A 72089-nucleotide genomic window follows, 5' to 3' on the forward strand; every position below is an offset into this window, starting at 1 on the left:
TACTCTCTACAATGTTTAGTCTCTACATGTTACTGTTTTTTTTTTTTTTACAGTTTTCTTATGTTTTATTTCTAGTTCCATTTCATTGTGGTTGGAAAAGATGTATGGTATGATTTCAGTCTTCTTAGGTTTATTGAGGCTTGTTTTAATGGTCTAATATATCATCTATTCTAGAAAATGTCCATGTACATTTTAAAATGCTGGGTATTCTGGTTTTGGATGAAATGTTCTATATATATCTGTTATGTCTATCTGGACCAATGTGTCATTCAAAGATATCATTTCCTTATTGATTTTCTGTCTGGAGGATCTATCCATTGATATATGTAAAGTTAAAGTCCCCTAATATTATTCTATTACTATCAATTTCTCTTTTTATATATGTTAACTGTTTCCTTTATGTATTATGATTATGCTCCAATGTTGGGTATGTAGATATTTACAATTGTTATATCCTCTTGTAGGATTGATCCCTTTATCAGTATGTAATATCTTTTGTCTCTTGTTAAAGTCTTTAACATCTATAATTCTGATAAAAATATTGCTACCCTAGCTTTTTTTGCACTTTCTTTTGCATAGTGAACGTTTTTCTATCCCTTCACTCGCAGTTTGGATGTGTCTTTACATTAGACATGTGTCTCTTGTAGGCTGTGTGTAGTGTGTCTTTTTTTTTTTTTAAATCCATTCTGCTACTCTATGTCTTGATTGGAACATTTAGGGCCTTTATGCACATACATACATACATAAATACATTTATTTATTTATTTATTTATTTATTTAATATTTTATTTATTCATGAGAGACAGAGAGAGATAGATTTATTCATGAGAGACACGGGCAGAGGGAGAAGCAGGCCCATGCAGGGAGCCCGACGTAGGACTTGATCCCGGGTCTCCAGGATCATTGCTGCATAGAGTATTCTTAGTCATGGGTTGTTTTTTTTTTTTTTCCTTTCAGCACTTGAATGAATCTATCATGCCACTTTATTCTGGCCTGCAAAGTTTCTACTGAAAAATCAGCTCATTGCCTTATAGGTTGTCCCCTGTAGGTAACTTTTTGTTTTTTTTGTGCTCCTTTTAAGGTTACTTAATCTTTGACATTTTAGTTATTATGACCCATGGTGTAAACCTCTTTGGGTCATCTTGTTTGGAACTCTCTGCTTCTTGGACTTGGATATCTATATCCTTCCCTAGATTTGGAAAGTTTCAGTTATTTCTTCAAAAAAGTTTTATATACCTTCCTCTCTTCTAGAACTCCTATAATGCAAATGTCTGCTTGCTTGATGTCCATGAGATCTTTTAATCTAGCCTCAGTTTAAAAAAAGTCTTTTCTTTTTGCACTTCAGCTTATGTGCTTTCCATTACCCTGTCTTCTAGATCATGGATCCATTCTTCTGCAACTATTAATCTACTCTTGATTTCCTTTAGTGTGTGTGTGTGTTTTTTTTTTAATTTCACTTACTGTATTCTTTAACTCTGATTGGTTCTTTTTAATATATTTTGTCTCTTCATTGAAAGTCTCACTGAGTTATTCCACTCCTCTCTCCAGCCCCATGAGCATCTTTGTGATAATTACTTTAAATTCTTTATCAGGTGAGATGCCTGGGTGGCTCAGCAGTTGAGTGTCTGCCTTCGGCTCAGGGCATGATCCTGGAATCCCAGGATCGAGTCCTATATCAGGCTCCCCGAGAGGGGCCTGCTTTTCCCTCTGCCTATGTCTCTGCCTTTCTCTGTGTCCTTCATGAATAAATAAAATCTTAAGGAATTTTTTATTATTATTTTTAATCAGGTACTTAGTTCTTTTTCTGATTTTTTTTTCTCCTTCTCTTTTTTGGAGCATATGCCTCTCTCCCCATTTTCCTTGACTTCCTGTATTCGTTTCTATGGATTAGGCAAAATGGCTACTTCGACTAAACTTGAAGTAGTGGTTTTGTGTATGGTGTCCTCTATGTAGAGAGTATGCTGGCTGGCTGGGGCTTTGGCTAGTCATTCTTTTAAACAGTGGTGTGTCTACATCTCTCTTGCTGTTCTCTTGACATTCTCCCTATATTTGGTTGTTGAGTAGCTGTTCAGTCAACCCTCAGTTCTTCTTCAGGAGGAATTAACCTATTAATAGATATAATTTGGGTTTTCTGTGGAGGAAGTGAGATCAGTCATTGTATGTCACATATTGAATAGGAATTACACCTATATCATAATTTCTTTATTCAGTCATCCATGCATGGACACTTAGGTTTTTTCTTTATCTTGGCTATTACATATAATTCTGCAATGATCATGGGGGTGCATACACCTTTTTGTTAGTGTTTTTATTTTCTTCAGATAAATACCCAGAAGTAATTGTAGGATAATAGGGTAGTCATATTTTTAATATTTTGAGGAACCTCCATATTTTCCGTATTGGCTGTACCAATTTGCCCTCCCACCAATAGTGCCCAAGGCTTGCCTTTCCATCACATCCTCATCAACACTTCTTTTTTCTCTTTTTGAGAATAGCATTTCTAACAGTTGTGAGGTGATATCTCATTGTAGTTTTGATTTGCTTTTCTCTAATAATTAATGATGTCAAACACATTTTCATGTACTTGTTGACCATCTGTATGTCTTCTTTGGAAAAAACGTCTCCAGATCCTCTGCTCATTGTTTAATATTTTTTGTTTGTTTGCTATTGAGTTGTAGGAAGTTTTTTTTTTTTTTTTAAAAATATGTTATTTTATTTATTTGAGACAGAGAGAGAAAGAACACAAGAGCACAGATAGGGGTAAGGGAGGGCAGAGGGAGAAGCAGACTCCCTGCTGAACAGTGAGCCTGACACAGGGCTTGATATCAGGATGCTGAGCTGAAGGTAGATTCTTAACTGACTGAGCCACCCAGGTGCCTCAAGTTGTATGAGTTCTTATTATATTTTACATATTAACATTTTATCAGATACACGATTTGCAAATGTGTTCTCATCAAGTAGGTTGCCTTTTTATTTTGTTGATGGTCTCCATTGCTGTGCAGAGGTTTGTAATTTTTTTCTTTTGTTATCTTTGCTTCCAAGAAATAAGTGCCATGACCAATGTCAAGGAGATTACCATCTATGTTTTGTTTTTAATGGTTTTAAGCCTTACATTCATATCTTTAATCCACCTAAGTTTTGTGTATATTTTAAGACAGTAGTCTAGTATTATTCTTTTGCATTTGGCTAATTTTCCAAGTACCACTTCCTTTCCCCATTGTACATTCTTGGCTCATTTGTCATAAATTAACTCCCAAACATGAATTTATTCTAGACTCTATCTTCTATTATATATGTGGTTTTATGCAAATGCCATACAATTTTGATTACTATAGCAATGTAATATGATTTGAAATCAGAGAATGTGATTCCTCCAGCTTTGTTCTTTCTTAGGATTGCTTTTGCTATTTGGGATGAGATCTGTCTAGCTTGTAAATTCAGTGCTCTCAGAGTTATATTCTATTTCTATTAACATGTCTAGCTGACAAATTAATTTAGAAAAACTTATCAACTGTTAAGAATAGGAACAAAGCATTCATCACACTATCAAAATAAGCTGTGTATTCTTTCTATCCTAGCCCTTGCTCTGTAAAAGAAAAATAATCTCAACAAAGCTCTATATTTTCTAAATATATCTATTTTGTGGCCACACATTTCAATGACAGGATATCCAAACAGAGATGTTCATTTGTATACGTAAAGTACAGCCAGTATCTAAGAGTATCTTTGATTTCAAGTGACTTCAAGAAGTCAAGGTGATCATTTTTGGACACTTGCACAAACTTAAAGTGGTAGGGGATCTTTTTGAATCCTAGAGAATAATTTATTAATGATGCTTAACTGATGTGTAGTGCCCATTTTGGAGAATTGGTCTGAACCATAGTTATTAACCATTATAATTCTATTTACTGTAAATTTATTGAAAACTTACTATATGCTAAGCATTGTTCTAAGAACTTCCTTTTTTGGTAAGATTTTATTTATGCATTAGAGACACACAGAGAGAGGCAGACATAGGCAGAGGGAGAAGGCTCCTCGCAGGGAGCCTGATGTGGGACTTGATCCCTGGCCTCAGGATCACACCCTGAGCTGAAGGCAGATGCTCAACCACTGAGCCACCCAGGCATCCCAAGTACTTTCTGTTGAATATCTCCTTTAATCCTCCCAGTAACACCTGAGGTATAGATACTATTCTCCTCACTTTACAGATTAAAAAAAAAAAAAAAACAGGTACAGAGAAATTACGTAGTTTGCCCATGATTACATGCTTGGTAATTTCTGTGAGTCAGAGGGTTTAGATTGATTTCAACCTGGAAGCAAACTTGAAGATCAGAATGGGTATAGAACCCCTGATATAATAGGTCCGTAATTGTAGATGATTCCTCTCTAGCTATTTATATCCTAAGCTGAAGGACCAGTTCCAAAAATCAAGAAGTGCTAAAAGAAAGCAATCATAGCTGTTCATTTTAGGGATATAGAGTTAATATAAATTATAGATATTATAGATCTATATATAGAATTAATATAAATTATATGTATATATGTACACTATGACATCCATTCCCACATTAACACTATATTTTGAGGAACACCTAGAATGGAAATATGATAGAGTGGTAGGAAGATGATGATTGCATTGAATTGATGAGTTTTGTCTGTGTCTATCATTCATCAATCATACTTATTAATAAATACCTATATTATATGATGTAGGGGTTTTCTGATATTTAATAGAAAATGTGATACTATCCCAACTTTTATACATTTAAAAGTACAAATAAAAAGTCAAGAGTATGAGAGGGAATAGATATAAATTACTTTCATTTTAATTTATGAACCACACTATTAAAATGATTGACATGTGCATAGCTGTATATTATTTAATGTATACATCTCAATGAGTCTGGAATTATCACCACCATGGAGTTATTAGCACCATCAAGTCCATAACATATCCACCACCTCCCATAGTTTCCTCCAAACCCTATTATTATTACTATTTTTTTTTTGTGGTATAGACACTTAAGAATTTACCATCTTAGCAGCTTTTAAATGCACAGTAGAGAATTGTTAACTCTAGGCCACTATGTTATACAGTAGATCTTTAGAAATTATTTATCTTACATAATTTAAACTTTATATACTTGTGGCCATCACTTCCCCATTTCCTCCCCCCCACCCCCCGCCAAGCAGTCACAAGTCTACTTTCTGCTTCTGTGAGTTGGACTATTTTAGATTCACATATAACTGAAATCATATAGTATTTGTCTTTCTGTCTTACCTTATTTCACTTAGCATAATGCCCTACAGATCCATCCACATTGTTTAAATGGCAGGATTTTCTCCCTTTTCAATGCTGAATAATATTCCATTGTATATATATATATATATATATATATATATATATATATATCATAATTTCTTTTCAGTTATCCATCAATGGACACTTAGGTTGTTTCCATATCTTAGCTATTGTGAATAATTCTGAAAGAAACATGGGAGTGCAAGCATCTCTTTGACATTCTGACTTCAATTGTTTGGATACATTTTCTAGAAGTGGGACTTCTGGATCATAAGATATAATTTTTATTTTTTTTGTGTTTTTTTTTTTTAATTTATGATAGTCATACGGAGAGAGAGAGAGGCAGAGACATAGGCAGAGGGAGAAGCAGGCTCCATGCACTGGGAGCCTGACGTGGGATTCGATCCCGGGTCTCCAGGATCGCGCCCTGGGCCAAAGGCAGGCGCCAAACCACTGCGCCACCCAGGGATCCCCGGATCATAAGATATAATTTTTAATGGAATCTTTATACTGCTTTCAATAATGGCTGTACCAATTTAAATTAACACCAAGAATATACCAGAATTTTATTTTCTCCACATCTTCACCAACATTTACATCTTGTCTTTTCAATAATAGCTGTCCTAACAAGTGTTATCTCATTGTGGTTTTGATTTGTATTTGCCTAATGGCCAGTGATAAATTCCTCTATACATCTTAGTGAAATTTTTCTTTATGTGTAATGTACATCTTTATATTATTTGTAGTTCACATACTATGCATTTACTTGTATAAATATGTATATATTAAAAACATATTTTAGTACTTAGTTTTATGGTCACTTTTATGATCATTACTTAAAATTATGTATATTTTTATACTGTTGTAATAGCAATGATTTTATCTTTTATCCCTTCTAAATAACGTCCCTTTATTTATTTAAAAGAAGAAGTAGTTTCCCATCAGTTTATAGTGGGTGAATGCTTTGCATTACATTTTAAATGTTGCTCTGGAAACAGGCAATTAGTTATAAACTGGGCCTGCCATTGTCATTTATTGATGAAGAAACACTGATACTGAGTTCCTTCTTTTGTAAATTCAAGATAAGCTGTCCTCCCAAAGACATCAAGATAAGAGGAATCAATGTACATTGTCATTTTGACAGGCCATACTCTCCTGTTAGTTTACACATCTGCTCAAGGGGAGAAAACTACCAGATACTTTTGCTGATAATAATGAACAAGAGAGTGAGTCTTGGGATGGTATCTGAGGACAGCCTGTCAAGGCTGAATAGAAACACAATCAGTCGTTCTAATGAATGTCATTGCCCTACAGGGGGAGCCATGATGACAGCTGATTCCTCCCTGAAGTTTGAAGTCCTTGCTAATGACCTAACTCTAATTCTCAGACCCATCAGCAAGGATCCTACATGCTTTCTCAGGCCAGCAAGGTACTGTGAGCTATTTTCATTATACATGTTTTCAAGACATTACTCCTGTTTTGATAGCACTCTGTTCTGTTGGGGTAGGAATACCAAGGACAATTTAGTTGCTCCCAGATGTTATGGAGAAAGGACTGGGTCATCTTAGAAGTTGAGAAAAACTGATAATTTTTACTACAGTTACTGAAAAACTTAAAAGGTTTGCGGGGGACAATGTTAAATTAATACCATTTAATTAATTATAAACGTATATATCCACCATGAATTTCAGCTTTCACAAGTAGCCATGAAGCCCAACTCATGGATCTAGTCTCATGAAATAACTGTTGTTCATGACTTTCTTTTTAGGAAGTCAAATGAATAGCAAAGATGACTCTATTTTCTTAACTCTTTTCACCTTCTTGTGTCAGAAAAATATCTAATTTTTTTTATTACTACATTAAACAAATGCAGATGTATTTTTACAGACTCACTGATCAGAACCAATGTGTTAAAACCAAAGGGTCTGATTATTTTATTCTTAAGTCTGAATTTTTTTGTTCTTAAGGAAAAGATAATTTTAATAATTAACAGTTAAAACCAATAAAAGAAGTACAAATATTACCCCAAACAGTATTCTAAGGGAATTTTAGGTGAATCATAGGCTATTTTTACTTACGTGAAATAAAGAGCTAGATGGACATCTAGCTCTTTATCTATTAGGATAATTAAAGAATAAAAAAAATGGTGTAAGTATTTTAAACTTTTCCCAGGAAAACAGAATTATTGGTATGTTTAACTTGCAAAGTAACCTAGATTTTCCACTTTTAAGCCTACATGAAAGAATATGATAGGATGAAGTAATAAGTGAAAGTGCTTTGCCCAGGTCCTGAAACTTAGCACTAAATAAATGTTGATATATGAATGGTGGTCGCTGACTTCTATTTTGCTAAAGATAAAAATTTATGATACGTGTACTGCTGGATTTTTCTTTTATTACTGTTCTTGTGGTGTTATAGGATAAAAATGACAAGCATATTGAAAACCCAAAATTATTTTCATTGCTGTTGTGGTTTTATAAGGTAATAGGGATCACTGTATTATCAATAGAACTAATGGCATCCATTCCAATTGTGAATACTGACTCCGTAGATATTGTCACAGTCAATTTTGTATCGATGGCCTATTGGGCTGAGTTAGTGAGACATGGCCCATGGAGTGTAAAGGCTTTCAGAATCTTGATATAAGGCTAAAGAAACACATGCCAAAAAGATCTATAATATAAATATGCTGAAGTTACTTTCATTCTTCTACATTATTCCCTTTATCACTTGTATTAATTCTGTTCAAGGGCAAAATAAGATATAGATAAATAGCCAAGAATTAGTTTTCATAGTCTTTTGGGAAAATGCTACTTAAAAGTGATTATTAGTTCAACCAACAAATCCCACTGAATGGGTTCCAATAAAGATATGCTTTGTACAGAGATACAACTTACTAAAAAAAAAAAAAAATTATCCTGACAAGGAATGACTCTGGTCTTGCTTTTTCCTTTGGATTATTAATATAAATTGACTTATGGTTTCCTGAACCTGAATTTTACTTGGCTTTAATTTATTTCTGATAGCATAAAGAAAGAAAACAGCTCTTGCTAAATTATTCTTCATGTTGTTTAATAAGAGTGAGCACTGCACCACGTTATGGCTCCTGAAAATCCATTAGTCTATTGTGAAATATATAATTATAGACTATTATGAAAATAAGAAATTTTTATTACACATATGCATTTGACAGCCTGCAATTAGTTCAGACTCTCTAATTAACATATGTTTTACTTAATGGTGAGTGATTAGGGATTATCATTTAATTATGGATAATTTCAAATACTCTTCTATTTTTTTGTGAATCTTAGAAATAAAAAATAAACATTTGTCAAGAGCAAGAAAAGTGTGCTTTTCTGTTTTATTTTTGTCTGGTACCAAGAGTTATTATGAAATAAGTAGTAATAAAATAGCTTTCCTCTGAGTAAATTGCTGAATATTTTTTGCCATATATATCCTATCATATTTATGAATGCTGCTGTTCTTTTATATGAGTTATTCATGAGCAACTTTGCACATAAAGAAGAATCAATAGTACAGAGAACTATAGAAGTGGTTGTGATTTGCATTAATTGACTACCATTTTTTTCCCAAGTAGTTGTTCTAAATACTTGGATTCATCAATCTACCCTAATTAGAAGAATGTATTTGTATAATCAGGTTACTGACAAATTATACTTTTTAATATAATAGTACCTGAACATCTTTGAATAGTTCATTTGTTTTGTGTAATGTTTGATGAACTCACAAAAGTTTTTCTACTTGATGGTTTTGCTATATCTCAAAGATAAATTTCTATGTTTAGAAAAATGTATAAACAGGAAAAACATGAAGCATAAGAATCAATTTTTTCTATATACCAAATGAAACTGCCATCAAAGTAGAAGGCTTTTGAAATGTTCTTAATTGTTTTCTCTTGCTGCAAATCCAGAGTTAATGGGAGTAATTAATATTTCTAAAATCAGAATATCCTTACTGAGGTTTCTAGGTGAGGGAAAGATGTTCAGTAATTTCTTGTAATATCTGTCTTGGTATTTATGGTTTAATTTGCATTATTGACATACATTGCTTTAAAATATCCACATATTAAAAATATAAAAGTAGAGAGACTATAAGTTTGGGCTGTGTAGACATTTGCTAAAAGTAACTAATGCCATAAAGCAGACTTTTAAAAATTGGAGGTGGGGAGTGAGAATTATCTACTGTGTTTGTATTTAAAATATAAGTGGTCTACTTAACTGTATTGCTTCTCTGTTTTGAAATAAACCTCAACAAGAATGCTAGCTGAAATGGCATGTACTGAGTAACTTGCGGGGGCGGGGGGTGGTCAGGGGAGCAGAATAATGGTCCCAGAGATGTTCATACCCTAATCCCTGGGACCTCTGAATATGCTACTTTCTAGGCAAAAGGGATTTTGCCAGTGTGATTAAATTAAGGTTCCTTGAGATGAGGAGATTATCCTGGATTTCCATGGTGGGTCCGGTGAAATCACAAGGGTCTTTATAAATGGAGGAGGGAGACAGAAGAGTCAGAGGGAGATGTGACTAAGGAAAAACAGTCAAGAGATACATATGGTTGCCTTTGAAGATATGTAGGAACAAGGGAATGTTTTTTAGGTGGTGAAAAGTACAAGGAAACAGATTTAGCCAAGAACCCCCAACAAGGAATGCAACTCTGTCAATACCTTGATTTCAGCCCTGAAAAAACCATGTTAGACTTTGACCGAATTGCATATGTTTTTCTACAAGGTAAAACAGAGCCATAAGATAATACATTGGTGGTGTTTTAAGCTACCAAGTTTGTGGGAATTTATTATAGTGGCAGTATATGGCGATTATATAGCAGTATAGAAAACTAACAAATATTAATTACGACTCCAATATCATGACACTACTAGCAATAAAACAACTAATATTTATTGACCTCTTAATACAGCACAAGAATTTTGCAAAAATCTAATTTAAATCTCACAACAAATTTATTAGCTCCATTTAAGAGATGTAAAAATTGAGATTCTGCATAAGCATCCAGGAAGTCTGACTTCAGCAAATTCTTTCTAGATGACTTTCTGTGCATTTCCTGTTGGGTTAATGGTGGGTTAAACAGAATCTTCTTCTGGTTCAGTTCTGGTTATTGGAAATCTTTCTAAAAGGCTTTCTAATTTTAATATTTATCTAAACTTAGTGTAGGGTGCCTGGCTGGCTCACTTGATTAAGCATCTGCCTTCAGCTCAGGCTCAGGTCATGATCCCAGAGTCCTTGGATCCAGCCACATCAGGCTCCCTGCTCAGTGGGGAATCTGTTTCTCCCTCTCCCTCTGCTCTTCCCCCTGTTTGTGCTCTCCCGCACTCTCTCTCTCTCTGAAATAAGTAAATAATAAAAAAAAAAAACTTTAGTATTTATCTAAACTTAGTAAAATATAAATTCTTCTTTTGGAAGTACCTTAAAGTACCACAAGATAGTAATTCAAACCACTAATTCTTAATGAGCAGAAATGTAGGGGGACCAATGTTGAGCCTGGGTCAATTTTAAACAGATTCTAGGACATAGAATTGAGTCTGGAGCCTCAAATCACCCTTTTCTTGTCCCAGCTTAATAAAATGTGTCCCTTAATTGAGTTTTATATTATTTAGATTTCTATCATCCAAGACTCTAAGTATTTTGCTCGAGATAAAAATAGTCTTGTTATTGCCTATCTGACTCCACCCACCTGCTTTATCCCCTTATTATTTTTTAAAAATCTGTAACATATTTTATATATCTGAGAATAAAGCCATATTATATTTACAATATAGCAGGTATAATGTATTTCTAGTAAACTTGTCTGCACAGGAATTTTTCCTTAACTCCCCCTATGTTTTTCTTAAAATCTATTTTTAAGCCTACCAAAGTTTGCTATTTTTTTTTTTTTACCTGCTTTTGACCTTCTGAGTCTGATGAATCAAATCCACATACTTTTCCTAAACAGGTCTTTCTTTCTTGGTTTATATTGTGTATAATTGTGGACTGAAATTATTTTCTTAGACTCATTTCTCATTTTCTTGACACCTTTTACTATGTTAATACCCTTCAACTCCAGTTTTTCATTTAGATAATATCTGATTATGACAGCCATCGCAGTATAAGTTGTATACTAGATAGTAGGGAGTGTATTTTGATGACTGCTCCTCTACACAAGGCAGGCTATTAAGTCTTGTCCATCTTGGCTGATATCTTTGTCCACCTAGCTTAAGGGGATTACTGATTCCAGCTTCCTGACTCTCATGTTTCCCAATTGCAAATGGCATTTTTAGAAGCTACATAACAATGTTCATGAAAATAATCATGATTATCATGGAGGGAGTCACATGACCCACAGTTTATCATCAGGCATATCTCCAAGGCTGAATCATACAGAGAGGTATTTAGAACTTTTATATAATTACTCAGTTGGCATCCTATAACCATTATAGGTTTGTAAGGGAAAGAATCACAAAGAAGAAGGCCAGGCCAAAAACCCAAAACAAAGAGAATAAGACACTTAGAAATATTGGGGATTTGAACCTAAATTTCTCTGTGGACTTCTGGCCTCAATGAGTTGATTATTTACTAGTTCACAAAACATGGTCCCCAGACTAGCAACATCACTATCACCTGAGAACTTGAAGCGTTCTACTTCAAACTTAGTCAAACTCATGGAAAGGTCCAGGAATCCGTGTTTTCACACTCCCTCTGAGTGACTGTGAGGCATGCCAACATCTGAGACCAATGGAGTAGATGATCCTGGGAAAGCTAGGATTAGAGTCTAGTTAAAGCATTTTTTTATGATGCCTCCTTTTCTGTAGACTGTACCCCGGCTATTGGTTATCCTTCAGAGAGCAGAGTGACCTCCCAGGACAGAGAAGCAGCCACGGAACAGGCAAAACAAAACCAAAAGTATAAATTATAAAAAAGAGAGAGAGACTTTAATAAGAAATACCACATAGGCAGAAGCACTTTTAACTTTTTTTCATGATGAGAACTCTATTGCCGAAAACAATGAGCCAAGATGGTCCTCAAAGCTGGCCAGCTGGACATAGGATGTTTTCAAGTTGCTATTTTATAACATGTACTAAAATATCAGAGAAGTAAGTTAGAAAAGCTGTCAATTAATTCAGGTTTCCACAGATGATTTGTCTTATTCCTAAGAAAGTTGCCACCTTTGAGTGAACAAACAATCCCCCTGATTGTTGCCAATTTATCTTTAAGAATTTCTTTTGTGGCTCTCTACGCAGGTTGTGCTATGCAAAACAGCACACCTACCAAACCCAGCACGTGATGGCTGCAGATAGTTAACACTTTGAAACTGAATAATGCATGATGTGTGACATTTACTAGGAATGAGTACATTTTATTAATCAAATATTTTTATTATGCCCCTTACATTTTTCTGTTTTGGAACATTGCAGTTTGATGACAATATATTTAAAATTCTATGTTATAATCACTGCATCTAATTCCTTATATCAGATTTAAATAGAAGTGTACAACTTTTATTAATAAAAAACTTGTTTCTGGCTATTGATACTAAATATATATATAAATACTGGTGAAAAGAGAGTCATATTTTCAGCTTTTCATGCCACATGTCTCCATTTGTCCTCCTCTAGACTTCCTATGAACATTCTTCTTCGTGATGGGATGAAAATGGAGATTTCCATAGCATCTGGGGTGTAACCCTTGCCTATAGCATCTTTGTGTGGTATCCAAATAGTTCAGTGGGAACCTTTTTCCAAAATTTTAAGGGTAATACTAGTTGAGGGAGTCTCCCTTTTTGTGTAAAGTATTGTAATATCACTTGATATCACAGTTGATATCACTTGTCCTAGTTTTTCCCTTCTAATCTACCTTACTCCAAGCTAAATCTTTTTTTTTTTAATTTTCTGTAACTTTCATTAAAACCTTCATTAGGTGTTCATTATCTGTGGGCTAATTCATTTCTATTTCATCTCTTATTGTGCTTTTACATCTAGATTTTAGAAAACTGATGAGTATGGGTATGTGTGTTCATGACAGATCTTGTCCTCTACCAGGAAGTATATAAAACAACACTATCAACATGGCACATCTTCCTGGAGTGTCATTTTTACTCTTTAATAGTAGTTTAAATACGTTTTATAGTTACATTCAGTTTTAAAATAAATCAAGAGTCTTCTGTGCTCATATAGGATTGCTTTGAGGTCAGTTTAAATTCTTCTGTAAAAACATCTGAGAAGACCAGCACCATATAAACTTCACATTCCAGCCAGCCATGCTGGCTTTAGCATTATCTCACCTTAAAGCTGTCTAGACTATGGTTCTCTAGGTAGGGCCCCCCATGCACCAGGGACAACCCCCTTTTTCTCCTCCTTTTCAGGAGGATTCACCATACAGCACCGCCGAAGGGTAGGTGAATTGTTGTACAAAGCTTGCAAATTCCAAAAACTCCTCTAGATAGCCGGATTTATATAACTTGCATGGATCAATTTGATCTGACCATCTCAGACAAGCTACTGAACCAACAGCTACTACTATAGGGATGTCAGATATGCCTCTAAATTATTGAAATTCTTCTTGATCATCACTGGAACAGGTTCCCAGATAAAACAGAAGTTTTTAAAAACCAATATCCTAAAACATGTAAGAAGGTGTTGAGTATGACTTTTTTGCGGGGGAGGAGGAGTAGTGCTTATAACTTTGGGTTTAGTCTCAACCAATTACAAAGAGGTAAGTCCATCCATATTTTACAGAAAGCACAAAACTGCTGTCAGATATTCCTTCCATCATTGATGAAGGAACCAACCTTTCTGAGAACCTCACCTACCATGCCATCTAGCCTACAACCAGAAGACAAAACTAGAGAAATGTTGGTTAGAGAACAATATATCAGAGTATTAAGTTCTTTCCCAGGAGGAAAGTGCTGTGTTGGGCCAATAGATTCCCAACCCTAAAGTTAGAAAGTAGCTTGAAATAATTCAACTTTATTGGGGTAGTTTTTGATGTATACAATAAAATGCACCATTTAAAATGTGTAGTCTAGGGATCCCTGGGTGGCGCAGCGGTTTAGCGCCTGCCTTTGGCCCAGGGCGTGATCTTGGAGACCCAGGATCAAATCCCACATCAGGCTCCCCGTGCATGGAGCCTGCTTCTCCCTCTGCCTATGTCTCTGCCTCTCTCTCTCTTTCTCTGTGACTATCATAAATAAATAAAAATTAAAAAAAATTAAAAAAAAAATAAAATAAAATAAAATGTGTAGTCTAATGAGTTTTGATAAATCTATACAAAGATAGAATCACTACAATCAAGAGTAGAACATTTTCGCCACCCCAAAAGTTCCATCTTGTACCTTTGCAGTAAATTTCAACCCACTATAGGTCTTTTGCAACAGCTTATTTGCTTTCTGTTAATATTAATTAGCTTTCTCTATACAGCAACTTCACTGATTATCAGGGAAATGCAATTCAAAACTCCAGTAAGATATCACCTCATACCTGTCAGAATGGCTATGAGCCAGTGGTTGTACTGTGGGGTATTTACCCAAAGGATACAAAAATACTAATTCAAAGGGATACATGCACCCCAATGTGCATGCATTGAAGTTTGCTTTGCAACTTCAATAGTAAAGTTATGGAACCAGCCCAAGTATCCATCAACTGATGAATGGATAAAGAAGTGGTATGTATAATATGTATGATGGAATATTACTCAACCATAAAAAACCAAAATCTTGCTGTTTGAAAAGACATGGATGGAGATAGAGTTGTGCTAAACTGAAATAAGAGAAAGACAAATACCATGTGATTTCACTCATATGTGGAATTTAAGAAGCACGACAAATAAGCAAAGGGGAAAAAGAGAGGCAAATGAAGAAACAGACTGTTAACTACAGATGACAAGGTGATAGTTTCCAGAGAGGAGGTCAGTGGGGAATGAGTTAAAGGGGATGAGGGTTAAGGAGTGCACTTGGTGTGATGAGCACCTGATGTTATAGGGAAGTATTGAATCACTATATGGTACACTTAAAACAAATGTTACGCTATTAACTGGAATTCATATAAAAACTTAAACAAGTTTTATATATAAGGAATCAAGTATCATGTGCTTCTAGCATCTATTGTCTTTTGCACAGCGTAATGTTTTTGAACATATTAAAGTTGTTGCCTAAATCAGTATTTACTCCTTTTTATTGCTAAGCTGTATTCCAGTAGAGAAATACTACATTTTGTTTAATTTTTACCTATTGATGAATAATTACATTTCCAGTTCAAGGCTATTATAAATAAAGTTGCTATAGACCTTCATATGCGAATCTTAGAGTGAACATAGTCTTTCATTTATTGGTGAAAATGGGCTGGAATGGCAATATTGTCCGTTAAGTGTATGGCTAACTCCATAAGACAGTGTCAAAATTTTTGCTAAAATGATGTGTCACTTCACATTCCCACCAGCAATGTATGAAAGTAGCTTTTCTACATTTTGGCAACATTTGATATTGTTAATCTCTTAAATGTCATCATTTCCGTGATTTTAGTTTGCATTTCCCTAATGACTAATGATGTTGGGCTCTTATTGCCCATTCAAATATTTTAATGTGAACATCTGTTAAAATATTTTGTTTTCAAGGTCAATTGTTTCTCTGCTTATTTTTGAATTTTAGGTTTTCTTTAAATATTCTAAATATAAGTCCTTGATCTTAAATAAGAATACATACGTGGTATCAATATTATGTATGTGTGTGTGTATATATATATATATATATATACACACACACACATATATATCTAAAATATCAATATATAAATTATATCCTTTGAGAAGCAGAGGTTTTTAATCTTTATGAATTCCTTTTTATATTTTATCTCTTATCATTTTTTAAGTCCTAAAAATTGTTTTTCTTTTTAAAGATTTTATTTATTTGTTCATGAGAGATGCAGAGGGAGAAGCAGGCTCCATCCCTGTACACCAGGATCACGCCCTGAGCTGGAAGGCAGATGTCTGCCCAACTGCTGAGTCACCCAGGCTTCCCCTAAAAATGTTTACCCGCATCACCCCATAGGTTCTCCCAGAAGTTTTATATATTTACTTTGCAAATGAAGGTCTATGATTTACTTTGACTTTGAACTAATACTTGAAATGTCTTCTTTCAAAATCATTTATTGACAATCCATACTTTTCTCCTTGAGTTACCTTGGAACTTTTGTTGTATGAGTGTATTTCTGGACTCTGTTTTATTGCAGTGACCAATATAAAAATCCATATGGCAATAGACATTTTATTGATAAGTCTTGAAAACAGGTGGTATAAATCTTCCAACTTTGTTATTTTTTAAAGTATTTTGATTATTCTCAGTCCCTTTAATTTTGATGTAAATTATGTAGTCAGCTTGTTAATTCTTATAAAACTATTGGCATTTTATTTGGAAAAACTGACATGCTAACACTATTGAGTTTTAACAATACTGATCCATTAAAATGGTATGTCTTTCCATTTGTTTAGATCTTTTAAAATATCTCTCAGCAATGTGTATAGCTTTTAGTGTATAGGCTGTGGGCATTTAAAAAATGATCTGTCAGTATTTCTTGGGTTTGGATGGTTGGTATTGGAAATTCTCTCTTTAAAAAATTTTATTTTCTGTTGCATTGATTCTTGCATTTTAACCATATATCCTGAGACCTCAACAAATTCACTTACTTCAGGTACTTGTTTTGAAATATGTGTAGTTTTCTTTCTGTACACACAATCCTGTTTCCCAAGAATAGTGACATGTAACTTCTTTCAGTTCCATATGCTTTATTTTTTTTCTCTTCTTGCATAATTCTATTTGCTAGAAACTCCAGTGGATTTTTATTAGAGGTTTTAAGAGCAGACTTACTTTTTTTTCTCCCAGATTATTCCTCCCAGTATATCATTTACATATATAATTTACCTATAACATTATGTAAGTTTAAGGTATACAACCTGTTAATTTGATATATATTGCAAAATGATTACCACTCTAGTGTTTGCTCCATTATGTCACTAATTATCATTTCTTTTTGTGATGAGAGCATTTAAGGTCTACTCTTGGCAACTTTCAAGTAAAAAATATTATTAACGAATCATCTTATAACTGGATGTTTATACTCTTTGGCCAGGTTTTCCTATTTCTTATTCTCAAAGTTAATAGAGGAAGACTGAATGTTTTCCCTAAGTATGACATTAACTGAGGTTTTTCACAGATTCTCACTATTAGATTGAGTTTCCTTTTATTCTTGCTTTGCTAAGAAATTTATTTAAATGGTGTTCAATCTGAATAAGAACATCTATTGAAATAATTGTTTCCCCCTTTATTCTGTTAAGATGGGGAACTCTTGTTTTCAGCTGTTAAAGCATCCTTGAATTCCTAGAATACATGCTACTTGGTCATGGTATCTTTTTAAAATATGTATTGTGGACTCAGTCTGATACTTTGCTAAGAATTTTTGTGTTTCTGTTTATGAGACATACACTGGCCTTTAGGTTTCTTTTCTTTCTTTCTTTTTGTAATGCTCTTTTATTTTATAGTTTTTCTTTTTGTAATGCTCTTTTCTTTTTTGCTGAAGGTTTGTACTTGTCTGGTTCTAACATCATAAGATGACTTAAGATGTGTTCCTCTATTATTTTCTTGAAATAATTTGTGTAGGATTGCTATTGTATTTTCTTTAAATGTTGTAGGTTAAAGCAAAAAAGCTGTCTGGGCCTGAAATTTCCCTATGGAAAGATGTTAATTGTACTTTCTATTTTTTAATGGACACATGGCAATTTCTATTTTCTACATGTTCTTGTTTCACTTTTGGTAATTTGTATCTTTCAAAGAATTTATTCATTTTGCCTAAATGACAAAATTTTTCAAAATGTTCCCTTATAATCCTTTCAATATCTGTAGAATTTGTAGTGATATGTCATTCTGCTATAGGTCATTTGTACTTTTTTCTTGGTTAATTGAGCTAGATGTTTACAAATGTAAATGATTTTGCTAAAGAACCACTTTATTTCATTAAGCTTATTTTATTTTATTCCTTTTATTGATTTAGTAGCTTTATATTTTCTTAATTTTCTCTTTTGAAAGCTTTTTAATATTGAAGCTTTGATAATTTTTGACTTTCCTTTTTTTAATTTTTATTTATTTATGATAGTCACAAAGAGAGAGAGAGAGAGAGAGAGGCAGAAACACAGGCAGAGGGAGAAGCAGGCTCCATGCACCGGGAGCCCGACGTGGGATTCGATCCCGGGTCTCCAGGATTGCGCCCCAGGCCAAAGGCAGGCACTAAACCGCTGCGCCACCCAGGGATCCCTTTCCTTACTTTTTAATATAAATGTTTAAAGCTATAGATTTCCTTCTGAGTACTGCTTTATTTGTATCTCACAATTGTTTATATGTTTTCTTTCATCATTATTTGCTCAAAATATTTTGTAATATGCTATGTGACTTCTCTAATCTTTGGTTATTTAAGATAGTATTCCTAATTTTCAAAACATTTGGCAGTATTCCATGACAATCTAAAAAACACAATCAGATTGTTAATTTAATGATGTTGTAGTTAACATATTCAATTTGAGTTCAGTAGTTTTGTATTTATTGAGACTGTATTCATGGCTCAACAGATGATTTATCTATTTTTGGTAAATGTCCCATTGGCACTTGAAATATCAGATTCAGTGTTCAATGAATGTTGATTATATCAAGTTAGTTGATAGAGTGATTCAATAATTATTTTACTTAAATTAAAAAAATTATTTCTAATGATTACTGAGCACAAAGTGCTGAAGTCATCATTCAAGAATGGTACCAACACATTTATATTATTATGTCTTCTTAATGAATTTTTCCTTTTATTATTGACAAATTTCTGTCCCTGTCCTTGATAATTTCTTGTCCTACAATCTGTTCTGATATTAATATACCCACTTCCACCTTCCTTATGATTAACGTGTTTATAGCGTATCTTTGTTCATCCTTTTACTTAAGTTATGTATGTCTTTATATTTAAAGAGCATTTCTGGGCAGCCCGGGCAGCTCAGCGGTTTAGCGCTGCCTTCAGCCCAGGTCATGATCCTGGAGACCCAGGATCGAGTCCCCTGGCCGGCTCCCTGCATGGAGCCTGCTTCTCTCTCTCTCTCTCTCTCTCTCTCATGAATAAATAAATAAAAATCTTTAAAAAAAATAAAGAGCATTTCTGTTAAAATGAAAATCAAAAACATATCTTGTCGATAGATCTACATTTTTGTCATGTTTTTGGTCCAGTCTAATAACTTCGATCTTTTAATCAATTTGTTTGATCTGTTTATATTGTAAAATCTGATATAACTGAGTTTAAACGCAAAACGTTTGTTTTCTTTTCATACCATTTGGGTTTTGTTACTTTTGTTGTTCCCTTGTCCCCCTTTTTCCTGCCTTCCCTTGGATTGTTTTTTTTTGTCTTTCATTTTAAATTATTATTGAAGTATAAATTACGACTTTATTTCATTTGTATCTTATTAGGTTATTATGGGGTTTATAGTAACTAACCTTATCAGATTCTACTTAAAAATATGGTAACACTCCATACGCTATAAGAACTTTAAAAGTTTACTTCTAATTCCCTCCCATCCTCCCATCCTTTATACTGTTGTAATACATTTTATTTCTACATGGGGAATAATTCTGTAATACATTGTTACTCCTTCATCATTTATCCTTTTCTTTAAATTAGTTAATTAATTAATGAGAGAGAGAGAGAGAGAGAGAGAAGCAGGCTCCCCACGGAGCAGGGAGTCCAGTGCGAGACTCATCCCAGGATCCCGGGATCATGACCTGAGCTGAAAGCAGAGGATTTGCCACTTAGCCACCCAGATGCCCTTCATCATTTATCTTTTAAAGAAATTTTAAAGAAATTTTAAAATGTGAACAATAGCCTCACCTGGGTAGCCCAGTCAGTTAAGTAGCCATTTCTTGATTTTGGCTCAGGTCATGATCTCAGGGTCTTGGAATTCAGCCGTGTTACTCCCTTACTTATTGGGGAGACTGCTTCAGAACTCTCTCTCTGCCCCCAGAACCTCCTAAAATAAATAAACAAATCTTTAAAGAAGGTGAACAAGATATCATTTTTATTTGCACATGTAATTATCATCTAAGAAATTCTTCATGGTTTATTCAGATCAGTTTCCATTTAGTACTATTTTTATTGTCCCTGGAGAAATTTTTTTTAACCATTCCTTATAATGCATATCTAGTGGTGATACATATTTTTTAGCTTTCATTTGTCTAAATATGACTTCTGTTCTTGTTCTTCTCTGAGTATAAAAATCTGAAATAACTTTTTTTAGTGCCCTAAAGTTCTGTTTTCTCATGGCTATCATTGTTTTTCAGGAAGTCTCAAATCATTTTTATCTTTTTCATATGTACAAAATGTTTTTTTCTATGATTGCTTTAAGGATTTTCTCTATTTCATTATGGCATGCCTTGGTGTGGCTTACTTCATAGTTCATTTTATTCTTGCTTTTGAGTCATTGAATTTCTTACCTCATGATTTCTTCACTTTTTTTTTTTTTTTTGCTGATTTCCCTTTTGTCATTGAAATTAAACATGTCAGACCACTTTAAATTGTCCCACAGGTCACTATGGTTTTGTTCATTTTCTTTTAGCCATTTTCTCTCTGCTTCAATTTGCATATTTTCTATTGCTGTGTCATGAAATGTGTATATACATATTTATAAATATTTAATATAAATATATGTATATATGTGTCTGTGTGTGTGTATATATATATAGAGAGAGAGAAAATGAGAGAGAGAGAGAGTAGATAGATATATATAGTCTGATAGATCTATATCTTGGTAATGTTCTTTGCACTTAGCTTAGCCTTACTTCTAAGGTACTGAAGTCTCTTGTTGTCTCCTAGGATAATTCAACAAGGTTTCTCCATTCTGGCTGATGGGTATGTGAATGCCTTCCAGCGTAGTTTGATCTCTGGGAATTGTTCTTACTAGCTCTCCATTAGCTATCTGCTTGGAATTTGGAATTTTATCCTATGCTTGATAGCTTAGCATTCAAAAACAGACTTAAGAAAAACACCACAGTTCTTCCTCTGTATATTTAATCCTCTCCACACTCTTCCAAGAAAACTGCAGCTGCCTGAGAAAACCTTAATTCTTATCCTGGTGTAAGTTCAATGAAACCGCCATGCTGTGCTTGGGTTTCCCCTCCATGTGTGGCAGTCCACAGTGTTTCTCCAGGTCAAAAGTCAGGAAGAGGGATCCCTGGGTGGCACAGCAGTTTGGCGCCTGCCTTTGGCCCAGGGCCCGATCCTGGAGACCTGGGATCGAATCCCACATCGGGCTCCCGGTGCATGGAGCCTGCTTCTCCCTCTGCCTGTGTCTCTGCCTCTCTCTCTCTCTCTCTCTCTGTGTGTGACTATCATAAATAAATAAAAAATAAAATAAATAAAAAAAAAGTCAGGAAGATTGAAGAGCACTCATTTGTTATCTTTCTCTCAGAGATCACAATGTTCAATTCCTAAAAGCAGTTAGTTCATATATGTTTTCAGGGGTCTGGCTGTTTGGGTTTGGGCAAGACCAAATTGCTTACTTCAGTGTGGTATATAAGCCTTAGGAAATGGCATATGGTGACAAGTCAAGAGGCTTCTTTTAATGTCTGAAAGTGATGTCAGTGTTATATGAAGAGGAAGCTTTCAAAGTATGTTTGGTGACAAACAGAAAAGAAAAATTAAAACCATTTCATATTTGCAACTATCCAAGTTGAGACTGTTTAGTAGACTAGGAATTAGGATAATACTGCTTTTTAGAAATTCTTTTCTTGGTTTGCATCTGTATAGGGAAATAATTTGAGCAGAAATAAAAGTGGAATGGTTGCTCTGGTGTTGATATCAAGTTCAGAGGGGACTGATGTCCAGATTCCTGGTTTGTACTAGAGAAACCAACTTCTTTATGCTCTGATTTAAATCCCTGTTAAGTTCAATATGGTTTCCTTCAGTATTTACATCACTTCTGCCAAGTTTCATAATGTCTGCTTGGATATCTGATCACATTTTGATGTTCTTTTAACCTCTCTCTATACTTTGAATCCCACAGAGTTATTATTTCTGGGGATTGGTGGTGGGATCAATAAAACCACTGAGAAATTTAGAATATTGCTTTTCTGTGGACCATGCCTCTAGGGAAAAGAGAATCAATCAAAATCAAAAATTCCTCACCACATTTATCTATAAACACAATGTGCTGAAGTGGAATAAATCTTGGGGTAATTTAGCTTAGACATTCTGTGATTTTGACCTCTGAACTTCTGTCTATGAGACCTGTCTTTCTCATCCTCTTTGCTTATTTTAATTACTATCTGGGGCCCAGCTAAAGTTCCATTTCATCTACCAAGTCTTTCTTGACCACATCAGTGCATATTGATCTCTTTGCCCTCTAAAATCTTTTTTTTAAAGATGCCCTCTAAATTTTTAAACCATTTTGTGACTTGCATATAATTGACCATATATTGTTAGATATTTCACATAATTTATTTATGCAGTGTTCTTGTTTCTATCTCCACATGTATGAAGTAATTACTATTTGCTTGTTTGCTCATTTATTCAATATTCATTAGATATCTGCTCCTTTGGGCATTGTGCTAGGAGATATCTATATTGATGAAGTAAACAGACATAGTCCCCACCCTCATGCAGTTTGCAGTGACAGAAGACATATGGATCAAGCAAAATATATACAAATGTATAATAATAAATTGTGATAAGTTCCTTGATAGAAAGGAACTGGGTTCTATAAAAACTATTAAATGAGAATTAACTTTGGGTGTTTAGGAAAAGTCTATCCATGAAAAGGATAATTGTGCTATGAAGAATGAAAAGTAGTTAGCTAGGCAAAGAGTGTAGGAGAAGAATCTTCTCAACATTAGACATGGTATTATACAAAACCATGGGCTGGGAGGAATTCAACAAAATAAAGTGGAAGACAAATCGTCACTAGAGCACAACTGACATTAGTAAGGGATGAGTTTGAAAAGGAAGACAGATTTGTGGGTCCCTATAGCTCCATTGTAGAGAAAATTGTATTCTCACATCTATAGAAGTTACTTAATTGGGACTTCTGGGTGGTTCAGTCAGTTAAGCATCTTGATTTTGGCTCAGGTCATGACCACATGGTTGTGAGATCAAGCCCTTCCTTGGGCTCTGTGCTGAGCATGGGGTCTGCTTAAGATTCTCTCTCTCCAAAAAAAAAAAAAAAAAAAAAAAAAAAGATTCTCTCTCTCCTTCTCCCTCTGCCTCTACAGGCTCGCACTCCCCAACCCCCAAACTGAGCAATCAAAAAGAATTTGGTTAATCATTATATTATGAATAAAAATGAGCCTAGGAGGCAGAACATTACTTAAAAGATGAATAACCTAATCCCTAAGAGTATAAGACAAAGATGTGCTAGAGTGATAGTTTTCAAACTTTAGTGTTAATCAAAAAAAATCTGTGTGCTTATTAAAAATGGAGATTGCTGAGATTTCTGCAGAATCTCAACCTGAGAGGTTTGCATCCTTATTTTCTGTGTTTTCATAAATACCCAAGTTATTCTTTCAGATGTAGGTAGTTATGATTCCATTTTATGAATAGGTCTAAGCAATTAATCTTTTCCTTTTAAAAAACAAATATTAGGCTAGAAATTAAGCTGAGCAACTACAAGGGGAATAAATAGAAACATAGACAACTTATTGGAATAAAAGGTACAAGGCAGGTCTGTATAAGAATTTGTTGTGCAATGGAATATAGATTAAGTATTGAAATATTAAAAGTTCCACTCTTAAACTCAAAATTACAAAAGTCCCAACTTGATTTCTTAACATCAAAGAATAGGTAGCTATGCCTGATAGAGCTTTTCATCCTGCACAGTATTTGTCATAGAGTTGGGGTTTAATGCATAAATGTTGAATGCATGAATGACTGCATTAATGAATATTTTCCTGATACCTCTTATCTTGCTTTAATTTTCCCAACATACTTATCACACTCCTCATAGCTTAGGGGAGAGGCAAGGTCCTGATAGTTTCCGTAACCAATGTATTGCATCTTGGAATAATTTGAATAAAATACTGTCTGGGAAAGAACAAGGATTAACCCAAAGAAAATGATATTCAGCCTATATACTCATAACACTTCATAAATGTTTTATATACGTATGCAAAATAATTGTTATTTCAAATTGGACTGAGGTTCTTAAGGGTAGGAACTATGTCTTTATTATGTATAAAGTCACCCATTGTGTCTCCTTTGGTTGATACTAAAATAATTTATGTTGAATTGAATTAAATTATGATTATATTGTAAATTTTGGCACCTGGATTGAGAGAATTTTGGGGATAAAAAATCTTTTTAATATTTCTCAATTCTTACGGTTGTACTTTTCATCGTTCTCCCAAATCACAACGGGAGCCAAAGACACAGACATTGACTATGCAAGCACCATTGAGGGAGAAGATCAGCGCTCCCCAGCTCTAGGGTTAGAATTTAAGTTACAGAAAAGGTTCTATAACAGATGCTGAAATGCCACATTTTGTTGACCTTGAGACTGGTGCCAGCAACAATAGAACAAACTGTCATTAGATAGAGATAACCTTAGTTTGCGGGTTGAAGGGCTGAGAAAATACATAGGTTGATAAAGAATGATCTAAGAACTCTGAGCTGGGTGGTCGAAGGTCCATAATTTGGGAGTTGGGTCATCTGAATCCAGAGCTATAATCTAATGATGATGGCAGTGGAAATAGAATGAGAGTTATATGGTGGTGTTCAATTTGTAACACAAGCAGATGCCATTTGGCCAATAGAGGTTATTCCATGTGTGAATTTTGGAGATGGAATCACATGGGAAGGCATGGGTAGCAGAATATAGATCAGGTGAAAATGTTTTTTTAAAAAGGCCATAAGCTGCAGCTTATGTCAGGATCTCAGCTTTAGAAGGGGGCTGGAGAACTAGAAAACTAGGTAAATTGATGTGGAAATCATGCCAAATCAATGTCCAGCAAAAGACTTCTAGTTAATCTGTTATATTGATATGACAGTCACTTTACATATGTGGAGGGCTGCAGAATGTGCATAAACAATTCACTTAAACTGCACTTGATCTGATCATTTTATAAGGCTGACCTCACTCATTTTGAAGCAAGCAGTAGACAGAAGCAGTATTAACTTGCTTGGTTAAGAAAAACATTGCCTTAATAGCCTTAGTATTATTTTACAGAAGAGCTCCCCGCCCCCATCCACTAAACCTTATTTATGAAGAGCATTTTCAGTTTTTCTCTAAGAACATTTTCAACGGACGATTTTGTGTCAGCTGGTGCCTGGCTCTTCATCAGCTTCTTTCTAAATTTAATTTTCCTGTTTCCTTTCCTTGCTCCACTGAGCCCTTCCTTAATTATCAGATTACAGTGTTCAGCATGATTCCTGGAATTGTTCGTTTTGTCAACCAGAAAGAAAACAGACCTTTGATATATGTAAGACTGTGCCTTCTCATTTAATGATTCTCCAATTAGTGTCCCAGTCAATCTCAGGAACTGCATCTAAAATAACCAGTGAGCAAACTTTCCTTCTTTGCTGCTCCCCAATCTCTCTTCCACTGTTGGCTTTCTCCATAAATTATAAGATAGGATTTTGGTGAAATAGTCATATAATGTTATGTGGATATCACATCATTGGGCTCAACTCTCTTACTCAGTGAGTCTGTCCTAATCTCTTTTCATGTAGAACTCAGGATGTGCATGTCTTGCTCTGCCCCTGTACCTAACAAATTTTACTTTCATTAATTATGTAAGTAGCTATTATAAGCTTTTGGGTGCACTGAAAAGTACTTTGGCCAAAAAGCCAAAGTAGTACATCAGGGCTGGTTTCATGGATGTGCAACATACAGAGCTACAGGGACCTGTATTCAGAAAGGCCCCACCTTTGATTTAATGCTGTGGTGCTGGTGTTTGAAATTCTTAACAATCTTATCTTTGAACTTGTATTTTGTAAGTGGCATTTGATGGTGATGGAGCATGTCTATGAGTAGAGAAGATTAGAACAAAATGTGTGCTCACGTTTCTGGCTACTTCATTTGCATGTCATGCTTATGATGTTCCATGAGCATAGAATTCTGGTGGATGGAAAACATATGGATGTCCAGCAGAACAAAAAGGGAGTATAAGATAAGCATATTATACCTACAACTAAGCTAGCAATTGTGAACCAATCTGAGGTGCTGTGCTTTCTATCTGAACCCGAACTTGCTTCAAATGGAGAAAGAGGGCAGTGACACTCTAAAAATATATGGATGACTGTGAAATAATAGAAAATAGGTACGTTGGTTTCTGCCTCAGTTCCTAGAGCTTCTAAAACCTTTGTAATTTCCAAAGTGATAAGAGCACTATGAGCATCTTTCATGCTAATATTTGGTTTTTGATCCTAGTTCCTGACATAACATCTAAAGCCCTTGCAATTCCCTGGGTGATAGACAGGAGTGCCCTTGGTCTAAAGAGTGTCTCTTGGTAGGCACCTGGATAACTTCAGGATAGGGGCTGGTTACCAGAAAGATGAATCCATGATTAGAATCTTGAAATGTTCAGCTCTACCCTTCATCCTCTAGAACGAGGAGAGGGGCTGGAGACTGGGTTCATGATAAATCACACCTTTGCACTGAAGCCTCTGTAATAATCCCAGGTGTAGGGTTTAGAGGACTTCTGGGTCGGTAAACACATCCATGTGCCAAGGGGACGATCAACTCCTATTCCATGGAACAGAAGAAGCTCCTTTGCTTGGGATCCTTTCAGACCTTGCTGTACACGTCTTCCATCTGGATATTTATCTGTATTCTTTATCATATCCTTTTATAATAAATTGGTAAATATAGGGTGTTTCCCTGAGTTCTGTGAGCCATTCCAGCCAGTTACTGAACCCAAGAATATGTCATGGGAACCCCACTTAATTGTCATCAGTCAGAACCACAGAAGACAATCTGGAACTTGAGATTGGCATCTGAAGTAAGGATGAGAGACAATCTTGTAGGACTGAACCTGTAATCTTTGGTATCTCCAGATAGTATCAGAGCTGAGTTACAATATATCCAGCTGGTTGGAAAATTACTGGTTTGGGAAACCTCCTCCCTGACGCACACACACATACACACACACGCGCGCACACACGCACATACACATACACACACAGCTAGTGATCAGAGGTGTCAGAAGTGAAGCCTTCTGTGTGAGTAGTAGTAAAGGGGAAACACTAACAGTATTTTTTTCTCTACACAATGTCCAAGGAATCATGTTGTATACTTTCTTACTCATGTTACTTCCCTGTATTAGCCAACCACTTAGGCTGAAAATGATGACGTAGAAGGAAAGGGAGATAGGGAAACCATAGTTGCTTTCCTTCTTTGCTCATCAGTAAGCTTCAAGTAGAGAATATTTGTATAATGTGTGCACATCAAGAAGTTAAACAAAAACAATTGAGGTATTTTATGCAGTATTTCCATTGTTCTAAGGACAACATGATGAATATGCATGTACAAGCTACAAAATATGAATTGTATAATTTTGGTGATTCTGAAGTTGAGTTAAATGTTTCTGTGTTTGGATTTAAAATAGGTATTGCATGATGTAAAGAGGAATGGTAAAATTCATGTTAAAAATAAAAATTTTAATATTTTCTCTCCTTAGAATGACATCCAATGCAAACAAAAAACACACCATGACAAGTCAGGAGAAAGACCAGGAAGAAAGGGAAAAGTTTTGTTTTAGCACCTTTAATGGCACTTTGTTCCCACTTTTCAGAGAAGAAGCCATACATTTTCATTTTACTTGGGACCCTGCAATTTTATAGCCTGCTCTGTAGAATGTTCAGGATCACTTCTATTTCTCCTTTCTTTATTCGTGGCTCTGGGAAGAGGCTGAGCGAAAGACCTGTCTGTGTAAACCTCCACAGTGTCATGCTACATCACACAGGCTGGTGACTTTGGTACATCTAGAGGGCAGTCTTTATTAAAAAAAAAAAAAAAAAAAAGTCCTTATTTTTCAGAGATGGAGACTCCATCATAGAAGAGGTCTTGCTGTGTGAGTCCTTGCATTGCCTTTTTTCCCCTTTTCTTTATTCACAGTTGATGGTGGCCCCACAGCACTTTGGTTACCCGAGGCTTTAGAGTCAAAAATGGAGAGGACTCTGCTTCAAATGATGCATCAGTTCTAGGTTACTGGCAGCTAAGAACACACAGTTGGAGTTCTATAGTTAGTGACTCTGGTCCAGCATAGCTCTTAGATGTCAAGGCCCTGAACCTGTAGTAGCATCATCATCATGTGAGTGAGTTAGTGTGTGTGTGTGTGTGTGTGAGAGAGAGAGAGAGAGAGAGAGAGAGAGAGAGAAAGGGCATGTGTTAGTAGTGACAGAAGACCTTGTGTGGGGATCATTTTTCTTCTTCCCCACTTCTCTACAATGAGCCTACCCAAACAATGAGAATTTTCTGAAGATTATTTTCTTCATGTGAAGACCATACAGCATGTGTTCTAACTTTTAAAATACTGGCTTCTTCTGATTATAGAAGTAGCACATAGGCTACTTTGGAAAATATATGACAGAGTATAAAGATGAAAGAAAAAAAAACTATAATTTCATCGAGTAGCCAGTACTAATATTTTAGTATTTATTTGTCTCTTTCTCTTCCTTTCCTTTTCCTCCTTCTCTCCTCCTAATGAAGCCCTTCTTCATTTCCCTCTTTATGTATAAAATGCAGCATTATGGGTTTATACTCTTTTTGTAGTTTTGTCACTTGCCTTTTTCTTTAACATTTTGTGAACCTTTCCCATGTCGTTAACTTGTCTCTGAAAACGTTGTTTTAAAAGTCACGTCAGAACAGTGCTTACATAGATGTGCTGTAATTTGCAAATCAGTCTCTTAACACTTGTACATGTGGGTAGTTTACAAATTAATCTTCTAAGGCTGTGTATGTATGATGTCCACACTTCTTAAACATTTAGAAAATATCATAGAGACTAGTTATGTCCACAATATCCATTGAATTAAGCAATGGCCAATCTGGTACTTTCTGTAGTTTTAAGATTTAGATTACAGTACAGTCAATTCAATCAATTGCATGGTGACAAAGAATTTTAAATGACCAAAAATAGAATAGATTCAATTTGATATCCGTGAATAGGAATAGCTTTAGTCATCACAAGATTAATCAGTAAGGTGTTAACATAAACCAATAAAGCAGAGAGACTTCACATTAAGAACTTTATATCATTTAAAGTCTCACCCCATTATCCTTTCCATGCAAGTGCCCTCAGGCTTTCGAATTAATTGCGTGCGGTTTAAGAAGATTTAAGATGAGGGCGATACACTCAGCAGAGAGCAAACGACCATTGCTATCTTACTTTAATTAATCTCTTTATTCTCTATCTTTTCAGTTCACCCAACACCTGAATCAAAAAAAGTAAAATCATGTCCTTTTGAGGTGAGGAAACAATTGAGTTACAAAGTAATCTGATATAGAGAGGATCAAGGGCTGTAAAACTTAGAATTCCTAACAAGTGGACCAGAATTGAAAATCCTTTTACTGTGGGTTTTTCATGCATCAGTGGCAGACTTTTCTTCCAGGTTCCCTGGATCATGCCCTTAACCCCTTGGGGTTTGTGAGCATAAAGCTTTCTCCCTTTGACTTACAGCCTAGGCTAGCATTCTAAAAATGATCAGGTTCAAAAAGCTACAACTTTTTTTTTTTTTAACTCTGTAAGAATTTAAGTCTCCTTTAGAAACCAAAATCCTCTTGAGACAACTGAAAAGTGCTTTCTTTTTCCATAGCAACCCTTTTATTGTACATTTGGGAACTTGGTAAGATTGTACTTTTGTTCATGCATTCATTCATTTACCCTCGAATATTTATTGACTACATATTGTGCCCGACACCATGCTATATGAATAAAAACCATAGCCTCTTTCCTCTTGGCGCTTACTTTTTGGGGAGAAATAGGCATCAATCATATGATCAAAGTGAAATAACAAATGTGAAAGATGCTGGGAGAAGAGGTAATTGGTGTTATAAATGCCTATAATAGAGAGATAATAGTCACAGAGAATAGGAGGCTTCTGTGAGATTAAAAGATATGTGCCATGGGAATGGGCAGGGGAAGAAAGAGCATTTCAGAAAAGGGAATTGTATTGGCAAAGGCTGTGAGGGGAAGCAGTATAGCAAGTAAGAGTGTATGACCTGATCAGATTCACATTTACAAAAGATCACACTGGCTATAGTGAACTAAGTAGATGGGTCTTGAGGTCCTAAAGCTGTGAGCTTCTCTGGGTTGCTGATAAAATCCCTGCTATAAAAACCCTCAGAGATGATACAGATTAGTCATATAAAAATGTTGCTAAAGCTGTTCACCAGTATACTGTATTATTTGCAATTCATTTTATTCAAACCATGAAAATATAATTAAGAAAAAAAAAAGGTTGCACCATTAAAGGCCCTGTGGTGGGATCCCTGGGTGGTGCAGCGGTTTAGCGCCTGCCTTTGGCCCAGGGTGAGATCCTGGAGACCCGGGATCGAATCCCACGTCGGGCTCCCGGTGCATGAAGCCTGCTTCTCCCTCTGCCTGTGTCTCTGCCTCTCTCTCTCTCTCTCTCTCTCTCTCTCTCTCTCTCTGACTATCATAAGTAAATAAATAAAAAATTAAAAAAAAATTAAAAATAAAAATAAAAAAATAATAAAGGCCCTGTGGTGCAAACCATGTTTGACAGAGAAATAATCTGATAAGAAAAGACAAAACATAGCATCTTCAGGCATCTTCAGAAATGTTCTGTTCAGGAAAAAGATGACAGCAAAGTAGGAGGGCCCTTCTCTTGTCTTGTCCCACAATCACAACTAGATAACTATCAAATCATCTTAAATACCCCAGAAATTGACCTAGCGATTGACAGAACAAACCCCACAGGTAAAGGGAGAGAAGAGGCCATATAGAAGAAGGTAGAAACTGATCCTGGGTGCAGAGGGGAGGAAGCTGTGGTTGCAAGTGAGAGAGGAAGACACAGAGGAATACACAAGGAGAACTTTCCCCAAAGCCATTGTCTTTGAAAATAAGAGGAGCTAAAATTCAGGAGTTGTCGCAACCAGCAGGGCTTCAAGGCTGGAGTTTAAGGTCAGCAGCTTGGCTAGGATAGAGCCCAGAGGGTACTGTGCTGCTCCTGGAGAAAAGGCAAGCAAACAACCTGGGCACAGTGTGGACACAAAAATCAGAAGAATGCCTGGGGCACAAAGGGAAAGATTATTCACTCTTCTCAGAGCTAGTCCCTCACAGGCAACATTCATAGAAGCACATCTGTGGGAACAAAGAAGCTGGCTGGTGCCATTTCTCCACCACCACCTCTCAGCATAAACGTAGAGCCACCTGAAGGAAGCAGCACAACACCAATACTGGAGACCTAACTTGCTTACGTCAAGCCCCATCCCCCTGACCTTGGCAGGACTGTCCTGCTCAGTCATGCTTGATTCAGTCCCAGTGCAGTGGGCTACTCCCCTAGAAGACCAGCCCAAACCCCTGCCTACACCATGTCTCCCAACCAGAGAGATCTGCAGGGTCTCCTTTCTGGTGGAAATGGTGGCAGATCTCCTTTCACAAGAAGACCAGAGCCACCTACTTAAAACTTGTCACATTCAGGCCAGGAACCAAACGCTGCCCACAGAAGGCAAAGAAAGCCTCTGCAGATGACTGGCCTGAAGGATAGAGCAGCCAAAACACAACGGCAGAGTGCATGCAGCACCCACCACAGAAACTCCCTGAAGTACCAGGCCCAGTGCACTACTTGACCTTTTCTTCATAAGGCCATTATTTCAGGAGCAGAGGCATAACTAGCTCTTCTAACACAGAGAAGAACACAGAAACTCAGACAAAATGCCAAAGTGGAGGAATTTATCCCAAATGAAAGAACAAGATAAGGCCACACACAGAGATCTAAGTAAAACAGGTGTAAGTATCATGCCTGATGGAGAATTTAAAGCTAGAATCATAAGAAAACCCCTGGGATTGAGAAAAGGTTAGACATCAGTGAGACCCTTACCATAGAGATAAAAGAGTTAAACCAGAAACAGAGATGAGGAATGCAATAAACAAGATAGGAAACAGATTTGATGAAAAGAACATCAGGTTGGAAGAAACAGGAAAAAATCCATGGCCCAGAAGACAAAATAATGGAAAATAGTGAATAGAGAAGGAAGAATTATGCAATATGAGACTAGACTCTGGGAACTCAGCAACTCCATCCAACCTAATAAGATTCATATTATAGGAGCCCCAGAAGAAGAAGAAAGAGAAAAGGGGACAGGAAATTTACTTGGAATTTTCTGAAAATAGCTGAAAACTTCCCTAATCTAGAGAAGGAAACAAACATCCAGATCTAAGAGGCACAGAGAACTCCCATCAAAAAAAAAAAAAAAAAAAAAAATGCCAACACCTTAAATTTACAAATAATAGAATGATAAAGAAAAAAATGGTAAAAGCTGCAAGACAAAAGTTCTTAACTTATAAGGGAAAACCCATAATGTTAACTGCAGATTTCTCAATAGAGATGTGGCAAACCAGAAGAGAGTGGCATGATATATTCAAAGTGATGAATGAGAAAGACCTGCAGCCAGGAGGACTCTATTCAGCAAGGCTACCATTCAGAATAGAAGGGAGAGAATCTCTCAGACAAACACTAAAGGAATTAATGACCATTAAACCAGCTCTGTGGAAATATTATAGTGGACTCTTTAAATAAAGGAGAGACTAAAAGTGACAGGAAAGAATCAGAGAAAATCTCCAGAAACAATAAAATAAGTAATAAAATGGCAATAAGTACATATCTTCGAATAATTACTTTGAATATAAATGGAGTAAATACTCCAATCCAAAGACATATTGTGTCAAAATGGGTAAAAATAAAGACCCATTTATATACTGCCTACAAGGGACATATTTTAGACCTAAAGTCACCTGCAGATTGAGGTAATAGAGAAACCTTTATCACACAACTGGATGTCAAAAGCCAGAGTAGCAACAATTGTATCAGATAAACTATACTTTAAAACAAAGACTGTAACAAGAGACAAAAGTGCCATATAATCATAAAGGGGACAATCCAACAAGAAGATAGAACAATTATAAATATTTATGCACCCAACATGGGAACAGCCAAATATATAAAACAGTAACAAACATAAAGGAACAGATTGATAATAACATAGTAATAGTAGTGACCTTTAATATTCACTTTACCATCAATGGACAGATCCTCTAAACAGAAAATAAATAAGGAAACAATGGCTCTGAATGACATACTGGCCCAGATGGATTTATAGATATATTCAGAATATTCCATCCTAAAACAGACTATACATTCTTTTCAAGAACACACAGGACATTGTCCGAATAGGTAACATACTAGGTCACAAATAAGGCCTCAACAAGTACAAACAGATCAAAGTCATACCATGCAAAATTTCTAACCACAATGCTATGAAATTAGAAGTCAACCACACAAAGTTTAGACCACAAATACATTGAGTTTAAACAACATGCTACTAAACAATGACTGGGTCAACCAGGAAGTCAAAGAAGAAATTAAAAATACATGAAAAACAAAAATTAAAACACAACCTTTGGGATATATCCTAACCTTTGGGATATAGCAAAATCAGTATAACAGGGAAATAAATAGGAAAAAAAATATATATACAGGCCTACTTCAAGAAGCAAGAAAAATTTCAACTGAACAACCAATATTACACATAAAGGAACTACAAAAATAACAACAAATGAAGCCTAAAGCTAGCAAAAGGAGGGTAATAATAAAGATGAGAGCAGAAATAAATGATATAGAAACTAAAAATAATCACAATAGAACTGATCAATGAAACCAGGAGCTGGTTCTTTGAAAAAATTAATGAAACCGATATACCTCTAGCCAAACTTATCAAAAAGAAAAGAGAAAGGATGCAGTTAAATAAAATCACAAATAAAAGGGGAGAAATAACAATGAACACCACAGAAATACAAATAATTACAAGAGAATTTTATGAAAAACTGTATGCAACAAATTGGGCAACCTTGAAGAAATGAATAAATCCCTAGAAACCTCTAAACAACCAAAACTGAAATAGGAAGAAATAAAAAATTTGAACATATTAATAACCAGCAAAGAAATGGAGTCAATAATCGAAACTCACAACAAACAAAAATCCATTACTGGGTGGCTTCACAGGTATATTCTACCAAACATTTAAAGAAGAATTAATAAGTACTCTTTTCAAACTAATCCAAAAAATAGAAAAGGGAAAAAAAAACTTCTAAATTCATTCTATGAGGCCAACATTACCCTGATACCAAAACCAGATAAAGACATCGCATGCACACACAAAACAAAAACAAAAACTGCAGGTCAATATCTCTGAATAACATAGATTCAAAAATACTCAATAAAATATTAGCATACTAAACTCAATAATACATCAAAAAAATTCTCCATGCTCAGGTGAGATTTATTTGTGGGTTTCAAAGGTTGTCCAGTATTCACCAATCAATCAATGTCATACACTACATTAATAAAGGATAACCCCCATATGGTCATTTAAGTAGATGCAGAAAAATCATTTGACAAAGTACAATATCTGTTCATGATAAAAAAAAAAAACCCTCACAAAGTAGGTGTAGAGGGAACATACCTCAATATGATAAAGTCCATCTATGACAAACCCACAACTAATATCATCCTAATTGGGGAACAACCGAGAGCTTTTCCTGTAAGTCAAGAACAAGACCAAGATGTGCACTCTCGTCACTGTTATTTAATATAGTATTGGAAGTCCTAGCCACCATAATCAGACAACAGAAAAAAATCCCAAATTAGCAAGGAAGAAGTCAAACTTTCACTGTTTGCAGATGACGTGTTACTCTATATAAAAAAATCCGAAAGAAAAAAAAAATCCGAAAGATTCCACCAAAAACATGCTAGAACTGATACATGAATTCAGTAAAGTTTCAGGGTACAAAATCAATATGCAGAAATCTGTTGAATTTCAATACACTGATAATGAAGCACCAGAAAGAGAAATGAAGAAAACAATCTCATTTGCAATTGCACCAAAAATAATACAATGCCTAGGAATAAACCTATAATGCCTATAAATAAATAAAATAAATAAATAAATAAATAAATAAATAAATAAATAAAAGATATCTAGAGTTAACCTAACCAAAAAGTGAAAGTCCTATATTCTGAACACTATAAAACACTGATGAAAGAAATTGAAGGTGAAACAAAGAATGGAAAGTTATTCCATACTCATGGATTGGAAGAACAAATATTGAAATGTCTATAGTATCCAAGGCAATCTACACATTTAATGCAATCCCTATCAAAATACCAATAGCATTTTTTTATAGAACTAGAACAAGCAATCTTAAAATTTGTATGAAACCACAAAATCCCTTAATAGACAAAGCAATCTTGAAAAAGAAAAGTTGGGAGCATCACAATTCTGGACTTCTAGTTATATTACAAAGCTGTAGTGATCAAAACAGTATCATACTAGCACAAAAGAAAATAGACACAGAGATCAATAGAACAGAATAAAAAATCCAGAAATAAACCCACAACTATATGGCCAATTAATCTTTGACAAAGCAGGAAGGAAATATTCCAAGGGAAAAGTCTCTTCAATAAGTGATGTTGGGAAAACTGGACAGCAACATGCAAAAGAATGAAACTGGACCACTTTCTATACACAAAGAAATTCAAAATTGATGAAGGACCTCAATGTGAGACTCAAAGCCATCAAAATCCTTGAGAACAGAAGCAGTAACCTTTTGACATCAGCTGTAGCAACTTCTTTCTTGATATGTCTTCTCAGGCACAGGAAACAAAAGCAAAATAAACTATTGGGACTTTATCAAAATAAAATCCTCTGCACAGCAAAGGAAACAATCAGCAAAACTAAAAGGCAACTCTTGGAATGGGAGAAGATGCTTTCAAAACATATCCAATAAAGGTTTTTATATTATATGCAATATATATATAAAGAACTGATAAAACTCAACACTCAAAAATTGAATTGTCCAATTAAAAAATGGTCAGGGGACCTGGGTAACTCAGTTAGTAGAGCATGACTCTCCATCTCAGCTCAGGTCTTCATCTCAGGGTTGTGCATTTAAGCCCTGCTTTAGGTTCCATGCTGGGCATGGAGCTTACTTTAAAAAATGGGCAGAAGCTAGGAATAGACATTTTTCTGATGAGGACATACAGATGGCCAATTGATACATGAAAAGATGCTCAACATCACTGACCATCAAGGAAATACAAATCAAAGCTACAATGAGATGTTACCTCACACCAGTCAGAATGGCTATAATCAAGAATATAAAAACAAAACAAGACAAAACAAGAAACAATAGGTTTTGGTGAGGATGTGAAGAAAGGGGAATGCTCATGCACTTTTGGTGGGAATGCAAACTGGTGCAGCCACGCTGGAAAACAGAATGGAGTTTCCTCAAAAAGTTTAAAAATAGAACTACCCTATGATCTAGCAATTGTACCACTATATATTTACCCAAAGAACACAAAAAACAGTAATTCAAAGGGATACAGGCACCCCAATGTCTTTAGCAGCATTATATGCAATAGCCAAATAATAGAAACAGCCCAAGTGTTCATCGGCTGATGAATGGATAAAGAAGTAGTAGCATATATATATACACTGGAATATTCCTTAGCCATAAAAAAAAAAAGAATGAAATCTTGCCATTTGCAATGACATGGGTGGAGCTAGAGAGTATTGTGCTAAGTTAAATAAGTCAGACAAATACCATATGATTTCATTCATATGTGGAATTTACGAAGTAAAAAAAATGAACAAAGGAAAAGACAAGGAGGCAAACAAGAGGTAGACTCTTCAGAGAGCAAACTGATGGAGGGGAGAGTGGTGGGGGATGGGTTAAATAGGGATTAAGGAAGAGACGGGATGAGTACTGAGTTTGTATGGAACTGTTGAGTCGCTACATTGTACACCTGAAGCTAATATTACACCGTATGTTAACTAACTGGGATTTAAATAAAATCTTTAAAAAAAAAAAAAAGGAACTCTCTCCTCAACAGCAGAGTGTATCAGACTAGGACGGCAGTGGTAGAAAAGTTTTGAGAGAGACACTGTTCTAGGCAGTAAAGGTACAGTGAGTGGCAAAGGACCAACCGAGTGCCTCCCCTCAGGGTACTCAGTCTGGTGATATAGACACGTGACCAAGTCACTACATGACATGTTTTCAGACAAGGGAGCATGGAACACAGATCAAAGAAGCTACAGGACAGAGCATCCATCCAGATGGTATGGGCCATCAACAAGGTTTCATGGAGGGTAAGATGCTGAATCTGATGCTGAAAAGGAAGAATTTTTGAGGTGATTGTGAGGAGGAAAAGCAAAAGGAGGCAAAGAAAGGATAGAATGAGTGAAGGCATTATGTAATGCTGAGGAAATTACTACGGAACAATGTTTTCCAAAAGTTGGTTTGTGGTTGTGTTTTCATGGCTACCTAACAAAATGTAAAAAAAAAAAAAAGAGAGAGAGAGAGAGAGAGAGTGATAAGGAACACATATATTTTCAAAGAGAAGCAGATGCCCCAGGGGGGAAGGAACACAACAGTAAAGAAAGGGTGCCTGTGTGAAGCTTGCCTTCTCTTCAAGAGACAACCAATAGCCACATGAGTGCAAAGTGCTTTTAAATAGAGATCAGTGCTTTGGAAAAAAGTAAAGTTGTATGAAAGAAAGTGACTGGAGGTGATATTTTAGGGACTGTGGGAGGCATTTCTGCTGAGGCGACACTTACATGAAGACAGGAATGAAGTGAGAAAGTGAGTCATGTCACTAGCTGGACAAGTATCTGTTCCTGGTAGAGGGGATAGCAGGAACGAAAGCACAGGGACAGGAGTGTCTTGGCATGTTTCAAGAGTGAGAAGAGCAGAGCTGGGGTGAAGAGAGTGGAAAGCAAGGAGACAGGATGTGAGCATGACCAGACAGCCGGGGACCAGGTTAGATGGGTCACGTTTCTGCCTCATGTTTTCTCAAAACAGGGAATTTGGATTGTATTCTATGTTGAAAGAGAACAAATGTATCTCTTTGTTTCCAAGAATGTCTTCTTTGGAGCATCAGAGATAAGAAAGGTTCTTTTAAAAAAATTGTTTCACGGTAAAATAAATTATGAACCAGCATGCTAGGTCCCCCTGTGGCCCAATTCATTACGTGTCTTAGCATGATTCTTCTCAAAAGAAAACCTGGGACAAGGATGCAGGTGTCAATGTTTTTTTTTTTTTTTTTTTTTTTTCTTTCAGAAGTGAGCTCAAGGAACAGGAGTGAGGGATTGGGAAAAGGGGGAAAAAAAGGAATGTTAAACTGAGGGTGCTTTACTGAGTTGCTGGTTGAGAAAGGGTATCTAGAACTATGTAAATCTCCACTTGGGGCCTGATCCACCGAGAATGTTCTCTTTAGCGCTGGGCATTATTCTTTTGTTAATTTGATTTAAAAGAACATCTTTCTCATAATTACTTCACATTTTGAGGTGAGAGCCCATGAGCACTCCCGAGGTTTTGTCCCACATGTGGTAATGTGCTGACTCACTGATAACAAGGTTGGAGACCTCACGTGGGTGTTCTGGGCAGCTGCTAATAATTGTTGCTTTAGTCCTATCTCTCTTGACAAGGACATCTATTTCCCTGTTATTTAAGGGGCTTAGAATAGCTCTGAGATTGTTTTTATTCATTTGGTATGTGTTTGAATTACTTGTGCATTATTTTTTAAGGACTTGAATGAAGGACTTTTAATCTAATTAAGCTTTACCTTGTTAGAATTAGAGTATCAGTTGAGTACTGGTGGTATTTTTAACACTCTATCGGATACTGTAGGAACTTTTGTTCCTCTTAGCTTCATCATTAGACATGAACATCTCATCAAATGCCATAAATGTTTCTAGACAAGTCATAGATAAGCACAGACCATAATGGTTCTTTCGAATTTTAGTCCTGGGGAGAAAGCTCAGTGACAATATTACATGCTGCAATCCTACATACTATGACTAGGTGCACATGGAATTAAAAGACGCAGATCTCAATATCTAACGGAGGAAACCAACATACCTAAATACCAGAACAAAGCAAAACAAATGTCTTTAAATCCTCACAACAAATGAGTGGTATAAGATGCAATAGGAATGCAATTAGTTTTATTTAATGAGTTACCATTTTTATGAGGAACAGTGGCAAACATTATGACATGATCTAATAATTTAAGATCCGAGAGCTTTTTGCATTCTACATTCCCTATTAGACAGTGAGGGTTTTTTTTTTTTTCACAGAAAGTTTATGGGAGTTTAATTATTCTCCAGAGCCTAATATCTGCCAAACAGCTCACTACTCCTTTAAATTTGGTTAAATTCCCTGTGGAGTAGTAATATGCCACTTTTGACCTCCATTTTAATGGAAGGAAGGATTTCATTTATACCCTTCCTTAACTACCACTCTAATTAATATGTACAAGTCAAAAGAGCTGATTTACACTACCTGGATTTCATAAAAAAGAGAACCAGGAAAGCATGCAATAAAAGCTTTATCTAAATACACAATAAGATGCTCAACAATGCATACTGAAAGTGAATTTCTCATAGGGGAGCATCTAGCCAAAATTCCAGTGCCAAGCAATTCCACTGGCAAAGTATAAAGTTGTGTTTTCTATCATCAGGGGGCTCTGCTGTAAAGAGAGCTCAACAAAATTAGTGGTGTTTGAATGAAGGCCATGTGAAAAGAAAGGCAACTTCTGTTTTATGGGGACTGTCTTAAAACATTCCGATACCTTTTAAAGGCATTTCAATAACTCTGGTTTTATTTTAGTCTTTTCTCTGCCTCACAAACAAGCAATGGGAAAAAGATTGGTCACTCTTATTTCTTTTATATCATCTTCCTAAGAATGTTATCTAAAGCGGGTTCCTTTTTATCTCCACCCCTGAGAGTCAATTTGGGATGACAACAAAGAAACTTAAAAATTCTTTAAAAATTCCAAATTTCACCATCATCTTGTGTTTTAGACTTACAGCAAAACCTACCCAAGAAAACCCTGAATATAAAAGAGATTAAGAAATATGAGCTATGGGGACACCTGGGTGACTCAGTGGTTGAGCGCCTGCCTTTGGTTCAGGGCATGATCTTGTTCTGGGGATCGAGTCCCACATCGGGCTCCCTGTGAGGAGCCTGCTTCTCTATGTCCCTGCCTCTTTCTCTCTGTCTCATGAATAAATAAAATAAAATATTAAAAAAAAAATAAGAAAGAGGGCAGCCCGGGTGGTTCAGCAATTTAGCGCCCGCCTTCAGCCCAGGATGTGATCCTGGAGACCTGGGATCGAGTCCCATGTCGGGCTCCCTGCATGGAGCCTGCTTCTCTCTCTCTCTCTCTCTCTCTCTCTCTCTGTCTCTCATGAATAAATAAATAAAATCTTAAAAAAATAAGAAAGAAATATGAGCTATGATTATTCTGTGAAGGTAGCATGTACAGATTTTAAGGAAATCCCTGCAGTATTTAGTTAAGAAGTTAATGTATACAATCTTCCTTCATCTGTCCTTTCAGAACTAATGTTGGTAACAATTCCAAATTCTTACTCTTTCAATTCTGCCATCCTCACCTGAAAACCTATGAAGGAGTTTTACAACGGTTTTCTCTCTCTGGAGTGATAATCTCCCATGGAATTTTTGCGAAAATTCACATGAAAAACTCATTTGACTAATCCATAAAGGTGCTATGCTATTTGCTAGGGGTTATTCATATATGATGAAAGCATGATTTCTCCTCTTGGAGACTGTGCAAGGAAGAAGAAAGATAAGCAATTAGGTAAAAATAAAAAGAAAAACAAAACAAAAACCAGGATGTGCTCAATACTGTAACAGATACACGTAATAATTGGGAGGGAATTGTGAGTAAGGACGTTGTATCTGAGAAGCTTTACGAAAGCAAAGACATTTGAGTGGGTCTGAAAAGGTTTGAATTGGGAAGGGTCAGTTCAAACAATTGAATACATGAGCAGAGGCAAAAAGAGTGGAAAGTGTTGGCCTACCTCAAAACTATGGTGAAGAATCTTGATTGTCTTAAGTGCAGAATTTTGAGGGGAAAGACCTCTTGAGGGGAAGATGTGGGCAAGAAAGCTGGAGAAACTGGCTGGGGTCGCAACTCAGGTGGGTTGGAATTGGGCTGTGATGGTGGTACATGCAGATTTTCCCTCAGAGGAATGGCATGAATGAAGCTATGTTATAGGAAGGTTCATCTGAAACTTGGAGTAGGGTAGACTGAGGAGAAAAGGCTATGACAAGGAGGATAATTAGGAAGTAAATATAGCAGTTCCAGGTAACAGTAGTGAACATGGTAGGCTGGGGACAGTGGCAGCGTGAATAATACATATATACACCTGTTGAAGTTAGTGTGGCTTTGTACTCCTAACACCCTGATTCTAGAAAGGGATTTGTGAGCCGAAAAATTATATTTTTTTATACTAGAAGATAAGGATTTTAAAATATTTGACTTTTTTGATGTCTTCCTCACCCTCCTTTTAGATAATTAAAAAATTCTCATTGTCTAATGGCTATTCATATCAGAAATACAGCCTCAAGGTGTCTAAGTATTCAAAACAAAGTATCACAGCTCATGTTAAAAATGTAGGCCTTTTACTATTTATATGGATTCGTCTACTTCTGCACAGGAAGCATAAAGTATTCTTATGATCACATCCTATCTGCAAAATAAGTCTTTTTTTGAGATGTATTTTGCACAGGGCCACTCAGTGAAAAATCATAAGCTATTGGGAATCTGAATGAAGAAATTCAAGTGACATTGATTGATTTGCTACAGGTTACTTTGAAGAAAATACTTCACCCAACTCAATTGTTCTGCTAATATTAATTTAAATGCTGATACTTACAATGTTCACAATTTAAGCATAAATGAAATGTCCCAAGGTTTCATTATGTAACCCAATTTAAGGATTATAAAAGATGGCTGATGCCATACGTTTTTCATTTAAATATTTGTGGATAATCACAGAGTTAAATCTATTCCTGCTGTTACAATGTGATAGAATCATCATTCCTCAAAAGCTTCTATTAAAAAAAAAAAACTGCAAGTGTACTGTTAAGCTTTGGCTCAAGGGCACACTAACCCTCACTCATCAATACAATTTAATCATCAACGTAACTAATGGAAAATTAAACTTGATGTTCAATATGTTGTAATTCCTGCCTCATACATCCCATGACTATAGATTTTCTAAAATGAGTTAATTTTACATAATGAAATGTCATACTAGACATAAAAACTCTTCTGTATTGTTTTGTAATTTTATTTTGGGGTAGGAATTATCTCATTTTTCCTTTATCTAATTGGTAAATGTTTTTTTTACAATGTTTGAAAATAATTCTTGAATGAATAATTTGTTTTCATAGACCTACATAACAATGAAAATTAAGAGTTAGAAATTTGAGAGATGGAATCAACTTGGACTTTACAGTTTCTGTAATGTTTCATCTAACCGTCATATCAACTCTACTAGGTATGAAATAGTGTCCTCCCCAAAATTCGTATCTACTTAGATAGAACGTGTAAATGAGACATTACTTGGAAATTGGATCTTTGCAGATATAATCAAGTTAGGATGAGTTAGAATGAGCCCTAAATCCAATATGACTGAAGTCTTTGTAAGAAAAGGAAATTTGAATACGGAGACACATAAGGATAATGTCAGGTAATGATGAGGCAGAGATTGGAACAATGGGTCCATACATCAGGAAATGCCAAGGATATAAGCAACTACTGGAAAATAAAGAGAGGCCAGGAAGTATGTTCTGCAAACTTCAGAGAAGTTATGGTTTTGCCAATACCTTAATTTGGTACTTCTGGGCTGCAGAACCATGAGAGAATAAATTTCTATTGCTTTAAGCCACCAAGTTTGTTGTAATTGTTATGACAGCTCTAGGAAACCAAAGCATCTAGGCAGAAGCAAATTATTTTTTTCCGTACAATATGTCACCTTTCTTCCCTCCCCAGAAATAATCAGCTTTTAATTTGGTGTGTATATTTCTGTTTCACATATGTATGCGTGTGTATTGCATGCAAACACTTCTTTACAAAAATACAGTAATATTTTATGATTTAAAATTTTATACTTTTAAAGACTATATCATAGTATATATACTATTCAATTTACTTCTTTTCACTCAACTTCTGCTTTTGTGTCATTTTCTTTTTGGTAAATATAGATCAAGGTTTTTTTTTTCATTTTTAAAAATTTCAGTATAATTAACATACAGTGTTATACTTTTTGCCTAAGTTTATTAATAAAGTATCTGTGGGGAACATGAGTATTTTTGACTGCCTACTGGGGGAGAGATCTTTATTTAATTTTTTTAAATCTGATCTTCATAGTAACCTGCAAGGCAGATACTAGACCCTACATTTTAAAAACTTAGGAAATGGAGGCTCAAAAAAGTTAAGAACATTTAGTGTCATCACTTACAGTTTTAATTTCAAAGTCTTCCATTCTTTCTCTTGCTTAAGGCTGCCTTGTGAAGTGGTACAGTGTTAACAGAAGTTCTGGCCATGTCTGGGTGCTTGTCTATAGGAGTTGTTCTATGAAGGATTCATGTGTTAGGTGAAATGTTAAGTAAGATAACTCCTAGGACTTTTCCAATTCTGAGATTCTAAAAAAGATCCACTCGGTTACACAGAATTCTAGAATATTAATGGATTTTAGATCCCCTATTAAAGCCTAGGACTCTCCACCGAAGCATCAAGGCTGCATCCCCATATAGTGCACGGAATGGGGAGGCAGCACTTAATGAGAATTGTTCAACTCATTTAATCCCTGACCACAATGCTGTGTTCTGTAAAGGCACAACAACAGTGTTCTTGGTTCCCGTTAAGGTGATGACTTTTAAAAATCTTCAGTCTCTAAGTGGAAGTTTTCATATATCTAAATTCTTCTTTATTATGTTTGTAACTGATATCAAAATTCTTATATCTGTATAATGTTATTAGTACAACTGGACTATGGGGTCAGAAGGCTCGGATTCTAAATCTGGATTTGCCATAAATTAGCAAGATGCAATCTCTTTACATAGCCATATCTATAAAATGAAGGAGAGAGAGATCATTGTTTTTTCAACAAACATTCAGTGAGCTTTATTATATACCTGGTACTGGAACTGGTCCCTCAAATGGTAGAAAGCATAGAATGGAAAAGATAAACATGTCAGTATGTGCCACATGCTACCTATATCTGTGTTACATTTTTATAGGTATCATTTCTTCTGACTTCTATAATGTTTTGTGTATATAAGAAAAATATTTTCTGGGATCTCTGGGTGGCGCAGCAGTTTGGCGCCTGCCTTTGGCCCAGGGCGCGATCCTGGAGACCCGGGATCGAATCCCACGTCGGGCTCCTGGTGTATGGAGCCTGCTTCTCCCTCTGCCTGTGTCTCTGCCTCTCTCTCTCTCTCTCGCTGTGTGACTATCATAAATAAATTTAAAAAAAAAAGAAAAATATTTTCTAAACCACTTTTTAGTATTGTATTAATTAACCAGAATCCTTTCAAAAAGATATTTGTCTTCATTTATTTTTTTTATTTTCATAGATATTTAGATCAGAAAGCTAGAGCAGACCATCGCTCACTGATAAACACTAAGAAAAGTATTTTTTTTTTAAAGATTTTATTCATTTAATCATGAGAGACACAGAGAGAGAGGCAGAGACACAGGAGGAGGGAGAAGCAGGCTCCATGCAGGGAGCCCGACATGGGACTCGATCCCAGGTCTCCAGGATCACGTCCTGGGCCAAAGGCAAGCGCTAAACTGCTGAGCCACCCAGGCTGCCCCACTAAGAAAAGTATTAAACACAGCAGCCAACTTTTTTTTTATTTTTCAGAGTCAACATTTTAATGCGAGCATTTGAAGAAAAATTTATCCGGTGTATATATGTAGATACTATATTCCAAGTTGAAGTAGTAGCAAATGACACAATTCCCAGATCAAAATAAAAGCAAAAAAAGAACATTAAGTTACGTCTTTATACTCAGACTAGTTTACAAAACAAAAGAACTTGTAAGAATTTGGATTGACACTTCAGAGTGAATAATGGTTAGAGATCATCTTTCCTCATAGTTCCAAGATTCCTAGTACACGAAGAGATTGAATTCTGGGTGCCTTCATGGAACTACAGAATAATATCAGAACAAGAAGGAACCCTAAGAAAAGATCATCTAGTTTAATTTCTCAGATAAAAATCCCTGAAGTCCAGAGTTGACTAGAGGCTTGCTCAATGTTTACTTCATAAAGAAGCCAAGAATGGCTGGGATGAACACTGGGTATGTCTGTCTGTATTCAGGTTGAATATAATAATTGGTTTCCTGTACCTCAGTCTTTTAAGAGAATTTTTTTTAAATGACTTTTTACATCTATGTGTATTCCGATCTATTGAGCATTTTACACGTTTTGGTATAAAATTCAAAGAACCCTTTCATAATTTTCCCAGCAAAACAATATCATTATTTTTATTCTTCAGTTATCCAATTAGACTGACTTGATTATATAGTTGATGCACTCTTGCATATCTTTGTCTGTAATTATGTACGTAGAATATGACATCTACATTTTTTAGTATTTTTTAATTCATGTTAATAATGGTATGGATCATGTGATGTTATCAATTAAGCATGAGCTATCTTATGTTAGAGGTTAATTGTTCTCATTTTTTCTTAATAGCAGTTAGTTACTCTATCTACATTGAATACTCCAAGATGCCCAGTAGATGATGGTAAATGATGTTATTAACATTTATGAAGCTACTTAAAAGCTCATTTCTCAAAAAATAATGGCAGTTTATTCACAGTCAAATAATATACATCAGACCAATTATAAAAGTACTAACCAACCAAAAAGTACTTTGAAAAATAGTAATTTCCAGCAATGCTGTCTCTATGTATTAGGCAATTGTTAAATAGCAAATGCTATCCCATTCTAACTATTATATAAGAGCTTATAAAAATATCAAGGAAGAGTTAAGATACAGTTTGAGAAAGCATAACCAACCATATCACTTTTATTTTGGAAAGAAATGCACATCTATTGGTTTCAGAAGGAAAGTCACTGACAGTAAAATTGGGCAAAATTCTTCTTGACTTGATGGGGATACACAGAAGAGATTTATTTTCAACTCTTACAGGGTAACCTCTTAAAATCTATGTCTGAATCTTTAATGGTTTATGGAGTTTTTATGCTTATTCAAAGTGATAATAGGTTTAAAAATGTTTGAGAAGCCTGTTTCTTGGTTAATACTTCTGGAGCATGCATTAAAAAGAAAAAAATCCTGAGATGCAAGTGAGTGCCCAAATCATCAATGAACAGTTTTATAAGAATAGGACAAGCAATCTACATTTTATATTCTGGGTTTTGACACTTAGCCAGGTCGTCTGCACATTAGAGTTACATTAGTTCAAGAGCTGTTCTGTTTTCATTTATTTTTGTCTTCCTCCATCTCTCTCTCCTCTTTTTCTTTATTTTTGTACAGACATAATGATTATCATAGCTGCTTACTGTATTCCTCCTTACCCCATATTCCTTTTTGCTAGTTTACTCTCTGATTTAAATACGACGAAATTTCATGAAAACTATTAACATTGTTTTGCTGACTTTTAGTGGGAAAAATATCAGAAATTATACAATAAAGTCTATCTTTTTAAGACAGTTTGCCCTTCATAATAGACCCAAAGGATGCAGATGGCTTAATAGCCAACCATACATTTTTTAATCTAAGGCAACCTATGAATAAATACAGGTTGAGATCAGTTGAACTTACTTTTATAAAACAATAGCTACATTTCACATACAGATAAAAATCTGGTTATGAAAAATATTCAGTGACAGATATTACTTGGTACTTGGATATGCTCAAAAGATCATATTGAATAAAGGTTTATCTATGTCAGATGGCATACTGCCAAAAAAAGAAAAACTATTTTGTATTTGTCTTTCTTTGGAGTTCCCCAAATCAACTGACTGAAAGATTATAACTGTTGTTAGTTACTTTATGACTGAACGGTTTACCTAAATTCACATTTTAAGGACAAATCTGAATCCAGTCAAATCATTACTGACTCAAAAAACTGTGGACAAACTTCCCCAAGCATAATATGGTAGTACATGAAGACTATGAATACTTTAAAAAAGGTCTCCAAAATAATTGTTAAATCATGAGAATATACTTTTTTTTTATGAGAATATACTTAGATTGCCCAAGCCAAGTGGGAAATCATTCTTAAACTATTCTTTAAATATATGTATATAAAATAGGATAATATATTTTTTAATTTTTTTAATTTTTTTTTTATTTTATGATAGTCACAGTGAGAGAGAGAGGGGCAGAGACATAGGCAGAGGGAGAAGCAGGCTCCATGCACCAGGAGCCCGATGTGGGATTTGATCCTGGGTTTCCAGGATAGCACCCTGGGCCAAAGGCAGGCGCCAAACTGCTGCGCCACCCAGGGATCCCGGATAATATATTTTTAAAATTATAGTGGATTGTAGATTTTATAGAAGTAAAAAGATATCAATAATAAAAGATCTTTTGCATGTTAAATTTTCCTAATTCAAAAGGAGGCTATAAAGTTGACCCTAATAATCTTGCTGATATATGGATTGGAGTATAAAATTCATGGACTACTGAAAGATGTCAGGATTTTATTATAATTCATATTTTAGCCCTGTCATTCTGAGTCTCAGGCAAATCCTTAAACTTTGGGTTGCTTCAGTTTCCTCTCGTGCAAAAAATGTTTTAGTAGTATTTCCCAACCCACCTATTGCAAGATTATTTAAGGACTTATTGTGATACCTGGCACAAAGTAGGTCCTTAAATGTCTGTGAAACATTGGTGAACATGTTTTTAAGGTTAAAAGAGTAAGGCAGAATGCAAATAATGTGCCTAGCTGTCTAAATGTTTACCTGTTTCATTTTGTTATTTGGATTTCATCAGATTTTCCACTGATGTCCTTTTTCTGTTCCAGGATTCAAACATTCCATTTAGTTATCATGTCTCCTTAAGTCTCTAGCATTTTCTTAGTCTTTCCTTATCCCTGAGAACTTGAAACTTTTTGAAGAGTACTGAAACTTGTGAAGAATACAGTCCTTTTGTAGCATGTCTTTTAGTACAGATCTGATATTTTTCTCATGATTAGATTGAGGCTATGCGTTTTTAGCAAAAAACTTCAAGTGATGTACTTCCCTTTGAGGGTGCATAATGTCAATTTATAAAGTGGTTTCAGAATTTCTAATCCATAGACTTATGAGAAACAAGTTTACTAACCAAGGTACAGTACCTGAGTGTTTTTTTAAGTGCTGAGATAGACATATATGCTACTTCAGATCCCCGGAGGCCCTTTTGAGTGCATTTTCTTTTAATTTCATGCCTGAAGCAAGAGCTAGAGTTCCCTGAGAGCCACTCCATGCCTGCATGCCCACACAGCTACAGGGAATATCTGGTTTCTTTCCATTTTCACTTGGGACCATAGGCTCAAGTGTAGAGTTCAATGATTTGTAGCTAAGGTTATTCTGTGTATGCTCTTAAATTGGGTAGTTAATCTCTTGATTTTTATAATCTAGTATATACACTTATGTACAAGTTTATTTCACACACTCAAACATGTGAAAGCAGGAGTCAAGAACTGAAGGGCCTGAGATTTTTCCTCCCTATTTGAAAACCAATATGATAGCTTGTTTGAGTTTCATTGATTAGCATAGGACATATGATTCCTGGGTCAGAAGCCAAAATGTTATAACTCATAGCACAGCAGGTATCATGAGCTTTATTTGCATATTGGTTGCCTCATCCCCAAGTTGTACAGAAGTGGCACGGAGGCAGATCCAATGGGATGCTGTGCACACAATAGCTTTGTGTCACAGTTAAGAGACCTCAAACTTTTATAAGGAAACCGCAAGCCAATGTGCTTACTTCTTGCCCTAGAGGAAGATATCGTCTGTTTTGCAAAGCTATTAACTACGTAAACACTCTTGAATAGAAAGTACAGAAAAAAAAAAACAGTGCCCATGCTCACAAGATGTGCAGAAATGGGAGTCCCATTGAGAATTTTATCATGAGAAGAGAATGCAGACATCACCACACTTTATTCCTAGATACTTTAATGTGTATTCCCTAAGATTGAGGACATTCTCTTACAAGGCCTCATTACCATTATCTCTCCTAAGAAAATTAGCATTGGCAATTAACTTTCTCTCCGTTATTTGTTCACTTTCTTCTCATGCTAGAATATTAGTATCTTTGGTACATACAAGCATACGTGATGGTGACTACTAATTCACTAGTGTTCTATTTAGAGTTGTCCAGTAAAAGCAGTTATGTGTAAATATATATTAAGATCTTTGTTGTGTCCCATGGGACCATGAGAAAGATTTGAACTGGTAAAACTTTTTGCTAGAAAAGAAAATGTGATATTTAAACATTGCTGCAAATATAACTGTGGCAAATACAATAATAGCAGCATCAATAATAATAGCTGGCATTTATAAAGCTCTTATTATGTACTAGGCAGTATGCCAAGGTTTTACACCACTTATTTAGTTCATTCTTACAGCTATACCATCAAGTTTTTGTAGATAAAAAATTAAAGTAACTTTCTCAAGGTCAGTGAGTAAACAGTAGAACCAGCGCCTGAGCCCAGGTTTGCAGAACTATGCTCTCAACTGCTATTCAGTATTTTACTGTTCACCCCCTGCTGGTGTGAACTTGCCAGTGTGAGCTGTGCCTGTGTCCCATTAGCACAAATCATTTCCACAAAGCTATCTACTCTTTGAAGGTGGTCCTATACAGGCTTGGTGATTTCCCACACCCTTTAGAAGCATCACCATATTCAAGATTTGAACAAGAGAGACCATGTGGTGTCAGAGGAAATGGTTTCAAAGTCATCATGAGATACCTCAGTCAGAGTCAGACATAACAAAATTCAGATCCCAGCATATCACTTAACTTGTGTAGGAATTTGTCAGGACAGCAAATCTGTGTGTGATTACTCTTCCATAAAATGTGGATGTTGGTGGTACTTGTGGCCTAGAACAAAGTCAGTGATCAAAATACTCATGTCATTGATGATTCTTCACTTAACACCTACCTCTGGGAAGGGTCCTATCCCCACTTCCATGGGTGGAGAGAGTGAGAACGGCAAGAGCAACCTAAGCCTGAGGCAGAGAACTTGCTCTGGTCCCAGGACAAACGTATACACACAAGACCGCAGAAGAGAGTATGTCACATTTAGCCAGTTCTTGGCTCCCTTCAGGCAGCACTGATGACAAGCAAAAACCATGAATGTGCAACAGCATTATTTATTGGCTGAACTGCCTTGACCTGACTCAGTGAATAAATCAACTGGTGTCCTCTACTCAGAAACACTCATGAGAACACTGACTTAAACATATCTCTTTTGCAACTTTATTCTTTTTCTGTGTTAAATACCCTTTAATAAACTCCCTCTGATCTTGTAGAGTGGATGCAGCCAAGTTGACTTTGCTTCTAATTACTGTTCACTTCATTTGCCTGATACCGCCTTTTTTTTTAAGACTTATTTATTTATTCATGAAAGACAGAGAGAGGCAGACACATAGGCAGAGGGAGAACCAGGCTCCCCAGGGGAAGCTTGATGTAAGACTCAATCCCAGGACCCCAGGATCATGCCCTAAACTGAAGGCAAACACTCAAACACTGAGCCACCCACGCATCCCTGATACATACCCTATAATCCCACAGCCATGAGATTTTGGGGGAACAGTGGGGGGCTCCCACTACCAGTGCACCTGAGCTTGGGGAATGGGCAGTGTAATTCCAGTTTAAGCCCCCAGTCAGACTCTAGCCATGTTCTGGGCTTTCCTTACCTTTATAATCAGTTTTGCTTACTTGTAACTTTCCAAAATTATGTTAAAAGTTTTCACATGATCTGGCTAATACTAGGCTTTTCCCCGTCCTCTTAATATGTAGGGATAGTTGCTTCAGAAGACTATTTCATTGGATATGGTATCAAACTCTTATTGCAATAAAGGATTCTGGGAAGTGCCTCCTCAGAGAATAATCTCTAATAAAGTTTATTGTTGTCCATGATTGGTAGTAAAACACCCCAAATTTGGTATGACTCATGCCTCCTCTCAATCATGATGTCCTTTCAACATTCCCGAAAATCAGATGAGGGAATCTTTCCCAAAGCCTCACATTCTAGAACTTGGTGAATTTGGCATGTTGGATTATTCCACAATTTTCTTCCATGAGATTCTGGAACACTTTACACAAATGAAGTACACCACACCCACCAACACCAATTTCCCACAGCAACTTCCGTTATGTAAATGCGTGCCATACGTTTGATTACATGGATTCAGCTATGGACTCTTAAGAGGAAAGTGGATACCAATGACATAAATTCGGAAGTGAAAGAGGGACCATTCAATCCAATAGTTTTAAACATTTTTTAGCCATACATTGCTTTGTTCAAACAAAGTGTTCAATGGAAAAAAAGGTGAAAGAAAAAGCACTCTGACTGACGTAGGGTTAACTGTGACTTTGCTGACGGTGCAGACTAGAACTCCTGCATGATCAGCACCATCTCCCTGCAATTCTAGTGCCTCTCCTCACATCAAGCAAGCCCTAAATAATTCTTAGAGTTCCATGGAGCACATATGGGAAATTATTTATCTAACCAATCCTCTCAGTTCAATGATAACTCACCAAATGTTTGTGGAGCGCTTCGTCCATCGCTGATACTCTACAAAGTGCTTAAGATACAATTGACCTCGGTTCTGCCTTCAAAGGGCTTACATTTTAGAGAGGATCCATTTCATAATTTAGTGGGTTTGGTATTCTGATTGAACTTTGCTTGGGGCACATGGAACTGCAGAAGTACCGTCTGGGAGCTGTAACAGTGGGCTGCTTGTAGACGTTGATCAGATGTTTGGCTCGCTAGAATGAAACCACACTAGAAACGTAAACATGATCCAGAATTGAATTGGCTGGTATAGAGTTAAGAACCTCAGCTTTGGAGTCAGGCTGACTGGTGTAGAGAAATTAAACCTCAGTGCTCACCTATAAGATAGTGGATCACACTCGATGGAAGGTGTTACAAATATTAAAGTAGATAAAGTGTGCACAGTCCTGGATCTCATGCCCAGAGCATGGTAGCCATGTGAAGACTCCTCCTTCTGCCTCAAGCCCATGATTTCAGGTGAAAGAAAGACTAGTTATCTCTCAGGCACAGCGCCACATAAGAGATTGCTCTCTAGAAAGTATCTTCAGGGTGCTACCGTTTTAAAAACTGCCACTTCGTGCACTTTGGGTCGAAGAATAAATGCCTCAAAAAGTACAGGCTTCTGGAATTGCTACTTACACTGCAGAAAAGCTTTTTAGCATTTAGAATCTTTTACCTACCCTCTACACTTGGTTGTTAGGGGATAAGCTTGATGCCATGAGTCATTTCTGCAACAGTTCCCTCTACAATTTGAGAGGCACATAAATTCAAGAGTAAAGGTGATCTGCTATAAAAGGAAGTGGTAATTGATACATACCTACCATTATTGCTTTAATGCAATTCAACTGCGAACGTGTACACATCTTTCATTATAGGGCAATTTAAATTTATATATTTTAATCATGTCTGATAGAGATGAAACAGGTGAATTGCTATCGACTTTTTTTTTTTCCCCTAAGAAACTCTTTGGAAATAAGTAACAGGTAGATAGAATGAGCTGTGTCAGACCAGGACAGTTGGCTGTTTTCAGTTCTCCTAAATTTATCACCATGACTGAAAATAAGATTCTACAAAGGAGCCTTCTTCCCCTAATCTCTGTGTATGCAGAAGATGAGTGATATTTTCATGTTACTATTTTTCATGTTTCTTATGATTGACTGATGAAAATTTCATTTGCTGTTACTTTTTCTCCACTTCCTATCAGTTTGAAATAGATGTTGAAAGATGCCCCTAGGTATATCATAATTGTTTCCCATCAACTTTTTTTGCCTTCGGGTTTCTGTGCATGCCCTTATTAAATAAATGTTTGTAAAAGTAACCTTACTATTCTGATTTTCCACTGTGACTTTACTAGATAGATTGTTCACCATTTATTATTATCTAGCAGACATGCCTCAAGACTTTGATTTGAATCCGATGAGGCTTGCTCATGGGAAAAAATAAATGAACCTGCTACTAACAGAAGCTTTAAAGGGATTTGGCTTTACTTGGTGCATGATTTCTTCTTTGTGTGCTTCAAAAGGAAGAAATGACCTGTTCTGGGGGGAATTACAGCTAGATTTTAATTTTCACCTCTTCCCAGAGTGCTTGGAAATTCACATATCCTCACTCAAGTTTTCTTAGCTATATTTTAAAGGCTTGACATTAAAAATTCTTTGCTTGCATTTTCTATTCTGCTTCTATTGTCTGACCTAAATGACACAGAACAATATCTTAAGTGGCTGTACTCTGAGATTCATTTCAAAATGGACTACGTTTAGCATCCAGTCCAGTGACATTTCAGAACTTCTTTCATATTGATCTCCAATTGTGGATCATGCAGAAACAGTACAACTGGGTTCATTCCAGCCAGTTCTGGGAAATGTGGCTCCTAAGCATAAGTGGTCAACAAAAATACCTGTTTACAGTAAATGTGTATTTTGTGAACAGTTCATAAACACTTTCAAAGTAGGCAGAAAAACATTCTTATGAAAAAACATCTGTCCATCCAAGAGAATTCCCCCTCACTCTTCTATAATTCCCACTGGAGACTGTTCTGAGAACTAGATTAATTTATTTCTTGATTGTCAGACACTCACAGTAAAATTGTGAGTCAGACTAAATTCCAGATTTCAAGAGTTCAGAAGTACTCTGCGCTCAAAACAAAGAAGTAGGTTGTTAGCTCTTTGTCATGCAGTTCACTGCACTCAGTCATTACTGTGCTTGTTGAAAACATAAGTAACAATTCCCTCCCTCTATCCCTCCCTCCCTCCTTCCCTCCCTCCCTTCCTTCCTTCCTTCCTTCCTTCCTTCCTTCCTTCCTTCCTTTTCTCCTTTCTTTCTGAGTGAGCAGTGGGGGGAGGGGCAGAGGGAGAGAGAATCTTAAGCAGACTCCACACCCTATGCAGAGTCCCACACAGGGCTTGATCTCAGGACCCTAAGATCATGCTTAACTCATTGAGCCAGCCAGGTGCCCCAGGACATCAATTTGTTTGGCAGATGATTCTACAGTGAGGCTGTGTAGCCCATTGTGAACCTTGGTTGGGGGGGGGGGATGTTTTTCTATGATGTGTGGTGAACATTTTTAATGGTCTCATGCATTTAGAATTTGTTTAAACATTTTCTGTATTCCTAATAGAAACAAATTTTGGGATAATAGCTATGACTACCTCTGGGACTTCTTCCTACTATGCCATGGCACTCAAAGGGCACCAGTGGACTGGAACATACATTAACATAATTATATTCATTCTTCCATGCAACAAATTATGTTAAGTTTATACTATATGTGGGTACTGTAGGAAATATTGGAGGGAATAGAGGTAGACCAAACGATTTATTCTTCAGGGATTTCTTCATGAAAGAAAAGCCAACAAGTGAGTCAACAGTCACTAAGTAGAGTGAAGAATGTTTTGGCAGAACTATCACTTGCTATGCGGGGGCACAGCAAGGCAACTGACTCAGCCTGCCCCTGGGATCACGAAAAGTACAGCTAACATTTAGCTCTGAAAGACAAAAGAGGAGTTGCAGGGGTTGTTCGGGAGAATAAGGCCTGGGATAATGTAAACTAGAACATCAAGTATGTGGTGAAAGAGACTAACAATAGATAGGAGTGGGAGTTACGAGAGATGAACTGAAGAGGGTAACAGGAGCCATGTCATGGAAGGGCATGGATATGATGTGAAGACGAGGTACTATGCTGAGAGCTCGCGGAAGACCCTACGGGTTGTTTTTTCCTCCCTTCTCCTCTTCCTTTCTCCATTCTACCCGCACCGCCCCCCCACCCCCAAACTCTCTCTCTCTCTCTCTAAATCTTTATTAGGTATAATGAAGGCCACATATTTTTAAAAGGTAAAAATTAATATATTTTTCACAGACCTCTATACCCATGAAAGAATCATCACAATCAACATAATGAATATATCCATCATCCCAAAGGTCTCCCCCTGTTCCTTTGTAATGGATTTCTTCACCATAGGTTAGTTTGCATTTTTTAGAAAACTATATAAAAGAGTGGCAAAGTAAGCACTGGAAAAAAATCTGGCTTTTCATTCAGCTTAAGCATTTTGATATTCACTGATATTGTCCAATACTCGATTGTATGAATATACCAAATTTGCTTATCCACATACCTATTGGAAGACATTTAGGTTGTTTTGGTTTATAAAGCTATTAAGAACATTCCCACAAAAGTGTGTGTGGAAATATGGTTTCACTTTTCTTGGGCAAATATCTGGGAAGGAAGTAGATGGACAGTATAACAGGTGTTTAGTGTTTAAGAAAATGTCAATCTTTTTTTTTCAAAGTATTTCGTGTTTTCTCCTGCAGTGTATGAGAATTCCAGTTGCTTTCTATCCCTACCAACACTTACTATAGTCATGTTTTAAATTTTAATTATTTTAGTGGATCTGTAGTGGTATAGCATTTTGGTTTTAATCTGCATTCTTCTAATGATGAATGATGTTGAACATCATTTTCTTTGCCTATTTGCCATTGACATATCATCTTTGGTAAAAATTTCTATTCAGATAGTATGCCCATTTGCTTCTCTTTTTGTTATTTAGAGGGTTCTTTGTATATTCTGGATACTAGTACTTCAACAGAAATGTGAATTGCAAATATTTTCTCCCATTTTGTGGCTTATCTTTTATTTTCCCAGTAATATATTTTATTTATTTTATTTTATTTTAAAGATTTTATTTATTCATGAGAGACACAGAGGCAGAGAGAGGCAGAGACACAGGCAGAGGGAGAAGCAGGCTCCCTGTGGGGAGCCCAATGTGGGACTCCGTCCTGGGACCCCAGGATCATGCCCTGGGCCAAAGGCAGGCACTAAACTGCTGAGCCACCCAAGCATCCCCACCAATAAAGTATTTTAAAGAGTAGAATTTATTAATTTTGAGTTTATCAAAATTTTATTTTGTGGATTATAATTTTGGTATTGTACCTATGAAGTCATTGTCTAAGCCAAGGTCACAAAAATATTCTGTTTCTTTAGGAAATTTTGGACTTTTAAATTTAATATTTAGATAACAAAATGTGAATTTATTTTTATGTTATCAAGTGCATTATTATTATGCTCTTTATCAAGTGTAGGGAGGTCCCTTCTTTTTCTGGTTCCCTAAGAGTTTTGAGTTTTTGTTTTTTTTTTAATGAGGAATAGATACTAGATTTTGTCAGATGTTTTGTTCTGCATCTATTGAGATAGTCCTATGTATTTTTCTTGTTTTAGTTTGTTGATGTACTGAAATACATCAATTTTCAAATTTTTTTTTTTAATATTTTATTTATTTAATCATGAAAGACACAGAAAGGCAGAGGGAGAGGCAGGCTCCCTGCAGGAAGCCTGATGCGGGACTCAATCCCAGTACTCCAGGATCACGTCCTGAGCCAAAGGCAGATGCCCACTGAGCCACCAAGGTGTTGCCAATTTTCAAACGTTAAACTACCCCTGTACTTCCTCAATGAACCCAAATTGGTCATGATGCATTAGACTTTTTGTATGTTGTTGAATTTGATTTGCTAAAAAAATAAATTTTCCATGTATATTCATGAGAAATTTGGTTTGTAATTGTCTTGTAACAACTTTGTCTAGGTTTGATATCAGGGTCAACTTGTTCTCCTAGGATAAATTTGAAAATAGTCTCTCTTCAATTCTTTGTATAGATTTGGTAGTCCTTCTTCCTTAAAACTTGGTGGAAGTCACATCTGAAGCCATCTGGACTGGATTTTTCCTTGTGAGAAAATTTTACACTGCAAATTCAATTTCTCTAATACTTAGGGGCTACTCAGATTATTTCCTTCATCTTGAGTAAGTTTTAGCAGTTTGTGTCTTTCAAGGAATTTCACCCAAATTACTGATTTGGGGGGCATACATCTGTTTAAAATATTTCTTTATCTTTATAATATCTGCAGAATCTGTAGTGATGTCACCTCTCTAATCTGTGATAATGCATTTACTTTCTTTTTCCTCATTATTCTGGTTAAAGATTTACATATTTTATTGATTTCAAAGAATTTGTTGATATCTGCTCTCTATTATTTCCTTTGTTCTGTTCCATAGCTAGTTAATATAGTCTTTTTCTAGTTTCTTAAGTTGATGCTGAGGTTACTGATTCAAAATGTAGGCATTTAATGCTACAAATCTCCCTACTTTTTTAGCTGCATCTCATAAATATTGTTATGTTACAATTTAATTTTAATTGAATTGAAAAAAGTTTAAAATTAATTTCTTCTCTTTTAATTTCTCCTTTGGCCTCTGAGTTATTTTGAATCTGTTGTTAGGTTTTTTTCTTAGATGGATGTCTTAGTGAGATGTCTCAATTTTTTTCTTAGATGTTTTTCTGCTATTGCTTTCTAATTTAATTATGTTTTGGTCTGAAATAGATTCTGCTCAGTTTGAGTAATTTTAAGTTTATTAAGATTTATTTTATGCCCTGGAGTATTATGGTCTGTCTTAGTAAATGTTTTGTGTGCACATGAAAAAGATGTGCATTTTACTTTTGTATGGTGAAAAAGTCTATAAATGACAATTTTGTCAAGCTGGTTGGTAGTGCTCTTCCATTCTTATTTTATCCTTAGTGGTTTTTAATCTACTCTTTCCATCAATTAATTGAATGAGAAGGATATTAAAATGTCGGACTCTAATTATGGATTTGTCTATTTTTCTTTGTAGTTCTATTGGTTATACTTCATGTGTTTTTGAAGCTCTGCTGTTGCATGTTTAGATTTCTTAGGTCTTCTTGATGAATTGATTTGTTTGTCCCTCTGCAATAACCTTCTCTATCCCTGGTTATATTCTTTGCTATAAAATTCATATAATGGGCCGCCTTGGTGGCTCAGCGGATGAGCTTCTGTCTTTGGCTCACGGTGTGATCCTGGATCCCAAGTCCAGACATGGAGCCCCACATCTGGCTTCCTTCAGGGAGCCTGCTTCTCCCTCTGCCTGTATCTCAGTTTCTCTCTGTGTGTCTCATGAATAAATTAATAATATCTTTTTAAAAATCCATCATCTGATACTATTTTAGTCACTCCAGCTTTCTTTTGATTTATGTTAGCTTGACCTATCTTTTCCCATTCTTTTACTTTTAAGTTAACTGTGCTTTTATTTTTAAAGTAGGTTTCTTTATAGATAGCTTATGGGTGAATCTTGATATTTTTCATCCAATCTGATGATCTCTACCATTTATTTAGGGCTTTAGATCATTTATATTTAATGTTACTACTGATGTGGTCAGGTTGAAATCTATCATTTGCTATTATCTATCTTTCCCATATGTCTTTGTTACCTTTTAATTGTTTTCTTTCTTTTGTATTGGATATTTTGAGTTTCCATTTAATTTCTGTGACTTGAAAGTTAAGACATGTTCTGTTTGTTTTACTTTTTTGCATGTGGTTGTTTTAGGTTTTTTGCATACATTCTTAATATATCACAATCTAATTTCAGATAATATTATACCATTTGCATACAGGGTAAGAATTTTACAACAATTTAGTTCCATTTCCTTCCTCCTGGTCTTTTTGCTATTGTTGCCATAAATTATGTCTCCAATGTTATAATGTCTCAATATTTGTTGTTACTTATCTTTATGGGTCATTTATATTTTAAAGAAAAACTATTATATTTGCTTGCATATCTTCCATTTCTGGTACTCTTTATTTCTTCATGTGGATCCAGATTTCCATCTAGTATCATTTTCTTCCTGCTTGGAATGGTTCTCTCACTCTCTCTCTCTCTACTCTCTCTCTCTCTCTCTCTCTCTCTAGTACAAGTCGGCAGGTGATGAATTATACCAACTTCCATATATCTCAAAAAAACTTTGTTTTTTCTTAATTTCTGACATATATTTTCATCAGTTAATTCTAGATTGGTAGATTTTTTTTTCTTCCTCTACTCTAGAGGTGTTATATGCTCTTCTGTTTCGTATTACTTCTGATGAGAAATCTGCCATCATTTTATCTTCACTTCTCTGTACACAATATTCTTCCCCTCCTTCTTCAACCTAGACTTTTTTTTAGATTTTTGATGTTTTACTGATTTTAAACCATTATTATTATCCTAATGTTATTGACTTTATGTTTCTTTTGCTTGGGGTTCACTAAGCCTGTTGAATTTATTTGCACTTTCTTCAAATTTGAAAGCATTTGGCCATTTTTAAAAGTATTTTTTCTGCACCCACTCGTCATCCTTTGGAGACCACCATTATCATTACATGTGTCCTAGACTGCTTGATGTTACTCCATAGTTCAGATATCCTCTGCTCAGTTTTTAGAGAGGAATGGTTTAAATAACTTTTGTAATATAGAAAAAAATGCAATGTCAACCTGAATACAGTCTGTTACAGGTGGAGCATGAGGTAATTAAATATTTTGCTAGCCATTTAAAAATAGAGTTTACAAGGACCAAATGCCATGATTGAAAACAAGTTATAACTTTAAATTTTAAGAAGCAAAGTACTAAATCATTTATATTATATTTTACTAAGTAAAAAAAAAAGCCTCCTATAAAATTCTGCTTTGGGACAAAAAGTGTTGCAGAAGCACATAGCATTTGTACTTATTGTATAGTAAAATTATGAGTGATTATATTTTTTACCATTTTCCTGTATTTTCTGAATTTTATTTCATAAGCGTTTTCATTGTAATAAAAATAAACTTTCCAAGATTTTTAGAACCTAGAATAAATAACACTAAACATTGACTGATATTAGTAAATAAGTATGGAAAAAGGGGTTTAGGCTAACCATTTTTAATTTGGACTTAGATAACTAATTATATAGCCACATTGAAGAAGATAGTTTATTTTGAAGCTGTTAAATATGAGAGCTGGGTAGAAATGTCTAGTAGGGCATTGGTTTCAAGTTTCTGAAACTCAAAACTGAGCTCTTGGCTAAAAATACACATTTGGGAATCATTGATAGTAGTTGAAGCTGTAGATTTAAATAAGGTTACCTAAATGTCATAAAACTTAATATTTTATCATGATATTTTTAATTTAGCTCCTTAAATGGACAAACTCTATATACAAATCATAATTAAGCAAATGTCCTGGTTGTTGGCCTAATAATAAATTACAGAATAATCCATGTACTTATGATGTATGCTTGATTTTAATATCATTGGTTCTAACATTATAGTACTGTTGATTAATATTAATACTTCCCCAAATATAAAAAATTTTCCAAGTCTAGAAACTAACACTACATGATGATAGTGCCTGATTAAACATTTTATCTATATTGAATCTTTAGATGCCACTCTACTCCAAGCTTTTTGAAATCAGTGCTTCTTGTTCATCTTGCATGCAGGCTGGTACATAGTAGAAACTCAATAAATTTCTGCTGCATGTGTGACAAAGACTGTATAGCAATGAAATGAAACGAGATTATATATAGAGAGAAAATTGTATCCGCCTGGATGTTGTTTCTTCCCCTCTTTTTCTCTTTCCTTCCTCATTACATTCTCTTTAATCATTTCACATAGATAAAGACTGAAGGAGTAAAGTTTTTCCAACCTGTTACGTACATTTTCAGACATACAGTGAATTCAAAGAATACAGTGGCCACAACATTTAAGTGGATTCTTACTATTTTACTATTGTTCTAATATATTTGCTCTATAATATATTTATCCATCTATCCCTCTATTAATCATCAGTCCATCTTATTTCTTGATATGCTTAAATTGAAGATAGTAGTTAAACTCATTTTAAGTACTTCAGTGTATATTTTATAAATATATTAAAATGAATATCAATAAGTAAAACATAAATAATTTTAAATAAAAATATTTTAGGAATTTAAACCTTTTAAACAATCTTTTCAAGATAAAAATGACATACAGTGGAAAACACATAGGTAAATATTTGCTGATTTTTGGCAAGTGCATACAGAGTGTGACCCAAATTTCCATTATAATATCACTCTGGAAAGTTCTCTCATGCTCCTTTCCATTTTATTCCCCTATCACTATTTCAGAGGAAATTGATGTGTTATCACTACACATCATTAACAAATCACTGATTTGTTATCACTACAGATTAGCTTTATTTGTTCTAGACCTTATAATAAAAAGGAACATAAAGAATCCCATAAAGAAATAGGGATTCTTTCACTCAGTATGTTTTGAATTTTTTAAAATTTTACATTACTAGTATTTTCTTCTTTTTTATTGTAGAGTATAATTTCATGAGTTAAATATTTCAGTTTGTTTATCCATTCTCCTATAGAATACTTCTGGCTGTTTCCCGTGCCAGACTCTTATGACTAAGCTGCTGTAAGCATTTCAGTGCAAGTTTCTTGGTGGGCATATATTTTAATTTCTCTTGGGTAAATACCTGCTGGACCACAGGGCATATGTATGTTTACTTTTATTAAATAACCTCTAGACATCACTTTTCCAAAGTAGTTATACCTTTTACATTGCCACTAGAAATATATGAGCATTCCAGTTGATCTCACCCTTACCTGGTCTTATCAGACTTTTTTTTAATGGTTGTATAGTCTTACTTTGAATACCACTAGTATTTATTTGCATTTTCCCTTATGATTAATGATGTTGAGCACCTTTTCAGGTTATTGCTATTATAATCTTTAATGAAGTATATGTTCAAATATTTCGCCCACATTTTATGCAGTTTTTGTATTATTTAAGTTGTGGGAATTCAAAACTAGATAAATATTAGAAGGAAGGTCATTTTATAGACTATTTTTTTTTCACTGAAACTAGTTCCAGGGTCTTGCACATAAGGAGTGACAAAAATATTTGCTACTTTTAATTTGAAATACACACTCCTAAAAAAATAAACGTAACCTGGAATTTGAAATTTTGAAAATACTTTATATATTGTGCCCACAATTTACTGCACTCTGCTCTCCAACCAGTAAAGAACTTAACTGGCTTATTCTTTCATGATTTGATGGAATTTTTTTGTTTTGTTTTTGCTTTTGTCAATTACTTTTATTGAAAGAGCATCAGGAAGAGAGAAACAGCTTTTTGTGTCGCAGTGGACTATGCCTGGGGTTGTCATTTCAATGCGACTATGACAACCTTGGAAAGGAGAAATTTTTTTTTCAGCCTTCAGAGGACTGGTTGAGTTGTTAGAAATCACAGAGAAGCCTGGGAGTTATCTGTGATAAAGGCATAGCAAGACAAAAAAGATTTTGTTTTAAATGAGATGTGCTAATCTTGACTGAATGTTCTGCAGTAATAGTCATAAGCGTTACAAGTTACAGTGTTAGAAGCAAGGCCCACTTGAAGGGAAGGGGTTTGATGCTAACAAACGTGTAAGGCATTGATGTTCATTCAATAGTAGGCATTTTGTTGTTGTTGTGTTTTGTTGTTGGTTTGTTTTAAAGAGTGGTCAGTTTTTAAAAGAGGGTAGATTTGCTGGTTGGATGGCATTCCCTTTTGCCTTTCAGAAGCCTGAAGGACCAAGTATGACAATGGTGTTCAGTGATGCTAAGCCTCAGGTGCACACCATGAGAATTTGCACGTAGCCAGAGCACTGGTTCCTAGCTCTGCTCCTTACTTGTTCCTTGATTTGGGGGAAGTTACTGAGTTTGTCTGAACCTCAGTTTCTTGAAGATGGGCATGAGGATAGTGCTTATATTAGAACAATGTGTGGAAATTACTGAGATGATACGTGTGAAAAACCTGGCACACAAATTAACACTTTGTAAATGGCAGCTAGTACTATTTTTACTGTTTATAGTAGTAGAAGTAGTAGTAGCAGCAACAATGTCAGCACTCCAGCTTTAAGGGGGATGTCAACACCAAGCCTTTCCCAGCGATGTAGCCTTGGTGACAGACCATTTTTATCTTTTTCCTTAATTTGCACATAGTTAGAGATACACTGATTCATCTTGAAGCCTTTCTTCCTTCTCTAACATCCAAATCAGTTGCCATGGTCACGCTTCCTCCTTCATCACAATTTTAATTCCTAGACCAACTCTCTTTCTCCCTTTTGGAAAAATCAGCACTTAGAGAGTCACCACCTGTGGTCATTGACTTCTGTTGTCAGCATTTCCCCACCCCTGATGATCATAAAACCTGAGGGAACTGAAAACTTGTACCTTATCAGAAAGATGCAGAGGCTCCTGTCCTGATGCTCCCATCAGGTTTGCAATTAAACCTGGCTTTAGGGAAGAGGGATGTTTCACAGGAACCAGGGACATTCACCCTAGACAGGACTGTGGTTGTCTTGCACTTGTTTAAAGCAGAGACAAGAGAACTCAGAGCAAGTACTTTGAGTGACCAAGACGTAGGGAGAAGCTACTGCTCTTTGAGGCCTCCTCTCTTCCAGGATTCTAGCCCTGGAATTTTGAGTTGTGATACTGTTGAGGCCACTTCTGGTGAACTGACCATATATATCTATGTCTTTCTTTAAATGCAAAGGAGTTAACCCTTTCTCCCGTAGATCCTGCTTGGAGTTTGGCTCAACCTAAGGTCCAGCAGCCTAGATGTACCTGTTGGAGGGCAGCATGATTTTGTCAGAGTCATGCAGCCTTCAGGTGTGTGTTCAGGCAGCAGGAGAGGAAGGGAAGCATATGGGCTTCTGCTTTCCTACTCTTCCTCATGCTGGGGTCAGTATTGGGTTGTGCCAAAAAAAGACACCTTTCTGATTCCTCTTCATTTAAAGAGACTTTTTAATACAAAGTGAAAGTCTTGCAATAATCCAACTTGAGTTTATTGTGGCCAATAAAAGAAGAGGTTAATTTAACAAATTTCTTCCAATAAATAAAACTGCAAATGCTAGTGAAATTGTGTTTTCTTTCTTTATGCCTTCGAAAAATGAAAATTTTCTTTTCAACATCTAATTATATTTTTGTAGGATTAGGAGCAGGAAATCTACTCTTTCATTTAGTGACCCAGAATTTGCTATTATAGAATAAGAATGACTAAAAGAAAGAGACATTAATGCCAAATGAAGAAGAAAAGAGTAAATTACATATTAATTTGGTTTTGAGTTTTCAATAGCTTTGTCTAAAGGATTTTTTTTTGAGCTAAAGATAAAATAATAATTCAGTCATTAATCTAGTTTCCCTCTCCACCCTGTTTGCCCTGCATGGTAATATAAGATCTACCAAAAGTGGTGAAGTTACTACATTAAAATATATGATAAATAATGATCCATCTGGAAATATCATATCTCAGAAAATAGTAATATTTTCAAAAATACTAATTAAGGGGACAGTTGGGTGGGTCAGTGGTTGAGCGTCTGCCTTTGGCCCGGGATCCAGGATCGAGTCCCACATCAGGTTCCTTGCAGGGAGCCTGCTTCTCCCTCTGCCTATGTCTCTCCATCTCTTTGTCTTTTATGAATAAACAAATAAAATCTTTAAAAAAATACTAATTAAGGAAATAATGTCCTTGGAATTACGATCAAAATTTTAGTTGGCCTCACTGAATACTTTCTGGCCTGTGGTAATAAGAGTATCAAGGAGAGTCCCTTCAATTATGAAAACAAAAATGCACTTTGATCTCAGGGAATGATCATATTCCATGAAAAGATTGCATTAATTACCTTCTTCCTGAAAGGGGTTGTAGAGGCTTCTGGTTATCATGAGTCTTTTACTCACAGGCACCTGGTGCCCAGGGTAAGAACACCTTTGAAGGCTGTAGGAGTGAGACTATAATATGGGGAGATTGCAGGAAGGGCTTGTGTCCAGCGGTAGTTGAAGCTCTGCTGAGCCTCTTTAGGTGGATTATCTTAAATCTTAAGGAAATCCAGCAGGTCTCGAGGATGTAAGGGAAAGAGTTGCAACCCCTTTTATTTCTTTTCTTCTACAGGTGGGGTTTTAATCAGTCCTATGATTTTGTTTTTCACTTTGGTGTTCAGAAAATGATTTCTAAATGTACAGTGACACTTGTGATTACCACTGCTCTTTGTCTTGAGAATTAAGTAGAATACTAACTCATAAGCAACATACCTTAAAAATAATTCTTGATACACACATAACACTTTGACCCATTTGTTCATTTTCATGCAAAGAGTGGAGCTTTATTCTGACTTTGGAAGTTTATTATAGAACATATTTATATTTTTTTATTTTTTTATAAAAACAAAAATAATCACTCATAATTTTACCAGCCAACACTAATGTCTGTAACTATTCAGTATATATTCCTACAGTCTTTTAAGTTTTGTGCATATATAGTCATTTTATTCAGTAGCCCAAACGTAGTGGAGGAAGAAGTTGAAATTTTTAATTTTTCTTCTATTACTCCCTATCTTGCAGACTATGCTGCTGAATTATTTAACAAAAACTTGTGTAGATTCCAAAACTTTCTGGTCACTTCCTGTTTTTAAAGCAAATAAACAAGAAGCAAGAACAAAAATAGACCACTGTCTTCTCTAGTTGAAAACTCCTGTCTCATATCCCACATAAAGCACTTTCTTGGCTTCATCTTTAGCCAAGTTTCAGATTTAGGGCATGAGAAAAGGGTACTCTTTGCATTCTTTCCACTCCCCCACCATAGTGTGAGAGATGTATGGTCTGCTCAAATACCCCACCCTCTCATTCCTGCACCTGAGAATTAGCTTGGATGTGTCTCCCTCTGGGCCAGAAAGAGGGAGATAAAATGGACTAAATTCACTTAGGGGACAAACACTGCCTTACTTGTGGAGCCTGCATGACTCTTTCAACTCCAGTAGTTATTTAATTTCTGTTCCTTCTTCCTTACTCTTCCACGTACATAGAGTAAGAGTTGGGGCAGTTGGGGAGAGGAGCCAGTGAAGTGGCTGGAACAGTAGAGCTTACTTAGTCATCTCTTAATAAAACTCCAAGGGAGGTTTTTGACACCTCTCATCGGTGTGTCTCTTTGGAAAGTAAAGTACTTGAAGCCGCTTCATCCACAGTTTTTGATCCTAGCAGGTAATTGTAGGATTACAGAAAAGTCCTCCTTAACATCCTGTTACATGTACACCGAGGAGATGAATGCAATGCGTTGAAACATGTTAACATACTTTTCCCTTTGCCTTTTTTCATACATGCTCTTCTCCAGTAAGACTAAGGCATCCTTCTGCCTGGAAGTTGTGTGTGTGTGCGTGCATGTGTGTGTGTGTGTGTGTGTGTGTGTGTGTGTGTAGGGAGGTTGGGCTTTTAGACTTCAAAGTTATTTATGATATTACTTATAAATGTCATAAAAAAGGCTATCAAATTTTATTCTAATTATTCACTATTACAAAAATATTGCTATGTTTAGGAGCACCTGGGTGGCTCATTAGGTTAAGTGTATGACTCTTGATTTTGGCTCAGGTCACCATCTCAGGGTGGTGATTTCAAGCCCCACGGTAGGCTCTGCGCTGATTGTGGAATCTGCTTAAGATTCTCTCTCTCCCTCCCCCTTGGCCCCTCCCCCCTGTTGATGCTCTCTCTCTCAAAAAAACCTAAAATATGCTATATTTAACGTTCTGAAAATACATTTATGTACACATGAGCAAGTATGTTGTTAAGATATATTTTTAGACATAGAATTCCTCAGCCAAAAGTTACATGTATTTTCAATGTTGGTATATTTTAACAAATAACTATCATGAAGTCTATACACCAATTTTCATTGCTTACGGTTATGTATGAGAAAGGCCTGCTTTGTCACTCAGTCTTTTTGGCAATATTCAGTAAAGTTAGAAATGCTTATAGCCCCAAACTCATGTTTAACTTCTTTGATCTGTAACAGAAAAGTTATTTATGTTTACCAGAAGACATGCATTGAGATACTAATTTTTGAAATGTGAAATGTTTCTCAAATGAAAAATTGGAAATAAACCAAATATCCACCAACAGTAATGAATAAAGGGTGATACATTCAAACAATGGGATGCTGTATAAAAATTGAGTACACTAGGATGTGAATAGATCTCAAAAACATAGTAGGGGTTAAAAACAAGTTCCAGAAAGTAATGTATTATGTATAACATATATTTATGTGTGTGTATATATATTATATGTATAATAATATATGTGTATATTATATATAATATATATATATTATTAAATGGGAAAAATTTTTGATGCACATTCACCTAATTAATGATAGCAGAGAGTTTACCTTTAGGATAGGAATGGAAGGACTAGAGAGCCTTACAAATAGGAATTCTACTTTATTATACTATTTTCTTTTATTATTACATATTATTATCAACCTTTAACAAAATGGCACTAACATTTACCAATTCTTGGGACACCTGGGTGGCTCAGCAGTTGAGCATCTGCCTTTAGTCCAGTTCATGATCCCAGGTCCTGGGATCGAGTCCCGTATCGGGCTCCCTGTATGGAGCCTGCTTCTCCCTCTGCCTATGTCTCAGCCTCTCCCTCTGTGTCTCTCATGAATGAAAAATAAAATCTTTAAAAAAAAATTACCAATTCTTTGTAAGACCTATATAAATCTGATTTCTTCTTGTAATTTTAAAAAGTTTTTTCAAAAAGAGAAGAAATCCAGGTCCCTTTGTTCTTAGCTTCTTAGAAGTACCTTAACCCAACAGCTTTCAGGGTTCCTGACTATTTATTTTACAAATGTTATACATACAGTAGTGGAGTGTTTAAATCTGCTAAAGTCCCAAGGCTAATATATTAATAATCAAGTCTCTTTAGTTTGCTCTATTTTCTTGGAATATTTTTCTTTTCCCAAGTAAAATTCAGTGAAACACTTTGAGATTGGTTGATCATTTTTCATTATTAATTAAATCCGAAGTTTTCATTTTCTTGCACTCTTTTTTTTTTTTTTTGAAGACTTTATTTATTCATGAGAGACAGAGAGAGAGAGAGGCAGAGACACAGGCAGAGGGAGAAGCAGGCTCCATGCAGGGAGCCCGACCTGGACTCCATCTGGTCTCCAGGATCAGGCCCTGAGCCGAAGGTGGCGCTAAACCGCTGAGCCACCCGGGCTGCCCATTTTCTTGGACTCTTAAAGTAGCAATGAAAATTGCTTTTTCAAACAGTAGATAGTGAAATTCGCACTTTAATTGAGCTGAGTGAAGTTTTAATGGAAAAGTTTTAGATTCAACCAAACCAGCTTTAGACTGGAAACCAAAATATTATGAGAACTAGTGAAGTGAGTTTGGACTCTGGCATTTGTGTTGCGTGTGTGAAAAATTCTCTTTGAAGTTACAAAATATAATAACCTGCCAATTGCTTGTCGTATTGCATTGGACAAAACCACTTTATTTTATGTACATTGGTGGAGCTGCTGACTGAAATGTGTAGAAATACATGAGACACTGAGAACCTAAGCTGATTTAAGAATGCTGAAGAGGGAGCCCACAGCACCCAAATGATAGCTGTTAGATGGGCTCGTAACCTGCAGCTACAATATTTTTTGAGCCCGCTGTGAGTATATTATTAAGTTATATTTGTGGATTACACAGGAAGAAATGCATGCTATTTGTTTTGTAAGGGAAAGAGCATGAATTTTGGAGATAAACAGGTGGCTGAGACTAAACATTCCCTCCAACACACCCCCCTCAGCTCTGGCTAGATTACTATGCAAAATATGATCCAATTTGACACTTCTACTTGCAGAGCAGGAGAGTTCTTGTTGGCTACAACTTCCTTAGCATTTGGTATATTCAGACTTTTTAATTTTGGCCGCTGTTGGTATTTATTTATTGTTTCATTTACATTTCCCTTATTGCTAATGAGGTGGAGCTGTTATAAGTTTATTGGCCACTTGGTTTCCTCTTCTGTGAATTGTAGCTTCATAGACTTTCTTCATTGATTTGACCTTTTCTTATTGATTTGTAGTTCATTGATATTCTGAGTAAACATCTTTTGACTGTTATATATATTGCCAACTATTCTTGCAGTCTTTAATATGTCTTTTAATTTTGTTTATGGAGTTTCTTGTCAAGCAGAATTTTAAAATTTTGATATTGTCAAACTTATCAACCTATTTCCTTCTTTGATTATGCTATTTGTGTCCAGTTTAAGAAATTCTTTACTATGTCAAGGTCATAAAAATAGTCTTTTGTAAGTTTCTTCTGAGGGTTTCAAAGGCTTTTTATTCTTTGGGTTTTGTTTTGTTTTTATTTAGTTCTCCAAAATTTCTCGATCTCACTTCATAGTAGTTTTAAGTAATAATCTAATTTTTTCCATATGGAAAGCCAATTTACTCGTGCCATTTACTAAATATCTAAACTTTCTCCATGATATTTTGTTCCATTTCTATTTTATATACCACGTTTCTACATATTTTAGGATCTATATTGACATCTGTTATTTTGTTCTAAATATGTAATTTTTCATAGCTTTCATTATGATTTATTCTTCAACCTATATATTATTTAGCAGTATGACTTTTAGTTACACACATTTTTATTTATTTTTTATTTTTTTATGATAGTCACACACACAGAGAGAGAGAGAAAGAGAGAGGCAGAGACACAGGCAGAGGGAGAAGCAGTCTCCATGCACTGGGAGCCTGACGTGGGATTCGATCCCGGGTCTCCAGGATCGCGCCCTGGGCCAAAGGCAGGCGCCAAACCGCTGTGCCACCCAGGGATTCTTACACACATTTTTAAATAACTCTTTTATTAGCTATATCTAATTTAATTGATATGTGATGATAGATTATGATCTGTAAAATAGCTATTTTGGGGAATTTTTTGAGTCTTCCTTTGTGGACTAGTGAATGGTCAGCCTTTGAAAATGTTTATGTGCAGAATTTTAAATAAAAAAAAAGAAAGGCAAAAAAATTTATTTGTGTCCTGGAAAATTAGTTGAATGCAGAGTTCAAAGCATACCTAATAGATGCAGCATGGTAATGTGTGGTGTTCAAATTTTCTCTACCCATACTAGCTTTATAAACACTCGATCTCAGTTTCTTAAAGATAATTTAAAATGTTCTGCTTGGATAGCGGATTAATGACTTACTCCTTGTAATTCTGTAAGTTTTTGCCTTATATGTTTTCCATAGTGATGTTAGTTACGTAGAAGTCAGGATTTCTGTGTTTTCTATGTATTTTTCATGATTATATATTGTGTGCTTATCTTCGTTTTTTTTCTGTTATTTGTTTTCCTTTGCGAGTTTCCTGATGTGAAGTCAATTTTAAAATGTATTTTCCCATTTCCCTCAGTCTGACCCCATGGGTTCCATCATTTCTGATCTAATTTCATAGTAACTTATTGGGTTTTAGTCTTGGTTAATTACTTCTATGTAGAATTCTAGTTTCTTATGGTTGACTCTTTTTTCATTTATGGCCCTATGTGAATTGTAAACTTCTTTTTTTTAAATTTAAATTCAATTAATTAACATATCGTATATTATTAGTTTCAGAGGTAGAATTCAGTCATTCATCAATTTTTTTAAAGATTTTATTTATTTATTAATGAGAGACACACACACAGAGGGAGAGACACATAGGCAGAGGGAGAAGCAGGCTCCATGCAGGAAGCTCAATGTGGGACTTGATCTGGGATCACACCCTGAGCCAAAGGCAAACGCTCAACTGCTGAGCCACCCAGGCATCCCTCATCAGTCTTATATAACACCCAGTGCTCATTACATCACAGGCCCTCCTGAATGCCCATCACCCAATTACCCCATCCCTCTACCCTCCTCCCCACCAGCAACCCTCAGTTTGTTTTCTATAATTAGGAATCTATTATGGTTTGTTGCCCTCTCTGATTTTGTCTTATTTTTCCCTCCCTTCCCTTATGCTCCTCTGTTTTGTTTCTAAAATTCCACATATGAGTGAAATCATATGATAATTATTCTCTGACTTATTTCATTTAGCGTAATACCTTCTAGTTCCATTCACGCCATTGCAAATGATAAGTTCCACTGTATAGATGTATATGCCACATCTTCTTTATTCATCTTTTGATGTACATCTGGGCTCTCTCCATAGTTTGGCTGTTGTGGACATTGGGGTGCAGGTGCCCTTTCAGATCACTACATGTATATCTTTAGGCTAAATACCTAGAAGTACATTGCTGGGTCGTGGGGTAGCTCTCTTTGAAATTTTTGAGGAACCTGCGTACTATTTTCCAGAATGGCTGTACCAGCTTGCAATCTCCCTAACCACCCTTACCAATATCTGTTGTTTCCTGTGTTGTTCATTTTAGCCATTCTGACTCGCATTAGGTAGTATCTCATGGTGGTTTTGATTTGTATTTCCCTGATGCCAGGTGACATGGAGCATCTTTTCATGTGTCTGTTGGACATTTTTATGTCATCTTTGGAATTATAAGCTTTTTAGTGTATTCTTAGAGTAGGTGGAATTTTTCAGGTCTCATATCCAGGTCTTCTTTGAAGTCATTTGTGTCTCTCAGTGTTATGCTGCTAGAGCAGCTCTAGCACCAGGAGAGGTTTGGATGCATGTTGCATGCCTTCTTTTCCACAACCCTTCAATATTAGGGTTTATATTTGCTCTAATGACTTGTAAACCATTTATCTGCAACCTCAGATCACCCCACTGTATGTGTCCTGTTATTTCTAGCTCCTGAAT

Source organism: Nyctereutes procyonoides, unplaced genomic scaffold (assembly GCF_905146905.1).
Source record: "Nyctereutes procyonoides isolate TBG_1078 unplaced genomic scaffold, NYPRO_anot_genome, whole genome shotgun sequence".
In the NCBI taxonomy this organism is placed as follows: domain Eukaryota; kingdom Metazoa; phylum Chordata; class Mammalia; order Carnivora; family Canidae; genus Nyctereutes; species Nyctereutes procyonoides.